This window comes from Strongylocentrotus purpuratus, unplaced genomic scaffold, assembly GCF_000002235.5.
Source record: "Strongylocentrotus purpuratus isolate Spur 01 unplaced genomic scaffold, Spur_5.0 spur5_scaffold_6, whole genome shotgun sequence".
Lineage (NCBI taxonomy): Eukaryota > Metazoa > Echinodermata > Echinoidea > Camarodonta > Strongylocentrotidae > Strongylocentrotus > Strongylocentrotus purpuratus.
The window spans coordinates 37,964,819-38,036,907 of record NW_022145612.1 but is presented as its reverse complement, the minus strand read 5'-3'; the positions used below and the strand labels follow the sequence as shown (position 1 = coordinate 38,036,907).

At 35.9% G+C, this 72,089-nt stretch overlaps 2 protein-coding genes across 2 annotated transcripts in view; both read left to right on the top strand.

Annotated features, from left to right (window-relative positions):
* LOC577994 (homeobox protein Hox-B9) overlaps nucleotides 1-23,134 on the top strand; it is a 25,999-nt gene extending 2,865 nt beyond the window's left edge. Inside the window, exon 2 of the mRNA XM_030972960.1 lies at nucleotides 21,874-23,134. Coding sequence (XP_030828820.1) covers nucleotides 21,874-22,127 — 254 coding nt within the window. The 3' untranslated portion in view covers nucleotides 22,128-23,134. The remainder of the gene's footprint in view (nucleotides 1-21,873) is intronic.
* Nucleotides 23,135-34,296: 11,162 nt separating this feature from the next.
* Nucleotides 34,297-63,497, top strand: LOC588358 (homeobox protein Hox-A7). The gene is made up of 3 exons (XM_788048.4): nucleotides 34,297-34,537; nucleotides 48,776-49,560; nucleotides 61,415-63,497. The coding sequence occupies exons 2-3, from the start codon at nucleotides 48,969-48,971 to the stop codon at nucleotides 61,747-61,749; spliced, it is 927 nt and encodes a 308-aa protein (XP_793141.3). The 5' UTR covers nucleotides 34,297-34,537; nucleotides 48,776-48,968; the 3' UTR covers nucleotides 61,750-63,497.
* The last annotated feature ends 8,592 nt before the right edge of the window (nucleotides 63,498-72,089 follow it).

Below are 72,089 nucleotides of genomic sequence, written 5' to 3'. Positions count from 1 at the left end.
GTATTAATTGTTTGAACGCATGAAATAAAAAGACTGAACTGAAATACATAGTTATCTTTAGAGCCTATAATATAATGGTAATATCCTATTTGCCATTTGCTAAAGGAGCATATATTTCCTCAGTGACCCTGTTTTCTGTGATGGTCAATATTCCAACTTTTACAGTTATACCGAAAAAGGAAAAAGCCTATTGTAGGGAATGTTTTGGATATTTTCTTAACTTTCTTTTTCATAGTTTTTTATAGTAATATCTTAATACTTTAATCCTCCAAACGCGGCATTATATAATTAATAGATAGAATATATTTATATCGATATCATCCCATCTGTTACATAAAGTCCAATCGTTCACAAAGGAAATCATACTATGAACTAAAACATTTTAGGATGATAGGGGGATCCCTGCCATTGTACATGAAACACCATAAAAAAAAATTGTGTTCTGAATGAAAGGAGTGTTTGTAGAGCCTAGAGACCAATTTGATCCACTTTAATAGTACCGTTAGTTCACTCTGACCTGTAGCTTTGATCAAAACATTGGGCCAAAAAGCCGAGGTAATGGCCTAAACGAAGGCTCTTCAGCCCATTATTCGGGAACAAAACATGGGAGAATAGCGCACCAGCTCATCTTTTGATAGATCACATAAGCAAGTCTATATTCATCCCAAATGGGATGATCGCTTTAGTGGTCCCGTTCTGGAGTCGTTTTTAGGGTAGGGATGAGCCGCTGGGAACTGGTTTTCTTATTTTCGACTGGGAGGCGACGTGGAGAAAGTTAGCCCGACTATGGTCTAGTGGGTCCTTTGTTGACTAGGGCTAAGATGAGGCACTACACGTGCCATATAATGATTTATGAGTCTCGTATGAAGTGTATGCGACTCATAATGAGTTCTAATCATCTTTGTTTGCTCGCTGTAAGATTTCTTCTTCTTTTAAAGACAATACATTTAGTATTCAGGATGTTCCCATGGTCTGATTCATGATGGCAGACGAAAAAAAGGTGGTGGTGGTGGGGGGGGGGGGTATGGCGAATGAAGAGAGAGATAGAGAGGGGGCAGAGTGAGAGAAAGAGAAAAATATACATTGTGTCTAAGGAAAGAAAAGGAGAAAGGAGAAGATGAGAGGGGGAGAGGAGGGAAATATATATATACAGAGAGGGAGCGGGGGGGGGGGGGGGGAGGGTTACGTTAAAAGCTGGCTGGGGCAGTATCATACATTAATGTTTTTGTCTATAGTAATTGCCTGTGTAGTCTCGTTTTAAGAGAAAGAAAGAATGGGTATTTGTGGTGACGAATAAAAGAAGCTTCGGATGTGTCATTTCAGGAAAAATATGACCACTAGAGATGGGGAAACCAACTATTCTGAAGTATCTTCCGCGCTTTAATCATTTACGTGTTCTCTGAAACTCTAATAAAAAAAAAAATACGCGCGCGAACCCATTGCGAAAATGTCTGCGCGTGTGCGGGCGAAGTGTCGTCTGCGGGGAGGTACATGAACACTCATGAATGTATACACGTCATAATCGTCAGCTGTATCAACGTGAGGTTGAAAAATGATTAAAGGTATTACAAAGTTTTGGTAAAAATATTTAATTCATCTGAAACTCTTTGATGTTATAACAAGATGCAATAGGAATATCTTTAACCAATCTCCACCGCTGAAATACTTTTTTTTTTTTTTTAGTGAATTAAACAGTAATTAATAAATCAATTATTAGTTCCAAGCTGCCTGTATTTAAACCGGCTCATGATGTTGTATACTAGCGCCATCTACTGTTGTAAATGGTTCATGGTATAATCGATATTGAAACACTGTGTTACGTTCGCCCCGCCCGGTGAAGCCACATGGACAGAAGACAAACAGCAATTTTGACACCGCGCTGACCCCGCTCCATGGCGGGGAAGCGACTGTATTCGAATGGCTTCGGTCCATGTTCTTTTTTATAGCTCCATGGTACCAGCATCTGTGTGCGTTTGTGTGAGAGCAAGTACCGTTCAGGATTGTATTGCACAAATCAAGGGAGTTATAATCTCCTTGCAGAGTGAGTTTGACCATAAACCTATGGTTTGACGTACCCGTAAACCCTCCTCCGCAACCGTCTCAATCTAGTCTCAGCTTCGACTGATCAGTCTTTTTGATATACATTTATAACAGACAATTTCAAGTAGGCCTACGGGATACATGAAGTCTTATCATTTTTTCCAATTGTTATGTCCGTGAAATGCATTCAGAAAAGAATATCAGAAAGAAAGCAATTTGAAAATGAATGACCACATAATCGTTCAGATAAACATGAAAGAAATACAATAAATATGTCTATCCAGATACCGCTCTCTCTCTCTATCTCTCTCTGTCCCCCCCCCCCCCCACCCCCTCTCTCTTTCCTACAGAAGTTCGATGTAATGTTCATCATATACCCTTGGAAGTTTCGAAAAAAATCATTTTCACCACATGGACCCTCTCTCTCTCTCTCCGAAATATAGACCCAGGCTCTCTCTGTCACCCTCTCTCCTCTCTTGTTCCCTCTTTCCCTTCCTCTCGCACCCTCTCGATCTCCCTCTCTTCGCCTGTGCTCCTCTGCACTGCATGTTTGACTTGTTTTCTTTCATCCTCATCTACATTATAACCCCATCAAAAAACTATGGTCCTATCACGTGAATGAAAACTTCTATCGTCTTTGTGATTATTATTATCTTTGTCATATATTTATATGATCCTCATTTACATACACCCCAACAATGGTCCTATCGCGTGAATGAGAACTTCTATCGTTTTTACGATTATTATTATCCTTGCCAAACGTACTGTATTATCATATTCATTTACATGAACCACAACCAATTATGGTCCTATTACGCGAATGAGAACTTCTATCGTTTTTGTGATAATTATTATCTTTGTCATATAATTATATCACCCTCATTTACATAACCCCGACAAAAAAAATATGGTCCTATAACGCGAATGAGAACTTCTATCGTCTTTATGATTAGTATTATCCTTGTCATAAAATCCAACCAAAAACTACAGTCACGTGAATGAGAACTTCTATCTTCTTTGTGATTATTATTATTCTTGTCATATCACCCTCATTTACGTAACCCCGACAAAAGAAATATGGTCCTATCACATGAATGAGAACTTCTATCGTTTTTGTGATAATTATTATCTTTGTCATATATATTTATATCACCCTCATTTACATAACCCCGACAAAAAAATATGGTCATATCACGCGAATGAGAACTTCTATCGTCTTTATGATTATTATTATCCTTGTCATAAAATCCAACGAAAAACTACTGTCCTATCACGTGAATGAGAACTTCTATCGTCTTTGTGATTATTATTATTCTTGTCATATTTATATCACCCTCATTTACATAACTCCGACAAAAGAAATATGGTCCTATCACGCGAATGAGAACTTCTATCTTCTTTGTGATTATTATTATTCTTGTCATATATTTATATCACCCTCATTTACATAACCCCGACAAAAGAAATATGGTCCTATCACATGAATGAGAACTTCTATCGTTTTTGTGATAATTATTATCTTTGTCATATATATTTATATCACCCTCATTTACATAACCCCGACAAAAAAATATGGTCATATCACGCGAATGAAAACTTCTATCGTCTTTATGATTATTATTATCCTTGTCATAAAATCCAACCAAAAACTACTGTCCTATCACGTGAATGAGAACTTCTATCGTCTTTGTGATTATTATTATTCTTGTCATATATTTATATCATCCTCATTTACATAACCCCGACAAAAGAAATATGGTCCTATCACGCGAATGAAAACTTCTATCGTCTTTGTGATTATTATTATCCTTGTCATAAAATCCAACCAAAAACTACTGTCCAATCACGTGAATGAGAACTTCTATCTTTTTTGTGATAATTATTATCGTTGTCATATATATTTATATCCCCCTAATTTACATAACTCCGACAAAAAGAAATATGGTCCTATCACACGAATGAGAACTTCTATCGTCTTTGTGATTATTATTATTCTTGTCATATACTCCACCCAAAAACTAGTGTCCTATCACGTGAATAATAAGTTCTCTCGCATTCGTGATAATTATTATCTTTGTAATATTTTTATATCACCCTCATTTACATAACCCCGACAAAAGAAATATGGTCCTATCACGCGAATGAGAACTATATCGTCTTTGTGATTATTATTATCCTTGTCATATTACTCCAACCAAAAACTACTGTCCTATCACGTGAATAACAAGTTCTCTCGCATTCGTGATAATTATTATCTTTGTAATATATTTATATCACCCTCATTTACATAACCCCGGCCGGCAAAAGAAATATGGTCCTATCACACGAATGAGAACTTTTATCGTCTTTGTGATTATTATTATTCTTGTCATAAACTCCAACCAAAAACAACTGTCCTATCACGTGAATGAGAAGTTCTCTCGCATTTGTGATAATTATTATCTTTGTCATATCACCCTAATTTACATAACGCCGACAAAAAGAAATATGGTGCACTCCTATCACACGAATAAGAAACAAAAGCGGGCCTATCACGCGAATGAGAACTTCTATCGTCTTTGTGATTATTATTATCCTTGTCATAAAATCCAACCAAAAACTAACGTCCTATCACGTGAATGAGAACCTCTATCTTCTTTTTGATTATTATTTTTCTTGTCATAATATCACCCAAATTTACATAACGCCGACAAAAAGAAATATGGTGCACTCCTATCACACGAATGAGAACTTCTATCGTCTTTGTGATTATTATTATTCTTGTCATATACTCCACCCAAAAACTAGTGTCCTATCACGTGAATAATAAGTTCTCTCGCATTCGTGATAATTATTATCTTTGTAATATTTTTATATCACCCTCATTTACATAACCCCGACAAAAGAAATATGGTCCTATCACGCGAATGAGAACTATATCGTCTTTGTGATTATTATTATCCTTGTCATAAACTCCAACCAAAAACTATACTGTCCTATCACGTGAATAATAAGTTCCCTCGCATTCGTGATAATTATTATCTTTGTCATATATTTATATCACCCTCATTTACATAACCCCGACAAAAGAAATATGGTCCTATCACGCGAATGAGAACTTCTATCGTCTTTGTGATTATTATTATCCTTGTCATAAAATCCAACCAAAAACTACTGTCCTATCACGTGAATGAGAACTTCTATTTTTTGATTATTATTTTTCTTGTCATAATATCACCCTCATTTACATAACCCCGACAAAAGAAATATGGTCCTATCACATGAATGAGAACTTCTAACGTCTTTATGATTAGTATTATCCTTGTCATAAAATCCAACCAAAAACTACTGTCCAATCACGTGAATGAGAACTTCTATCGTTTTCGTGATAATTATTATCTTTGTCATATATACTTATATCACCCTAATTTACATAACTCCGACAAAAAGAAATATGGTCCTATCACACGAATGAGAACTTCTATCGTCTTTGTGATTATTATTATTCTTGTCATATACTCCACCCCAAAACTACTGTCCTATCACGTGAATAATAAGTTCTCTCGCATTCGTGATAATTATTATCTTTGTAATATTTTTACATCACCCTCATTTACATAACCCCGACAAAAGAAATATGGTCCTATCACGCGAATGAGAACTTCTATCGTCTTTGTGATTATTATTATCCTTGTCATAAACTCCAACCAAAAACTATACTGTCCTATCACGCGAATGAGAACTTCTATCGTTTGTGATTATTATTATTCTTGTCTTATACTCCACCCAAAAACTAGTGTCCTATCACGTGAATAATAAGTTCTCTCGCATTCGTGATAATTATTATCTTTGTAATATATTTATATCACCCTCATTTACATAACCCCGACAAAAGAAATATGGTCCTATCACGCGAATGAGAACTTCTATCGTCTTTGTGATTATTATTATCCTTGTCATAAACTCCAACCAAAAACTATACTGTCCTATCACGCGAATGAGAACTTCTATCTTCTTTTTGATTATTATTTTTCTGTCATAATATAACCCTCATTTACATAACCCCGACAAAAGAAATATGGTCCTATCACATGAATGAGAACTATATCGTCTTTATGATTAGTATTATCCTTGTCATAAAATCCAACCAAAAACTACTGTCCAATCACGTGAATGAGAACTTCTATCGTTTTTGTGATAATTATTATCTTTGTCATATATATTTATATCACCCTAATTTACATAACTCCGACAAAAAGAAATATGGTCCTATCACACGAATGAGAACTTCTATCGTCTTTGTGATTATTATTATTCTTGTCATATACTCCACCCCAAAACTACTGTCCTATCACGTGAATAATAAGTTCTCTCGCATTCGTGATAATTATTATCTTTGTAATATTTTTACATCACCCTCATTTACATAACCCCGACAAAAGAAATATGGTCCTATCACGCGAATGAGAACTTCTATCGTCTTTGTGATTATTATTATCCTTGTCATAAACTCCAACCAAAAACTATACTGTCCTATCACGCGAATGAGAACTTCTATCGTCTTTGTGATTATTATTATTCTTGTCATAAACTCCACCCAAAAACTACTGTGCTATCACGTGAATAACAAGTTCTCTCGCATTGGTGATAATTATTATCTTTGTAATATATTTATATCACCCTCATTTACGTAACCCCAGCCGGCAAAAGAAATATGGTCCTATCACACGAATGAGAACTTCTATCGTCTTTGTGATTATTATTATTCTTGTCATAATATACTCCACCCAAAAACTACTGTCCTATCACGTGAATAATAAGTTCTCTCGCATTCGTGATAATTATTATCTTTGTAATATATTTATATCACCCTCATTTACATAACCCCGACAAAAGAAATATGGTCCTATCGATCGAATGAGAACTTCTATCGTCTTTGTGATTATTAGTATCCTTGTCATAAACTCCAACCAAAAACTAGTGTCCTATCACGTGAATAATAAGTTCTCTCGCATTCGTGATAATTATTATCTTTGTAATAATTTTATATCACCCTCATTAACATAACCCCGACAAAAGAAATATGGTCCTATCGATCGAATGAGAACTTCTTTCGTCTTTGTGATTATTAGTATCCTTGTCATAAACTCCAACCAAAAACTAGTGTCCTATCACGGAATAGTAAGTTCTCTCGCATTCGTGATAATTATTATCTTTGTAATATTTTTATATCACCCTCATTTACATAACCCCGACAAAAGAAATATGGTCCTATCGATCGAATGAGAACTTCTATCGTCTTTGTGATTATTAGTATCCTTGTCATAAACTCCAACCAAAAACTAGTGTCCTATCACGTGAATAATAAGTTCTCTCGCATTCGTGATAATTATTATCTTTGTAATATTTTTATATCACCCTCATTTACATAACCCCGACAAAAGAAATATGGTCCTATCACGCGAATGAGAACTATATCGTCTTTTTGATTATTATTATCCTTGTCATAAACTCCAACCAAAAACTATACTGTCCTATCACGTGAATAATAAGTTCCCTCGCATTTGTGATAATTATTATCTTTGTCATATATTTATATCACCCTCATTTACATAACCCCGACAAAAGAAATATGGTCCTATCGATCGAATGAGAACTTCTTTCGTCTTTGTGATTATTATTATCCTTGTCATAAACTCCAACCAAAAACTATACTGTCCTATCACGCGAATTAGAACTTCTATCGTCTTTATGATTAGTATTATCCTTGTCATAAAATCCAACCAAAAACTACAGTCCTATCACGTGAATGAGAACTTCTATCTTCTTTGTGATTATTATTATTCTTGTCATATATTTATATCACCCTCATTTACATAACCCCGACAAAAGAAATATGGTCCTATCACATGAATGAGAACTTCTATCGTCTTTATGATAGTATTATCCTTGTCATAAAATCCAACCAAAAACTACTGTCCTATCACGTGAATAATAAGTTCTCTCGCATTTGTGATAATTATTATATTTGTAATATATTTATATCACCCTCATTTACATAACCCCGACAAAAGAACTATGATCCTATCGATCGAATGAGAACTTCTATCGTCTTTGTGATTATTATTATCCTTGTCATAAACTCCAACCAAAAACTATACTGTCCTATCACGCGAATGAGAACTTCTATCGTCTTTATGATTAGTATTATCCTTGTCATAAAATCCAACCAAAAACTACTGTCCTATCACGTGAATAAGAAGTTCTCTCGCATTTGTGATAATTATTATCTTTGTCATATATTTATATCACCCTCATTTACATAACCCCGACAAAAGAAATATGGTCCTATCACGCGAATGAGGACTTCTATCGTCTTTGTGATTATTATTATTCTTGTCATATATTTATATCACCCTCATTTACATAACCCCGTCAAAAGAAATATGGTCCTATCACGCAAATGAGAACTCTTATCGTCTTTGTGATTATTATTATTGTTGTCATAAACTCCAACCAAAAATTACTGTCCTATCACGTGAATGAGAACTTCTCTCGTTATTGTGATTATTATTATCTTTGTCATATATTTATATCATCCTCATCTATAACCCTAAACAAAAATAATATGGTCCTATATCACGCGAACGAGAACTTCTAGAGAGAGAGAGAGAAAGTTGGAGCGAAAGAAAGATGAAGGGTTGATATCATTGACCTACTATGGTGATAGTAAGTGAGTGAGAGCATAGACGTAATCTATGGAGAGAGACAGTCATCAGACAGACGGACACAGACCGACAGAGAGAGAGACTAACAAGTGATATGGATATAGAAATATGATACAGAAGGGGATGAACGAGGTGATGCGATGAGAGGGAGAGAGAGAGACACTCAGACAGATATATATATATATACAATATACATCAAAAGAGAATGGTATGGGGTAGAGAAATAAAGAGAGAGGGAAAGAAAATGGGAGAAATAAAGATAGCGAGAGAGAGAAGAGAGAGAGAGAGAGAAAGGAGAGAAGGGATAGAGAGGGATACAAAAGAGAGATACAAAAGAGAGAGGGGGAGATGAGAGTGATATAGAAGCGACAGAGAGAGTGAGAGAGAGAATTTCAAGGGAGAGTGTTATAACAAGGAGTTACTACATGTAGTAACTCCTTGGTTATAACATGGACCTGGTTGGGGGGCGAAGGATATAATTCAATTATACGGAAAGAGAGAGATTAGCCCAAACCATAGCCCAAACACGTGTAGCAATTACTGACCTCTACCAGAGGTCATTTAGCAGGATAAACAAAACGTACTCGTAAACTTACTAAGGGATGATCTAAAAATAAGAATGTGCAGTATACACATGATCGACTGTTCGGGAAAACGTCAAGTCAACCTTATTATTGATTAATCTTCGTTTATAAGATTAAACGTATCTTCCTTATTTTTAATAAAGAAATGCAAAATAAATAATGTTACGTTCTCTCTATAAATGATTACCCAAACTGTCCCTGTACAACGACTTTGGGGAGTATTTTGAGATCATCCCTAAAAAAAAATGTGCTAGGAGTAGGAAATTCTTCGGGCCAATCCGGCACATAGACTAATACACGTACACACGTAACATGTACTATACGTAGGCCTAATACATGCACAGGGATGCCAGATCATGTCATCACGACCACTTGACTGACTTGACCAAAATACAGGCAATGTGTGCGTTCGTTCACAGAGCTGACGAACAACAATATTATCAAAGTCGAGCCATAACAAATGCATTTCAAAGTTGAAAACACAGAAACGATTAAGAGAGGGAAATGGAAAAATGAGTTGAAGAGAACAACACAGAATATTCCGGCCCGCACAGGAAATACATAGACTAACGTACGTAAGTACAATAAGATGGCGGCGGTCCGATCGATTATAAAAATTTATATAGCGATTACAGTGTACAGACAAGTGTTTTTTTTCTTCAAATTTGGGAGACAGTATAAAAATCTTACACTAAGGCAACTCGACTTTAAAATAATTATCTTTATGATTATATATATTGTTTAAGTCTGGTAATATGATTTGGTGTCAAAACATGTTAATTACTACACTTTGACAATAGTGCTATATATGTGTTATGCTGTTCAGATGACATGTAAATTTTCGAACTGAGAGGGAGCTATACCAAATTTACCGGGAGTACCGGTAATTTTTTTTATTTTTTAAAATTTTAATTACTCCAAATCAAAAGCTTTTTAGAGCCCAATTTTTTTAGAGTTGGGTGTTCTAACACTATGTTTCACAATAGTAATGCAAATTTTAAATTTCATGATCCAATCCTGATGAAATATTCCCAAAACTTTGTAATACCTTTAACGGTTGGTAGGTATTCACTAAATCACGCTCCTTTATTACACTCTCAAAATCTTAGCTCTTGTATAGTGCGACCCGTGTGGGTTGGTGCCCTCGATGGGTGTAAAGTATGTTCGGTTTCCGATGTTGAGCTTTCCAAACAATGTTATGACAAATTGATACCCACGTGGCCAATGCATGCATTTGAAGAATAAATGCTTAATCTGAAGTTTATTAATGGTGCTCACCGCCACCTAAAGCTCAAAAAGATTTGTCGCTACTAGCATGAACAGCAGAATTGCGCAAGGCTTAGTAACCCCCTCCCCCACCTATCAATTTGTTAGATTTCGACATTTCGTTGATTTTAGTTTGATAAATAGTAAAATACTAGTACTGATGAATAATCATATTAAAATGGCTACAGCAACGTGAGCATAAAACGTGCTTTTAGTATTAGATCATCGCTATCGGTCTCGTTGTGCATTTCTCATCAATTACTCTTGTCAAATTTCTTGCGAAAATTATGTGCAAATAATCTTTGGAATATGGCTATATGGCTAATGGTTATATAATATCTTAAATGTGACACGTGTTATTACTGCAAATTAAACAAAAGTTTTCGCTTCATTCGGTCGTGTTCTATAGATCTATAAACCTACACATGACTATCCATGTACCTCGTCGAAACGCACGTTATAAGTGCAAGTCAGACTAGGAAAACCCAGAGGTCAACGCCTTTCAGTAGTTTCGAATTGGTAGACAGACTGGCCCAGCCCCTTTTCCTCAAATTACATTTCAGAGAAATGACGGTATCCCCTTTTAATTGATGGAAACTTCTGATTCCAATCTGACTCATTAAGGGTTCCCATTCCTCCCAGACCAATCCTTGGATAATTAGGAAGTCCGTCCCAGATTCTGTAATTTTACAAGGTGAAGTTCGATCACCCCCAAACAAACATCTTAATTAGCGTAATAGACCTCCTCAGACGCAATCGGCGAGGATTGTTTAACTGGAGTTGTTCCGTTTCCCCTTTGCCGACATCATGGCCCCAACCCCGGCTGGGTCATCCGAGTATCCGTCCAAAAACAATCCATGAATAGAGAAGAAACCTGAAGAAGGTTTACCATGTAACATCCAGGGCTTCTTTTCCCATACGGTAGTGACTACAGTGACTAGTTTTGCACACGAGGCGTCATTTACCTGACTTACGACTGCGTCAACAACTGACGCACTCCTACGTCAATGAATGACGCATCGTGAATGACGCATCGTGACTGTGAAGCGAGCATTTTTTTTTAACGCAGTCGAAATGACTGCGTATAAAAAGACTTGATGATGCGTTAATCCAGTAACAAATTTGGAACGTGAGAATTTAGGCGCGAGAAATTGAAAGGAAACAAATATATCTGTACTTTGGCTACCTTTGAAGACATTATTCAAAGTAGTAACATCTTTGTTATACATGTAGCAGTTCATTCACTGTCTCCTTACGCACTAGGATTCCAACTGGTTGATTCCGATTTTTTTTCTTCCCCCAATCATTTATCATCGACAATGGAATATCTAGCCACGGTGAAGTAAGCCAGAATACGACAGGGTGACGAATAGGTTTTCGTCATGCTTGCAATAAAGATTAGAAAAACGACTTTATTGAATGTTACTAGAGTACGCGATAGACACAAATTACACTTCTTTTAGTTCTCATCATTCAAACACTTCTGAACAGCTGAGATAAAGAAAATGAGCGGGATCGTGGCCCTGGCAAGTATTCTAAAGGACCCCCATTAGGATCTGGGGCTGTCACAACAAATGGGGGTTTAAGGTCGGGATAGGGGCGCTGTCTCATTAATAACCCTCAGCGCCGGTACTTTAGGGGGTGAGAAATCCGTCACGATGGCCATTCATCTCCGTCGAGTTTGACTTCCACTGCCGACTGCTGCATGGCTTGGCTGGAATTATTCGCAAATATATATTAATATTATTGAGCTTCTACTGGTAGTGAGCTGCGCCGGTGATGCAGTCCTTTGGTGTAAAGATCGGACCGTGATCTGGAATCCAGGTCTGGGTTGGAAGTGCCATTGACCATCTAGACCGGGGTCATTGACCCTGCAATCTACGTTAATAATTTAAAGTTTGGGATGAAATGAAAGTGTACTGGGAGGGATCATTGACTCTTATTAAGATTCTTTAAATTTCATTTTAGTTTATTCGACATAAAAACCATTAGAGCTTTACTGAATATGAAACCTTTCCCTTTTTTGCTCACTTCACAACCGTCCGGTTTCACCGAAAAATACCTCAGGGAACGGACAGTTGAATAACTGGGCTATAATAAGATACCAAAAGAAAAATTGATACTTTTTTCTGCAAAATATTCCTTTGAATTCAGTGTCATCCACTGATACAGTATTGTATTTGGGAATGGAAAGTCGCTACGAGGATGAGCTGATTTATTTGTTTGAACGAGGATAAATCGAAATATGATTTGGGATTACGGAATGCATTGCTGGTCCCCATTTTGTTGTCTTTCTTTGCTTATTATCAATTACTCATCTGATATAATGCACGTACTTATTCTATAAGAAATAACAAGAGAAATATTAAAGACAAGAAAAAGAGAAGAAGCAGAAAGGCCTAGCATTTATTCGTCCAAGCCGATTTTTATCGATGGCAACCTTCGTATCATAATTATTGTGTCTGCTGATTTGGATTAAGATTGTTAAAAAATAAAGAACTACTGCAGGCTGATCAAACTGAGGGATTAAACTTGTCATTTTAGGGGTAATTATATTATCATTAAAAATATTCAGCTCACTAGCCCATCCGAGGGAGAAAGACCTAGATCTGCTTCCTATTCTGTTCCCGATCTACTCGCTCAAAAACTTTTAAAGGTATTGTATTTCGTTATGCCAAATTTTGCAGACGAGCTAATCATTGTGAAATGGTTTGGCATGAGTCAGCAATATTCGTCATCTGCTGGCATGACTGCATACGTCTTAGTTCATAATAGCTTTAATAGCATCTGTATTTGTCTTTATATTTTTTATTTAGTAAAAAAAAATGACATTCGTCCTCCGAGCAACCGTTGGTCAGTTGGTCATGATTTTGTAATGAGGTTGAAGATTATAACGGAATAATTGTGATCTATTGATCGATCAGATTGATTCTATGGTAGAATCATTTGGACTTGGCATTCCATAACCCACGTTATAGCAGATGACCCACCGACAATGCGATACGCGCCGACAAATTCTTTAAAAATTCCCGTTTCCATCCTCTCCGATACATCCAAATTTAGGGGATTCTGTATAGGGTCTTTTCAGAGCTATCTGTATACAAAGATTGGCCGCTTACTTTCTGAATCAGTTGTTACAACATGGCGTATATTCTTTTGTTTTGTACTTTCCCAACAAAGCAGTAACTTGCCATATTGTGCCCAACTCGAAACCCATGTGGCCAAATTCTCTGGTTGTACATGAACTATTAATTTGACTTTTCACTATTCGTAGGAAAAGTTTCCAGGGAGCAACAATTTTGCATGTATTAAAAAACTAATATTCCCGAAAAGGGCTTGATACTTTAGCCGAGAGGTGTAAGCTCTTTTTCCTTGTTCTAGTTCTCGATGTGCCAATAATAAATTGTATGCTCTCGTCGCCTTCACTCTAAGAGAATGATTTGTGGAAATAGAAATGAATTTGAATTTGAATGTGAGGGACTATACCACGTCTTTAATCAGCCATTATTCCTTTGCTCATGTTTGTATCAAATATCAGAGTAAAGCCTAAATGTTAGTGGAGACGAGATCCCCTCGAGAAATATGTACCGGAATGTTCATTTCCAAAGAGTTGCCGGTTTAGATTAAACACTGATTTCCCCGATGAGTTCTGTAATCATTATCTTAGTAATGTTAGTGAAGTTTAGAAACAATCTGTATGTCGTAAGGTACTCACACTGTGAAAATCTGTTTTTCACAGTTTGGACACACTGTGTACATTCACACTGTGAAATCGAATTTCACAATGTGAACACTGTGGTTTATCACATTGTGTCGGTGTCCACACTGTGAAAACACTTTGTTCACAGTGTGGACTATACTGTTCACATTATGTTCATTTATGTGTTCACAGTGTGGACTGTGTTTTCACACTGTGAATGAGTGTGCTCTTTCCAGCAGGGATTGCAGCACTACGTACACATTTAGGAATACAAATAACAACGAGTATGAATGACAAATGGCCGTTGTAATAAAGATACAGTACATGTCAAAGAAAGTTTTAATCGAAATTTGTTTAGAGTTTTCGAAATGAGTTTTAAAACATATATTTGAGCTGAATCTTGTGAAAAATATTGAAAGTGCCCGATAAACTGTGAAAATATCCCCTTCTCTCGGATAGGTAAGATATATAACAATGCATTGCTTGATCAATGACTCTCTTGTTTCGAACCCAGGATCTTCTAGTTTTACTGTATAGTGTAATTTATATTGATAATGAATGCTAATTTTTCCTATGAAAGTGGTCGCTCATTTCGGAATGGAGGGATATGTTTTATTTTGAGTATATCATAGTTTATACCGTGACGTAATGAGTCTTGATCAGTTAAATAAAGCTTGGAAAATTCTTACATTCAAAGACCACACTACGAGTGTAAAAACCAACATAATAAATGCACACTCTAAAAATATTGTTTAAAACGGCACGAAACACCAATACTTCGGAAGTGATTTTGCTTACTTTTTGAAGTAAATTGCTACCCGGTCCCTTTAGAATTAATAAACTGGTTTAATTGAAGGGGAAGCTAGTTCACCATGATATTATTTCAATTAAATTGCTTTATATAATGGAATCTATTCTCATTCATTATCGTTTTTATTTTTCAGATTCATGATAAGGTGAATACATGATTATTTAACCGATGGAAATAAACTGAAATGAAATGTCATTCTTATACTTAACCCCTTCTCCCCCACCCCATCCACTTCTCTCTCTCTCTCTCTCTCTCTCTCTCCTTCTCCTTCTCTCTCTCTCTCTCTCTCTCTGATTATCATGCTACATGTGTATGTACAAACAAGAAAGAAAATCATAATTACTGCAATAAAAGAAACAGCCAATGAAAAAAAGTGCAATTCTACATAGCACTGCCTAGTTTATTGTAAATATTTTGTCAATAATAGTTACATGTATCACACTGGCACCATAATCGCTTTTGTACACAGCCCAGGGGCGTGCCGACATTGTACACCGGTTTAAGTTGTAATTGAGAGTTCCCGAGAATTAGCAGGATTACACGTATGATTGGCGGCTGACTGTACGAGAGGGTGTCGCCAAGCAGCGGGGTGCCTGACCGTAGGGCATGCTGGCTGTGTCGCCTCGGAATACACGTGCCCAACAAGGCGACATGGTTGTAAAAGCACTTGCTATTCCTTTCGGGTTGAATTTCTTGTATTAATCCGCAGCGATGACAAGTAGGTTAATAGAGAAGGGAGAACTAAGTCAATTTTTGTATCGATATGGTAATTATTACATTTACTTTTTTGTTCTTTTATTATATCGAAATATCGGCTTTAATGGTATCTTCAAGCCACCATGATCTTGAAGGCCATTGTATATTAATGGTGCTGTACTTGGTATTCTTTGTTTGGTGCTGTTTTAAAAAATATCCAACCCCGTCAATCCCTTACGAAGTGGGCGTTACTCCAACCATATATAACTGTGCTGTGGTGACATACGGCAAGTACTATCACAAAGGCTTCCAAGGGATTGGGTATCTTTGCCTCAGATTCTAAAAAAAAAATCCTGGATTTAGCTCATGCTGCAACCATATTTATAAACCTTTAGGTCAGTCAGGAATCCCACGACTTTTACAATCAGATCGCCTGTCTCATTATCAAGATCTTAATAATGGAATTCGCAATTTCAAAAATCGTTTTTCCTACGGTTTTTATAACACTATAGTCTATTGGGGGAAAAGAGTATGGTAAAAACCGGTCAATCAAAGAATTTTACTTTTTTGAAGCACTTCATGATCATTTTGAAGCGCAATTGGTTTAGGGCTTCAATATTAAACCATATTACAGACACTGATGCATCTCAGATTTGTTCAACTGGAAATATTGTTAAACAATGCCTTTAATGTACCAAGCAAATGATAATCCATTACATTTTGTAATCACAAAACAATTACAAAGCCGTAGCCATACAAATAAAAGGAACTTTCAATACAACAATATTTTGTTTGAGAAAACTTTTACTCTGGGTTTTACCTGTCTCAATTATCCCATCTGTAAGCTGTTGATTTTCGAGAAAGCCCAAAGTTAGGTGGAATGCACCTTTAAGGAAAGGACTCATGATGAGGTAAAAGAACGGCCCAAGGGGAGCTAAAGCAGCCAATTTAGCGAAGCACAAATTTATTCTAATTTATCTAACTTTTACTTCTCTACCAGGTTTGACACTAAATGTACCTACATCTCAGCGTCCATTCCTCGTGTATGACTTCGAGCGTAATATTTTCATTAGGGCCTCGAATTTAGATAAACATTTGGGACGCAGCCTCGATGGAATGGAATTGGATGTTTATATGTTTTGTTCTTCTCCCTTAGAAAGAATTGGTTTAAATAATTTGATTTTATGTCGTCATTTGATCCGCTCGCAGACCATGTTGTGGAACACTTATTGCATGTGTGATGGGTTTATGTGTAGATTTGGCATGAGATATGTGTATATAAGAAACGTAATGTGTAATTTATTGCTACGGCTGTGGAAGCTCGTTAATTAATCTACAACCTAAATATTTCACATTCTGTGTATACTCAGCTTCCACATGCAGGCTGTGACGACTCTCTACACGGAGCTTCGAATATTTCTACCCTTTCCGTTTCTAACTCACATACCCTGGTCCCTGATATAACTCTGCAGTCCCTAAAAGTTTGAATGCAAAGTCATAGAAAAGCCTGATTTATAGCAGGATACATGAAACAGCCCTCTGAATGGATATGTTGCGCATTTTTAATGTCTTTATTATAATTATTATTACGAGAACAAAATGATGATATTGCATAAACTCATTTGAATATTATTGTCTTTTAATTTTAATAACACTTTGTGATTATATTTTAGTTGATTAATTGCTCATATTAAATATCGAATATTTGGTTTGATTTTCATTCGTTCATACAAACAGGCCAAAGTAGTTCGTTGCTCAGCATTATCTATTTATTAGTGTACAATTTACACAGGGGGGGGGGAATGCAACAGATTATTAATGAACTGGCATACATTCTGGCATAGGTACTTGAATACACGTGCTTGTCTTTCCCTATTGTCTTTTTTATTCTTACCAAAATCGCACACTTTGAGATGTTCACATACATAGCTTTTAGAAAATCTACGAACAAGCTGCTTTTATTGAAAGATTCAGATAAAGTCGGCTATTGATACCAAATATATGGATTTTTGTAAGTTTGGGATTGTGTAAAATTTTGACATGATTCTCCAAGTCTCAATTTGACTTGTTATTTATGATAATATTTTGTCGTAATCGATGTACATTCCTTCACTGATTGTTCATGAAACCTCGTGCCTTATCTCAAGATATCTACTTTAAAAAAGTCCGTAGCAGACATTTCAGCAGTTTGTGGGAGTGGGACTACGACATTTTAAAGGTAAAGACCAGTATTAGAAACGCCCCAATTTCAAAAAATGAAATGGAAGCTCTTATTACCAATCATGTGAAAGAATATGTTTTGACTAATACATGAAGATAAAAAATTTGCCGGGAAACCGCCTACTAAATCATATATTTGGTAAATTTGTTTCTCTCATGGTCTGTGAGAGATATAAGGTAGTCCCATATACATCTTTCTGTGTATAGTGCTTGTAACTTTACGAAGAATGGGCCAAATTTCTTATCATGTTGATGATTCCAGAACCTTGCAGATGCTAGATGCTAGATGATCAACCTTTTCTGATCGATTCCACAACGTTTCTTTTACAATGCAATCGCATGACCATAACTGATCTTTACCTTTAAGTTAATGTCAATTGGGAATAAAACAGAAAACAAAAAAGAAGTGTATACAGCAATTCATTTCAAATCGCCGTGAAAAGTTTTAAAAGAGGAAAGTTGTGTAGTTGCATTTCATAAGTATTGCATCACATTCATAATGTCTTTATTTAGTTACGTCGCTTCTCTGAGTAAAACATTTTGTATTTTGTATTTTGTATTTTTTTTTTGGGGGGGGGGGGAGGGATTAAAAACATTATACATAGTACATATTTCATAGATTTTACTCGTAAAGTGAACTTTGTTTGGGAGTTGAATCAATGATAGAGACCGTGCATTTTGAATTAGGAAACTAAAATAGATAAAAACAATATTCAGTGAGACATGTTGAGAATTTTGTTAATACGGATACATTTAATTGATTTATAACCCGTAATAAACTGGTTTTCATGTGAGGACTGAAATGAATTTAGAGGGACATGACCCCCCCCCCCCCTCAAACACTCACACGTACCCTCACAGACTTAAATGTTCATTTCATTTTCAAGGCATGCGTATCGAGTCGTATATGAGTCATTAAGCCTATTCATTACCAGTGCTTGCTGTGCTAAGTTTTAAAAACAATCGTACTTTCAATATTTGTTGGGGCATCTTTTTGGATCCCAAATCTACAGCCTTGCGCCATATTTCCCTGAAATTTCCCTGACCTTTGCTAAGAAAAAAAAAAATCCTCGTCAATAAATCCAATGGAATTGCACATACCGCTACATACTGATTCTGCGGGGTTCGGCTGAAGTCGGCAACCTTTTGAAATACATGCATGCATATTTTGAAATTAGGAGAGGGTACTCCAAGCATTCCGAAATAGCCCCTATGTCCTTGAAGAACCACATTAATCATTTATCGACCTTTTGTCGGCAGAAAATGAGCCCTTTTATCCACTCGTAGACATTCTACCATGCGATGGCTCTGAAAGAATTATGACATGGTAAATATTTTTGTCCGGGTCACGAAATGTGCTTGTCGGTTTTGCTTATCAAATAAGTCCACGCTTTACAACTGATTAGTTCATTATTGCCTTTAATCTGCAATTAGATTTTGATTTTCGCACTGATGATAGCAATACTTAGTACAATTAATTGGGTAAACACCTATTGGACTTGGAGGAGCAATAATTCACTATTATTTTTCCCATATTTATTTACTTGAATATATTGTGAATATTGTGTATAATATAGTATTACGCTTATTTGAATTTTTTTTTAAATCTCTGAAATTTTCACTGCATGCTAGCTTAGGTTACGTATTGATTTCTTACATTTATATTTCATACTTCGTATGATTAAAATATATAGAAATGCAAATTCCCCTCCACCTCTCTCTCTCTCTCTCTCTCTCTCTCTCTCTCTTTCTCTCCTCCCCCTTTCATTCTCTCTTTATCCCGCCCTTTCTCTGTCGCTGCTCTGATTTTGACCACTTTGAAGGAGTAATGCATCGAAATGGAAAGTAGCAGGTAAAATACGTGTGCCTATTAAAATGCATGTTAAGAAATCGGGGAAAATACAGACCAGATTCGTTTTGAAGAAAAATACACGTAGTCATGGAGTAAGAAAGTTCTGACAATCGACATGATACCCGACACGCCAACAGGAGGCGCTGTTCAACATACGCCATCTCATAGCTAGCAGAGTAGAAAAAGCTATGACTTGCACTTGCCGGGTCAACGCTATGATTATGATGTGATCATTTTTATTAGGGAACGCTGACGAGAAACTGACTGTTAGTGTTGGATATTCGGATCTTGTAGCTCCTTACTTATATTTTAAATTAAGAAGATATCTTCGTTTTAATATACATAACAGTTCTGTGATTCTGCATTTCCCTGCCTTCATGGTTCTTCTGATATAGCAATCGTTAGTGAACGAAACTTATTGCACTGTATTTTGAAGAAAAAATGAATAAACAGCAGTGACAGTTCATTAACCTTTTCCCCTTCATATTTTTTAGTTTGTTGAATTGCACCTTCATTTACTGTTTTATGAGCTTGTTGTAGAAAATAATTAACGAATATGAAAGACGAGTATGTAGAATTGAACCTAAACCATGCAATTGATATAAAATAGTATATAGAATAAACAGTTTCGAGTCATAATTGAATCAATAGTGACTTGTTATTTGATCGGCACAAAATGAATCCTCTGATGATTAGAAACATGAACCAACGCACATTTTCTCAGCACGGAACACCAATGCTTTATGTACATACATTTATTCCCTTTATTTTTTGTAAAGTAATTCGCTGCGCCCTACATACGTTATTCCTTGTGAAAAATGTTCATGCATGTAATGCTGAGATGAGAAGCAGCATTTTAATGCACTTCTTCTCTCTTTGACCGGTGAGGGGGCATGACCTCAGAGTTCGAATGACCAAACTCTGTCATGTGTGCATTGCGCATTCCGCCATAAATTTAAGTTGTGAATTCAGAAGGGGGCTGTTACGAGTTAGTTTGATTGCAAGTCGGTTTTAGCTTTGTTTTCCCAGCCTACCGCAAAGTGACAGTGCTCTACAAATATTGGGATTGCTTTGAAATAAGTAATTTGAAATGTTGATAGTTGATTTAATCAAATCAAAAGTAATAATAGAATACAACTCTATTTTTAATGTAAAAGTTCTGTATCTGTTGAATCATTTTGTTTGTTTAAATGGCAAATACTTGTATTTTGAAATGTTAACTGATACGTAATTTTGAAAAAACGTTTAGTGATACATAATTTTGAAGAAAAATATAGCGAAAAAATAACATTTATGTCGATCCCCTTTAAATTACCCACCAACACATAAAATAGATATAGAAAACGAAAAGTGATTTAGGTCTCGTTAAAAAGTTTTTAAAATCATATGTATTTTCAAACTTATGCCCTACACATTAAAGTTGATATAATAGTGGTTTCTTTTCTTCAGTGATATCTTTGATTTTTTTGAATCCGAAAAAAAGCCTTTTCCCTTTTCTCTTGTCTTCTCACATACCTTTGGTCAGTTTATAGCTTGATGTTGTCCTGTATAGTTTGCCATTCCTTTTTTTAAGGTTTTACCAATGTTTTTATCATGATTGTGAATACATTTGGATGGAGTGAATAGTTACGAATTTATATGCATAACATTGGATATTCATTTTTAATATGCAGGAATTTTTTCATTTTTGATAGAGTTATCACTAATGGAAATATAATTATTTGATTTGAAATTGAAGTGAGGTGAATTATTAATTCATCAACCGACCAATATTTGATCTCTTTAGTATTGGACGCAATAGATGACAGTTAAAATGCACATTAGGCTGTATTCAATTCACAAACCAGTGAACCAATTTACCGAAATTCATTCAATGTGATATTTTGATAGCTCCATTGAAGAAGTTACAGATTACAAAATAAATCTATTCAAATGAGAAGAAATCTTAACCATTTCCTCTATTTTCTCTTTCTTTTTCATTTCCGTCCTTTCCGCAGACGACGATAAACAGAAGAACGGGGACAGGCCGTCCTGGCTCTCGGCGACCTCCGGGCGGAAGAAGCGCTGTCCGTACACCAAGTTTCAAACGCTGGAGCTTGAGAAGGAGTTCCTCTTCAACATGTACCTCACCCGAGACCGCCGGCTGGAGATCGCCCGTCTACTCAGCCTCACCGAGCGGCAGGTCAAAATCTGGTTCCAGAACCGCAGAATGAAGATGAAGAAGCAAAATCGCGCTCAAAATTACCCTTGAAATCCCAACGTTGGTGCTGGAAACGAACTATAAAACCTTGGGACAGTTGTTATTACTAGGCAAAGTACTGAACTGGTATAGTTTTGAGTGTAGATATGGTATTGTGTTATGTGTGACGGTAACTTCAAAGTGACTGCGTAATTTGCCTATACGATTCGGGCAGGCGCGGAACAATAATGCGAGAAAGGTTACGCATTTGTAATTAACGTATACTGCTGGATGATTATTGAGATCATGAACTCATAAAGATTGAAAGTGTGATTTACTTGTCTTCGTCGTACATTTCATGGATTATTTGCCATTGATGAAACGCTGATATGAATGTATTCATTGTTCGATCGTTGCCATTTTATTGTATTATTATATGCAGATATAAAACACCTTGAAAGAGCGACTTCAAACACATCTGTCCATTGAACGATAGAAGACTTATCTAGGTTGATTATGTTTTCACATAATAATGACGTCATCAGATGCATGAATAATATAAGATGCAACATGCTTAAAGGGGTGGGAGGGCGGCGGTGCAAAGAGTGGATAATTGTTGGATCACATTTAGTGTTGTGCACACAAATCATTATAGATAAATTAAATGTCATATTATTATCTAAACATAGTTCAAAGGTATCAGAGCAATACAGTTCGAAAGTCTGCCGTCGAATACTTCACTCTAGCAAAACTAAGAACCTGCTGAAATTAGCAGCCTACTTTTTCGCTTTTACTATTATTTGAAGGATGCATAGGCAACCCAATTTTGATTTTAAAACAAGTTTGCAAAATTAAGTTTTATCGGTATCCCCTAATGTTTTAAGTGCGTCTTCAATTTACAGATAAACATGCCAACAGAATGAATAATAAACCTCGGAAAGAAAAGCTTTGTTGCTTGTAGCTCAAACAAATTGTTTATATATAACTTGTAAATATTAACGTTATTGCTTGCCATTGTTTGTATGGAAACTGTGAATATGGATGTATGATAATTTTTCTTCTTGTATCATGTTTATTATACTTATTGTATTCGTTTTTAGTCGCTGGAACCAAAGGTCATGTTCAGTAACATCAAAGTCTTGTCCAGATACGACACGTTTTGGTGGTCATATATGCTTGTGACGTAATACCTAGTACTGCCTGTTCTTTTTTGTTCAAATGTAAACAAAATGGAATCTTGTTCGAAATTCTTGAATATGTGATAGCTTGTACTTGAAAATTAAAAGTATTATTTATCTCAATCCGATAACAGAGACGCTTTAAAAATGTTAATGTTAATGTTTATTGAATAATGCTAATGCCTCTCTTTAATATTTGCAAACTCGGGCAAATTAGAAAATGTTATTTTGGTTTGGAAAATTCATCATACCCGAGAATTAGAAAGGATATTAAGTATGTTTATTGTTTCTGTGTATAAAAAATATGGAAGAGCTGGTAAATGGTTTATTTACTATCTATTTACTTTTACAAACAAATGATCCGTCATCCAAATTATCTTCATTTTTTCTCATTATATTTGCCAAATATAATGAACTTTAAGTAAAGAAAAGAAGTTGTTGTCACCAAACATTACTTGCCACACCGTTACAACACTTATAATTACCATTTATATTGACTATTTGATATAAATAGTTTCCATTTTAAGCTGAGATGAATTCAACTTTGTTTTCTGGAAGTAACCGTCATGTCCATGTAGTCTCACAGATCATGTCACGTGTCTTAATGAATTAATGTATTCGTTACACTTACATTTGAATACAATATTTTCAGAACCTCTTTTTCTCCGAATGCCATCATAAACAATCATTTATTGAAAGTGTTGTATTCCATTCAAAGAGATATATTGAAACATAATGTACCTTTTTTTCCTCTTTTTTTCGTAGCTAAAACAAGATTTGAGTAATCGTTTGGAAATTCATATATTTGTTTTCCTATAATGGTTGTATGGAAACGCAATGAGGAAAAAAGTGGAGAGATGATTTTTATGTTAATAAATGTTATCTTGATCTTGTTATTAATAAGTGATGTCTCTATTGTGGTTATTTTATATTGTAAACCGTAGCTAATCGTAATGTGAAGAGAATGATGTTCTATTGGGTTTTTCAATATTGTCCATTACTGTTAACGAATAACAGCTTATACGTGTAAACACAAGTGTTATTGGTTACAAGTAATATTTTTGTTTATTTATTTTTAAATGACTAACAATTTCATCGAATTTATCCATAATACGATTTCAAATACTTTCGAAAAATCAACTTGAGGTCATTTCTGTAACCTTGTCGATCATCTAGTGGTTTGTGTGAACATTACAATAACGTTATTCGAAGATTATTGTCATGGGATAAAGTATAATAAGGACATAAATTTGATTTTTCTTTTAAAATCTATACGATGCGCTAAGTGAGTTCCATAGCGCCATCAACGTTTGACACAAGTCATTCACCTTCGACCTGACCTCGGTGTAGTCATCGGCGAAGAGCTGTTGACAAAAATGAACCAACAACAACATTCCATTTTGTCATTTCCCCCCTTCTTTCCTGACACCCCACCATCTCCTTTTAGACATTTTTTTCTTTTGCTCATACAGCATCTTCGACCTTCCAATCTCGAAACATTTGGTGCATATTTTTTGTTCGACTTGACGTCGGCATTTTCGCAAAGGACGAAACCCTGGATGATTTACGGGCGAGCGCGGTCTGATTCGAAACCAGAGAAATGCGAAATATTTCAATCTCGGTCGCGGAGCCCTCACCATGTGTGCTTTTATTTCAAGGGGCTCTCTCTCTGATGAAAGGTGGCATAAATTGGCGTGTTGTTCAGAAACTCAGGCGCTCATTTGTTCTTCAGGGTTCGACCAAGCCGGGGACATGATAAATGTGACGTTTTGTTATTGTGGCTTGAACAGAAAGCAGCCGCACTTAGAAAATGTAGCATCTCGGCGTGGTTGATAGAGAAGATGGGGAGGAGAAAAAAAAAAAGGGGGTGCGCAACCTTTCTAGAAAGTTGATTTACATCGGAGTTCACGTTTTGGCACTAAGTGCAAGCCGGTGATGGTATGACCAAGGAGTTACCATGACGAAGGGGGTTACAGGCTTAGACCAACCCTCCTTGATATTATTAAGTAAGGTTATCAAGAAGAAGTAAAATAAATGAATAAATATGTGATATATTGAAATATGTCGCATTTCTCTGAACTCCCTTACATTATACATTGAATGCGTATACGAATGTATAACGTATAACATAGGGATAGTTTTTTTTATAGGCCCTCTCTTCTCTGAGGCCCACATATAAATATTTTCCAGGAATCACAATTTACTAAATTTTGTAAACGATTACCACACCCAACGCATTATTTAAAAGAAAACATGATTCAATTAACACAACGCATTGTGAGAAAATTACAACATTGTGGCGTCGCTAAACTATGATGGGGGGGGGGATGTTTCGGGCCAAAACAAAAAAGATTTCAAGCTTTCGCGAGAAATCTACCGAAGCTAGTAGGAGAGGGTTTTCTGCTATCCAAATTTGCTGACAGATATACAAATACTTTAAAGTAGTAAGCGAATAAAGAACGAATTGTCAAATCTTTAAAAATAAAAAAATAAGATAATTGAAACGAAAACAAACAAAACAACACTCAAAACTCAAATCTTTCAATTACCTTTGCCGTGTGATCTACAGCAATGTTGCGTTTAAAATGTCACAAAATAATCGATAAATCTGTAAAATTTTAAATAAATACGAAGATTATGTATGTCAAGTGAATGAAACGAAATTTTAGCCATCGGCCATTGATCATGTTGATATAAACAACGTCCAGAATAACAGTCCTTTGATGTCGGTGTATTGGTAACCGAAACCACCAACATGACATTAGCGGATTTATTTCCAAAAGAAGGCGTTTTTATGGATGAATTGGCTTGACAAGGACTATCTTAAACTTGATTACAAGACGGTCTTGAAATTGGCCATAAACCTATATTCAAACGCGTCCTTCAATGAAGTGGACTTTCATATATGTGTTCACTTATGACCCGTTTAAGAAAACCATACTAAATTGGCCATTGGGGAAGACATAGAACCGTTATTATACTCGTTAATACTGATCGTCATAAATTCACACTCGGTACGCAACATGACGAGGGGCGGCGATAACTCACCTAGGGCCCGCAAGAAATGGTCTTTAAATCAAAGTCTGGATGAAGAATTGTGGGCCGAAATGTTTCCAATGTTTGTTTGTGAGGATGAGTACGTGTTTTGCTTTAGGAGCGTAAATGTTTATTCCTGATTTATAATTACTCTTCGTGAAGACAGTGAGATATTCCTGTTGGATGCAAAGTCGTGTACAGAATCTCTCTTCTCGGTGGGAGTAGCAATATGGCGCACAATGATTATGTTGCACACGCACGCAACTAATTAATATGGGTCTAACTATTATCGCTGATCCTCTCTTCCATCCTATGACAGAGTTGACCTACGAAATGGCGTACCCACACATTTTAAATATGGGAGGGGGGTTGCTATAAAGTAGGCAGCCCAGCGTACTGAAGATACACTCCATGTCGTATTTTTTTGCTGGGCCTTCAAGGGGGGGGGGGGGGGCGGCTCGACACTGTGTCATCATGTCACACACATCACTCCCTCTCTTGTCCCTCACTGTCCTCACAACTTCCCAAATACAAATATTGTAGCCTATTTACTTTGCATCAAGCCAAAACCATATACATGTAAGTTTTTCTATTCTCGTGAGCATGTCACCTTCAAACTTCATTATAATTTGATTTCCTATAAATTGGTACATGTGCATTGAAATGGCGGTGTTCCACGTTTTATACATCATATAAGAAGTACGGTAATTATGTTTTAGTACACAATCATTAGGCTCGTTATACTTTCCGATATTGTCCACCTTGTTAGCTCGTTATTTATTGGAACTAGGCAATATTGATAAATATAAATCAGACAAACTATAATTCACTGCGCTGCTTGATTAAAATGAAATAATGCAAACGGGTCAAAGGTAACGCTCAGCGCAACATTGAAGAAAAAAAAATCGAAGAGCAAAATTTGATGTCGCCCGCCTCTGAGTACCCCCTGGACTTGAAAGCGCACGGGAAAGTTTCGGCCTTTGGAGTCACCTCTGAACCGTTCGATACTATCCTACCTCGCGGTCTGTATACTCTCGTTTATTTTCTCATAACAAGCCGATGGATGTTGTGCAGAATCCTCCCATAAATCACCCTGAACTGAAGCTTTGAATATTTAACTTATGGGAAAAGAGAAAAGTAGTAAATGTAACTATATTTTAAAAAGAAGTAAATCACTAGTCGCTTTCTAATTGGAATAAGGTGGATAAATTGGAAAATCATAGCGTCAAATTACTTGATTTCGATCTAATTTGGTTGAGGTAGATTAAAAAGAATGGCCGACGACTACTTTCAATCCCCAATACTCTACTAGCATTCTCTCACCATCCCCTTCCTACCCCCTTCTCCCCCCTTCTTTCCCTCTCTCTCTCTCTCTCTCTCTCTCTCGATCTCTCTGTACATATATCCCATTCCTATCCCCTGTCCCCTTCTGTATGTATATATATATATATATATATATATATATATATATATATATATATATATATCTCTCTTTCTCATTCCACCCCCTCAGAGTCCTCTCTCCTTTTATGTCATTATGATATATAATTTATCAGTTTGAATTGACGCATATTTGACCTCAAGAGAAAAATACTACAGAATGATATTGTTTTACCCAATATGCCTAATTTAATAATTCGTCCATACCAAAATAAAAAAGATAATAAAAAATTACGTAATTCGTAAACCTGGTGAGTTACCGTACAAAGCTGTGCCTAAAATAGATTGACCTTCATTTACTTCTTATTATTTAATAAGTTTATTGTAATTGATTGAATTATTTATTTCTCTTTTTGTGTAGGGTGTCATTGTTTTTTTCTCTGTTTGATCCATGTACGCAGTGGACACATCGTCACCACTCGAGTATTCCATGGTCGAGGGCGACCCGAGCCGGGATAAGTAAGAACAGGCGCTCGTCCCTCGCCACGACGATAAATCAGAAAGGGAGGAGGAGGATGGCATCCCAAAACGAAGCCGTAGACTGGGAGAGGAGAGGGGATGGATGGAGAAAGATCTACAAAGAGAAGCCGCCAGAAAACTCTGGAGGTCTTGTTTTGAACGAGAAAGGGAAGGTTAGAGTGCGGATGGTGGGAAGATGAGATGGGGATGTTGGGAGGGACTGAAGAAGGGACAGGATGAGATGGATCGAGATGGAAAGGAGGATGGCATCCTGCTCTAGAATAGACCAGAAGCGGGCAAGGGCAATGATGGAATGAGAAATAGCTGCAGAGAGAAGGTCCAAGAAACGGCGTACATTGTATTAGACTATGATATTTGACTGAGAGTAGATTGATATATAAATAGATAGATAGGCCTACATAAGTTGCAACAAAAGAAGAAATGAAAGAAGAAGACAAGAAAGAAAATGTGAAAGGAAATAAAACAAAACGATAATGAGTAGTGGGCATGGATACACATGAACAATAAAGGGATAATATAAGTAGTAGATGATTAGAGCGGAAAAGACAGACAGAGGGAGGGAGAGAGAGAGAGAGAGAGAGAGAGAGAGAGATGCCAATGGAAATTGGATTACAGAGAGAGAGATAGAGGGAGAAACAGTAAGACATGGGAAGAAAAGGAGAGAGAACAAACGTAAAAAAATGAAGGATGTTAAGTCAGATGGATGTTAGAGAACAAAAAGATTTAAAGACACCAAGGTAGAGAGAGGAAGACAGAAATAAAAGCAAGAGTATACGAGACAGAAGAAAAAATAGAGGGAGAGAGAAAGAGAGAGAGGGAGAGAGAGAGAGAGAGAGAGAGAGAGAGAGATAGGAGAGGGATGTTATCCTCTGAATCCATTACTGGAGGAGGGTGATTTACGCACTGTCCTCCTGCCCGCAGACCCGACAACCTGTAAATTTTCATCGTCAGAAAATCCTCCATGTCTGGCTGGAGAGACAGGAGCAGGCGGTCGGCTCCCTCCCTATCACAGCGTACCCCACTCGCTCCGCTTCGCTGATGATCAGCTGCCGATGATGAGGAGATGGAGAGGGGCGGAGGATGCAAGAGGGAGATGGAGGGGAGGGGTAGTGTGAATACAGCGAAGGGTCAATATTTTAGGTTGATAATAAATCGTCACCAAACCCACAAAACTGGGAACGGACAGTATCTATCCAAAAGAGCTATTAAAAAGCTTGCATACGAAATAAACATGGAAAAGGGAAAAAAAACTATTCACATAAACCTGTATTGGCAAAAGTGTCCCTTGTGCCACAATATTCCTCTGAACTAACAGTAGAAACGCACTTCAGCTTCTGCAAATCTAATGTAGGACCATCATCATTATCATCATCTTCTTCTCCTCTGCTATAAATGATTATACTTTAAAAGACATTTTGAATGGTGTTGGTCAAACTAGATGATAACTTTGCATTCAAATATGTTAACGAACTTCGAATTGGGTAACTTGTTTGCAGCAATTAGATACAACGCCTCTAATTAGCATGTTCTCTATAGCCTTTCATTGCGCTAGAAAAACGGCTAAGGGTGCTAAATCACATTTTAAAAATCCAATTACATATATATAACAGTTAGAATGAGAAACAAAAATACAATAAGGCGAAAATCTTTTAGAAATTTGGCTTTAGGATTCGGCTGGGGGGGGGGGTGACGAGGTGAGGGAAGGGGCGCTATTGCAGTCTCCCTTCTACCCCTGATGGTGTTTGCAGAGTGTCGAAATATTTAGACTATGCCTGGTACAAACAGCCAGAAATCATCCCTCGATGTAACGTAAAGGTGAACGTAAATCATAAGATCACTCATAACTCAAAGCCAAATCGGCTCCATACTCTAGTCATCCGCCCCTCCCCTCTTCTCCATCCCTTTTTCCGCATCCTTTCTACCCTCCTCTTCATCATTATTTCCCTTCTGTATTTCATCCGCCTTTTTCGTAAGTTTCTTTGCCGCCTGCTCTTCCCTTTTCTTTTTCTCCTTAACCTTTTCCATAATCCTTCTCTTCCCTGCTACTCTAAACTTCATTCCCTCTCCATCTTCTTCCTCTTCATCCTTTTGCTCTCCTCACTCTTCCTCCCGCTTCGCCTCCCCCTCGTCATCTTCACCTGACTCTGTCTTCTGCTCTTCTTTCTCTACCTTCTTCTTCTTCTCTAATTCCTCCTCTTTTCCTCCCTCGCGTTCCTAGTCGCTTCACTTTTGTTTAATTGATCATCTTTTTATGACCGTCTCGTGCGTACAAGTGATGTATTAGTGAGGTGGTTCTAATTACGATTACTATGTGATGCCCCCGCCCCCACCCCTCCTCCTCCTCGAATGGAAATGATGTCATAATGATAAAGGAGAATATCCCCTTTAGCCAACGTAACAAATATAAAGAGATGTATCAACGAAAAAAATGCGGAAACGACAACAACATCGTCAATCCCTTGCGCCCAAATGTTTTAGCACAAAATTAGCGCAATCATCATTATAATCATCATCACCAACAACAAAAAGAACAACATTTATCTCTTCCTCTTTCCCTGTGTTTGCCTCAAAGCTATTTGGGGTACAACTACAAGTATATAAACTATTATCTCAGTTTAATCACAATGTTCCGTATAGCACACTGTTACTTCTATCTCTGACATGCCTATGGAAATTATTGATATAGATAGATGGTGGAGTTTAACTTTATGATTGAGCCATGTAGAATGTTTTTCATTTATTACATTTAGTTAACATTATCCACTGCAATACTCGGGTCACAGAATTCTGTGTATGACTGAAGATTGCTTTAATTTCATAACTGCTACCGTAGAGGGGGTACTGATACTATTTGTCTGTCTGCTGTCGTATGCATGCAAATCTTCCAATTGTTTGATAATTTTGTGTACTTTTGGGGTTTACAATTTATATCCTGTTCTCGCAAATTCATTTTAAATTAATGAAATATCGAGGTCAGCAAAACTTCGCAAGTAATTTGACTTTCTAACAAAGTTCTCCATTTAACATCGTATTTTAGAATAAAATATTAACATAACAATACACCGGATTCAATATTCCTTAGACTAGATAAGTTCTTTTTGTACACTTCCTACGTAAATACAAAATCAAGTTCATAATAAATTAAAGCAAAAAAATAACATATTATTTGAATTGACAAGATCTAGATCTTGTTCTGAACAGTAATTTTTATATAAAAGCTATTACCTCAATTTTTCTCTTATTTTTAAAGCATGGATGAGATTGAATAAAGAGGAATTAACATCATAGTAAGTCAGCAATATTTCTAACACTGCCGATAAGGACAGATATAGCAAGAGCCTTCTCGTTAACAGAGTCAAGTCGTCACCCAAATTCATTATGTAACCGAGAGCTGTTATTCTTTAATTTGACTGATTATTGCAATTTTGTATCATTTTGTTTTTAGGTCATATTTTGTTTTTGGTTATATCTCGCATTTCACCTTACGGAGGTACAGTTTTAGGAATTTTACATTTCTTCGTTTTTCGGATATTGAATTCCCCCACTAACAAACGGTTTGATAACGTTCCATCGATACTGCACGCATACAATGTCTTGGTAGCTGCAGAACCTATTTTATTATAAAAGGAAGACAATTGTGTCGACATTTGAAATTTGAATTTAAATCCATTCACAATTTAAAGAAAAAGAAAGAAAGGGAGAGAGAGAGAGAGAGAGAGAGAGAGAGAGAAAGAGAGATGGAGAGAGGGGGGTGCTGCCGTGAGCTCATAGATTCAGGTTATCATTTTTCAAATAATGTTTTGTTTTATTAATTTTTTTCCTGAAATTTAAATCTGAGCAAAAGAATGGCTGATTTTCAAACTTGAGGTATAAAATTTGTAACGAGGGGGGGGGGGGGCGGTGGGTAGGCTAGTGCACCGTGATGTTTGAGGCTCTTGATACTAGATGCCCCCGGTTCAAACCTTACTCGGTATCTGCCTCCTTTAAAGGTACTATGTCCAATTTGAAGGACAACAAAAAAAATGAAAAGGTTAACGTCTAACGGCAGTTGAAAGATAATACTACTTTAGAACTTCCCTCAAAACAAAAGGGCCTGAACGCGTCTTTTTGTGGAAAAATAACGACCGTTAAATTGTCGAATCGAATTTAGGGATTGCAGTCGTTTTGTGAAATAGTCTGATTTTCAGACTCTTGCACCGAATGGTCGTACGTTTTGTGCTGCGCAAAGATTTAGTGGGTTATTGATGTAGACAAATGCTCATGTATCCTTTACAGATCATCTCATGTTTGTTATCACCAAGGAAAAAGAGAAGTAATTCAGTCACTCAATAGTGTCTGACAATGAATTCTAGAATGTAAACGGGTTTCCTTGCATAATTTGAATACTGTAGGACACTGCAAACGTTTAATTTCACAGATAGGATTATGTGACATATTAATAATTCCTGCAAAGTTCTATAGCATTTGATGTTGGTTTTAAAAGGGATACACTACCTTTAACAAGGTGCTTTACCCATGCGCAATTAACAACTAGTACTACTACTACTACTACTACTACTACTACTACTACTACTACATCTACTACAACTACTACTTCTATTCTACTTCTGCTACTACTATAACTACTTCTGATGCTGCTGTTACTTCTACTTCTACTACTACTACTACTACTACTACTACTACTACTACTACTACTTCTTCTACCACTACTACTGTTCTGCTACTACTATTACTACTTCTGATGCTGCTGTTACTTCTACTACTATTACTACTACTACTACTACTACTACTACTACTACTACTACTACTACTACTACTACTACTACTACTTCTACTACTACTACTACTACTACTACTACTACTACTACTACTATTCTACAACTTATACTAAACGTATATTTACTACTACTTCTTCATTGTATTCTTACTAATGTCATCGCTGCCGAGCTGCTTATTTTACTAAATTCAATGAGATCATTATAGCGAATGTTATAGAAGCTCATGGCATTTTTATGAGCAAATAGAACAATTATTCACGAGAAAGAAGGGTCAATGTAAGGATCAAAAGGACAGGACATTCCTTTTTATTTTACAAACATTTGTTGACGAGGGACCCAGGCACTAGTATCGCCTCAAACGTCGAAATTAAAAGAATTGAAATGACGATTATGTTGACAAATTTGTGTCGTATTACATCTTTATATTGAAACAATATTTTGCAATTAGCATATTACGTGTCTAATCCTGCATGTTATATTACGCTTTCTCTTCCCCCCCCCCTCTCTCTCTCTCTCTCTCTCTCTCTCTCTCTCTCTTCTCTCTCGCTTTCTCTCTCATTTTCAAGGGAGCGGTGGGATAGGGGGGGGGGGGGAGGTAAGGTTCCAGTTTTTTTTTTGCGGGTTTTCATGTTACTTACCTGTTGTCCCACTCTTGGCCGCCATGGGCTGGAAGCCGTTAGGAGTGAAATGTGCAGACGTGAGCTTTTCAATACCACTACGCTCTCCAAGGAGTACATTTTATGGGCCTAAAACATGCATCTAAATGGCCGTAATAAATCAACCGCTTAGCAATGCCTCCCATGTTTTTACCGAAAGTCATTATGTAATTGAAACTTGAAAATGTTCCGTCACATTCTCGTTAAATGTTCATCAATCTTTTTACCTTCTAAATCCCGAACCCACCCTTTTTCTGCGACCCCCTACCAATAATCATGGACAACATAAGCTGAAACACTTTGAGTCGTTAGGCTAATCGGCAGGAGTTATGGTAAGGGATCATCTACGAGCTGGATGACGAAAATATGGTTTTAGATCAAATGATTTCGATATGAAACAAACATCCCTCCACTCCGGTGGCGTGAATGTGTCTCGGTCACGTGACCTGTTCACATACGGAATGCCCATTAAGGAGAAAAATGAATAAATCACATACCCTTCCTTTCACATAAAGCATTCAATTATACTTCCATGCAAAAAGAAATGCCAACCGTGTCACAATAATGTTACAAGTTTGTCGCAAATGACAGGGGAACACCCTAACTTGTAAAAGAACCTTTTTCCAAAACGATTAATTCTTAGCAAGGAACTTGAAGGAATTTCGGCGCGATAAATTCTCGCTTGTCTGAGAGAAGTTTGAACGAGATCTGGTCTGGAGTGATAATCATCACTCATCTGAAGGAGAACATCCCTCGCTTGTCGGGTCCTCCGCAACTTCCCCTAAACCCGTCTCCTCCCTCAATAAATTGACGCTTCAAGAGCAACAATTAAGCCAACCACTGGCTACTCTGGTCAGGCTGAACTCTGCCGTTGCAACACCGCCTAAAACCTGAAGCGACGAGACCAAATACCGGTGAGTTGAAACGGTTGAAAGTACCGCGACCTGAAAAAGAATAAAAATATTTAATTTCCCCATTTCTGCGATCGTGAGGTGCTGTAACGTGTGGATTTTACGATTTGTCGTCATCGTAAATGTCATATTAGATACGAGGAGGTAAGGATTTACTATGCCAGCGGTCTCCCGCGATCGTAGGGCATCTGGGTGCTGGCAGGCCCTCTTGACCCCACTGGTAGGTCTTCAGTCCCACCAGTAAGTTTCCTTGTAACGCTATCAGTGGTTACTGTGTGTATCATATTAAGTTTATGGGATATAAAGATGCCAATAAATGTACACTCTTCTCTATTTATCTCATATGTTGTGATATAATTGGAAGGCATAATAATAAAAAGGCTTTTTTTACTTCGAGAACATGTCAACACTCAACAATAAAAAGCGGTTGACCTTTTTTAAAGTTAAGTAATGTTTAAGGAATTAAGCACCTGGAATATTTCGTAAGCGGATTTCATTGTGCTAACCATTGACACTATTGTTGACTGATGAAAATAATGATGATGATAATGGTGGTGGTGATGATGAGGACGATGATAATGATGGTTCAAAAGTAATTTAAAATCGAATATGTTTTTAAAATGCAGTATCATAATTATGGGGATTCCTCGAGCACGTTCCCTAGAGGTGTCTTTCATTGCATCTTCAACGACAGGCCACTAGACTTTTAAATCCTTGTTATTCTTGGTAATTTGAGTAATGTTAATTCCATTAGTAATATTGATTTTTTTGTTTGTAGTAATTTTGATTTGTGTACATGTACAGCGCTTTGAAACTTTTGTCACAAGCGCTATATAAATTTTTCATATGATTATTATTCTGATGTGCTACGATTTTTTTTTTGTGGTCTTTATTATCATTATCTTGGAAAGAGCATTCTTTCTAAATAAGTTCAGAACTAGTGACACCGGTGTATTTTAGTGAACTGCCAGCGGTATAAACTCAGCCCTTACCGAGCCTGTACATAGAGCTACGAAATCCCTATTGCATTGAATCGGACTTTGATAGAAACGACGAACTCGCTTGTACATATTTTTAGCCGGAACCAAAACGTAATGATATTATTAAAAAATTGTAAATACATAAAATCTGTTTGTATGCTTATAAAATTGATTTGAAAAACACCGTCATTGTGATATAAGTTAATACAAATCTGCCATCTATGGTTATTCAGCCTTTAAAAATCTTGGTTTTGAGAATATGAGCTGGCGGATCTGCAAGCAAACTAAACACGCAAATTAGTTTTAAAAGATTGTTTACAATTATCGGAATATGTTACCGTGTCAATAGGACTAACATTTGTACGAGTGAATGTTTGACATGTTTTATAATAAAATTAAACATGGTTGCTAGGGTTTTAATAATAATTTTAAAAAATGTTTCTAATTCGAAATCGTTAAGTGACCTTCACAAGATTCGAAAATTGACTTCGCATCTAAGTATCGATCTGCATCATTCTGATATGAAATTATTATTACTGTTTGAGTGACATCGATATTAACACCAATGATATCATGATGATATGTTGACATACTAAATGGATATATCAATGGTTCGTATCCCTAAATATGGACTGTGATATAGGCTGCATGATATATAGTAAACGAAAGACAGAGAAACCCTGGTGTAAATGATCACTATTTTCCTTTCTAAGACAGAAATCTAGATGTTATATCTACCCTCGTGGTTATATCGGGCCATATGGTTGTTCCGGTTAAGGTATATTTAGCACAGTGCATGGTATTGCTACAACCCATTATGTGTTTTTTAAATATTAGCAGACATATCGAGAGGTTGTGATACATGAGTTACCTTGCATGTAATCCTACAAGACACGAATAGATAATTATAATTGTGTTCCTGATTTTAGCCTGCTAGAATAGTGACTCTGATAAATGCTGAACAAAGAAGAGTCAATACTGCATATTGTGTTATACACCATTTTTTGTAGATAACAGGGTCTTATAAAGAGTTGCGATTGATATAAATCGCAAATAAGCTTCGATTAATCGGAATTGTTAAAAAAATGGCCCTGGTTTCATCACAATGATAACTCTAATGATAACTCACCGTATATCAATATAATTATATGTAGCACTACATTCCGTTAGAGAATTATCATCTTATTGGCATGCTCAGTGGATGGTTGTTATATGTATATGTATGCATGTATATTATAAAATAATATCGTACATGCCTTTTAAAACAAAATTGAGTAGTAATTACATGTAATCGCAATCGTGAAACTATCAAAACAAATATAAATATATCATACCACCATTAAGAATAACATAAGATTTGAACTTTATTTATCTAGAGATTATTATTACTTACAATGTATTTCATTTCATGCTTACAATATGGCTGTACGGTGATCCAAAAATATCTGAATCAAACACACTAATCGTGTGAATTTGACTTTGTATTTGTTCTAGCAAATACACAATCGTGATGGACACTTGTTTTTTTTAAGCTACACAAATATATTTTTGAACTGCTATGAGCTATAGGACGTATAATGCGTTTCTCTCTTTAATGGTTACAAAATAATGCAGTTAACAAAATAATCAAAACTTTTGGCTGAGAAAATAAGAATTTTCTTTAAAACAAAGGGAAAGTCAGTAGAATTAAATTAAATTATGACTTTATCTTTAAGTACATACATGTAAAGGTTATAGTTTTCGCAAAGAGTATGTGTGTTATCATGGTACCAGTCCCTTTTCTCATTCTTTTCATAAGCAAATCTGCCTCCCTTCTAGCTTCTCCCCCTCTCTTTCTCACCCCTCCCTCCCCTCTCTCTCTCTCTCTCTCTCTCTCTCTCTCTCTATCTCTCTCTCTCTCCGTTTATTACTATTAGTTCAAAGGGATTATTTTTTTCTTCTATTAAATGTACATAAAATGTAATTTTACAAGCTACCTCTTAAAATGTCAGGCGTCAAATTTAGCAGAACTTAACCAGAAATAAAAGCAAAAAAAAAAAAAAAAAAGTACTTGAAAAGTTTTATTCTTAAATATATTAAAACTTCGAATAAATCAAGGATTTTTAATTGATCACTTTCGCTGGTAAGTAATCACTTCTTTTCGCATATGAAGTAAGGATATTGCCTTACATAAATTTGACAATCTTAAGAAAAATCTAGCAATGAATTCTATTTTCCCCCATTATGTTCATAGTTTTAATTTTTATGGATTAAACGCCTTTTGGATTGAAACTGTCTGCTGTCTCTTGTTGCCACATATTGCACGTCTCAATACTTTTAACGGTGCTAGCTAGCAGAACATTGTGTACGAACTTTTCGAATATTTATTGTTTGTTGAAGAAAACAAAGGGGAAGATTATATTTTTCCCCTCTAAAAACAATGTCTTTATATGTATCATTCCAAAGGGCCATAATATAAAAATATTCGTTTGAAATATTAAAATGGGTTGAATTTATTGAAATTTTGCACCGGTCACCGGATAACCTCACCAGATCTACATAAATCGTTAACGTGGTTTGAACGAACAAATTCATAATGGACATTGTGGGTTTGATTCATTTCGGAATGAAATGATTTTAGCTTTAGCGCCTCAAGTTTTGGAATGAAACGAAAATTTGTAATCAAAATTGTCTTCCCTTTTTTCTTTTTTCTTTTTTAATGCGACATGCTGCAGTTGATTACCATTATCAGCCATAACCTCTTTAATTTCTATGCTCCTCTTAAAAACATCAACAATGCATTGTGCTTACGTGCTGTCTCTTACGAAACCTAGACAACGAAACAGCAGCAGAAATAAGAATCCATGAAATAAGAGAAAGAGTGGAGTAAGAGGTGACAGAAATCAAAGCAAATCATGCTTCTTTTACGAGTCAAGTTCGTTCCGGTACATTGACCAGGGCGCCGATTTACTAACCTGTATTAGACACGGGTCGTTTGTTACGCCACTAGTTACGGCGGCACGAGGTATGACAGGCCCGATGCGTGCCGACTGGTGTTTCCTTTGCTAAATCATTATTTTGGTGTCTATATAATTTACGACGAAAGAGAAATGAAGGAACATACTTATTGTCACGATAAAAAATGTGTGAAAATTATTTGAAAGTCGACAAGAATAGAATATGATTTGAGATATTTTCTTGAATATTTGGTCCTTTCATATCATAGCGTCACATGCACTGAGAAACTGCTAAGGTTTCTTTCTTTTTTCTAGATAGACAACTGAACATAAACAATATGTATGTATCATTAAAAAGATAAAAAGAGGGTTTATTCTGTATCTCAAATTTCATGAAGCAATAGTGGAAAGCATTTATTCCATATATTTCGCATTTTATATGTTACTTAGATGTTCCTTAAAAATAAAATACCACCATGCGCACCACAACTCGGGTAAGCAGAACATCTTCCTTTTTTTTATTGCATCAAAAAGGTACTTAGAATACTTAAAATGTGTCAAATAAAAACATATTTTCACGAGATGAATTGCTTTCTTTCATTACAAATTATGGATTCTATAATATTCTGTTTACATTGAATACACGTTACTTTAATACGAATGTGGCAAATAGGGAACCTAGGAAACTGATTCAGAAATTGTTAAGTTCATGTCAACAATACAGCAAATTAAAAATAAAAAAAATTATGGCAAAAGCTCATATTCCAATCTCATGTAGTTGAAATATAATTCCAAATACTCAATGAATTTGGCTGCATCATTGAAATGCTTGATATTTTATTATCTTTTTCACAGCATGTTTCGTTTTCCTTAAATATGGGAGTGACAGTATAAAGATGCGTTGTGATAATTAAATTTGAATTTAGCATTGGTTAATGAATATTGTTTCCCCCATTCTAATGTTTAAATACCAGTCACTAATGTGTATATACGTCACACTACGATTAAACAAAAAATAATATGTAAATTTACATGTAACTGTAAACAAAATTATTGGTTTAAAAAATATATTAAAAAAGAAAAAAAAAGGAATCACTTCCAAATATTTCAAATCAAGATTAATAGTGTGCCGTGTGATGATTATCTCATGGCTCCACTTAATACAATAATTAGGATCTTAGAGATATTTGTACCGCAATATTCTTTAAAACTTCCGTAACGTTTTGTTTCTTACAGTGTACTATTTACTTTCACGACTAAGTGAGAATGTTCAATAGTATGTGAAAATCAGAAACACATCATGGCAACACTCCTATTTACATACAACTAGAAAATCTAAACCTGAAAGCATTTTTGTAGGAAATTGGAGAGGGCCTTCTCTGTCATGAATTTATTTTATGACAAATGACCGTGAAATACGCCACCATTATTTTGCCAAAATATTGATTGATAAAACAGGTCTAATGGTTTTATTCGCCTTCTCTGATTTTGGTGATGTATGGGAAGTAGAGTGCGGGTAATTTTGAATTATCACCGGAGAAAAGTTATCCAACTATGGGCCACTCCGATCAATTATGAGCAGATATTAGTCCCCTGGGAGAAGTTATCGAGATCCATTCTAAACATTATTCCAAGGATAGACCAAAAACCCGCGATTTTTAAGATGTTGGTTTCCTTTGGAATGTATGAATCTGGATTAAGTAAAATGGAATGGATCTGTCATGATGACTTAATCACGAGGATATTTTGGAAGTCTAGAAACTAACTTCATAGGCAAGATTTTTCTTACTAATATTATATTTTTCTTTCAAATGAAATATTTTTCATTTCCGTCTTGCTTTTGTCAATCTAAAACAAAACGGGAAAGAAAACTGTGGAAGAAGAAGAAGAAGAAGAAGACAGAGAATAAATATCAAAGAAAAAGCAGGAGAAGAAAAAGAAGAAGAAGTAGTAGTAGAAATAGAAGAAGAAGAAAATAAAGTAAATAATGCAGTACAAGAGAAGAAAACAGGAAAAGGAGAAAGAAAACGAAAAGAAGAAGACGAAAAAGAAGAAGAAGAAGAAGAAGAAGAAGAAGAAGAAAAATGGAAGAAGAAGAAGAAGAATAATAAGACGTAAAAGAAGAAGAAGAAGAAAATGAAGAAGAAAATGAAGCAGAAAAGAGAAGAAAACAGGAAAAGGAGAAAGAAAAAGAAAAGAAGAAGGCGTAAAAAAAAGAAGAAGAAGGAGGAGAAGAAGGAGAGGAAGAAGATGAAGAAGAAAAAGAAAAAGAAAGAGAAGGAGATGCTATTAACAAATAAAAAAACTAAAAAAGAAAAAAAGAAGAATTAAGAAGAAGAAGGAAGAGTAGAAATTTATAAGTACTAATTGTAATCAGCCTCTGGTTTGATGCTCATCAATTTCAGGATGACTCACAATCATGACTCATATTTTTTTTCAACCATTTAATTTCCATTTCCTTGGCAGAAATTATGATCGATATAATAATAATGTACCGATAAATGGAGTTATTTAAAATGATATTAGAACCATTTGAGGATATTTTTTCGTTTCCTTAATGAATTAAAAAGAAAAGAAATTAAGAAATTATGAACTGGAATAATGTGAAGAAATTAATGATTTTACTTATCGTTTCTGCTCATACTTCAGCAAAGAAGGAATTGAGTTGGTTTCGGTAGCATGAGACGTAAATGGTATTTCACGGTCATTTGTCAGTAGGAAGTAATTTAGCAAAATAAATTCCTGATACGCCTCTCCCTATGGAAAACAATATACCATTAATAAAGAGTTTTGAGTTTACCCCTTTAACCGAAAATGATGCGTTGGGAGTTATAAACAAATTGAAAAATACTAAATCTGTAGGTGTAGATAAAATATCAGTTTTTGTTTTGAAAGCATGTGTTACCGAGTCTATCACAGAGTATTGCCAACCTAAGTCTAACTTATTAGTGCAAATACTCACGAACAGCAACAAATAAAAAAGACAAAAAGACAACCATTGTTGTAAAAATACTTTGATGAATAATTTATGAAACTGTGTTCCAAATCTAGAGACCAAGGCCTATAAACAAAAAACTTTAACACAAAATTAACCGAAACACTTTACTTTGTGTTTAAATGTAAGCATTTTATTCCCCTTTTTTTTCCTCCAAATGTCTGTATACAATTATGAAGTCATGCAACTGAAAGAGTTGAGATTTAAACAATGTGTCAATATTAACTCTTTTAGTTTCAAGGCAAAATACACTTGATTGTAATGAGGCTTTGATAAATTTGACGTTAATTTATTTACGATGAAAAGGGAAACTGAAACGGGGCTATCGTAACGCGTTTTCAATGGGTTTACTCGGTCACATGTCGATGAAACCCTTGATTTTAGTATTACATACCATGATGAACTTGTTGAAATTCCAAAAAAGTTCAGTTCTAGAAGTAATTAGAAATTGCTCCTTTACATGTATAGTTGTCCTGTCTTCTTTAAACGGTTAAGGTTTATTGATTTGTCGACGGATAGGCTTATTTTATGCAGTATCATGAATATGCCACTCGGTTTTTCAAAACCAAATATGCCAAAGAACAACATTGAAAAATGTGCAAAACATCAGGAGACCGTCTATTTCATTATATTTCACGATCACTTTATGATGATATTAGCTTTTAATCTTTCAAGTGAATTAATTAGAAAATAAATGTTAAATAAAGTATGAAAAATATGACCAAAAAAGAAATGCAATCTATTCTAATGACGAACGAAGTATTGTTCAAGATCAATTATTAAGCATCTATTATATATTTCATATATTCACTCTCTCTTTCTTTCTCTACCTCTTCCTATTTCCCTCGCCATCTTTATTCTCTCCCCCTCCTTTTCAACCTCCCTTTCTTGTCCTTTCTCTCTCTCTCTCTCTCTTTCTCACACACTCTCTCTCACTCTGTCCCTCCCTCTCTATCCCCCTCCGATCCCTCCCTCTCACCCTCTTCCTCTCTCCCTTTCATTTCTCGCCATCCTTAATTTATTCTTTTTAATCTTTCTTTCTTTATCACCCTCTCTTTCTTTTTGTTTCTCCCCCTCTCTCTCTCTCTCTGTCTCTCCCCTCGGTCATCCTCCCTTCCACCCCGTCTCTCTCTCTCTCTCTCTCTCTCTCTCTCTCTCTCTCTCTCTCTCTCGCTCTCTCTTCCTCTCTCTCTCTCTCTCTCTCTTTCACTTCCCCTCCCCTTATATCACTTATACTACTATCGATTCGTCTGTCTATCTCTTCTATTACTACTCCCTTGTTCCTTTTTCACCTTACCTCTATAGCTCTTGCTTGATATCTTCAACCCCATGATTTCTTCATCCTGCTTTCCTTATTCTTTGAAAATGTCTTTGAATAGGAAATTATTCGGAACACCTTTTCACAGCTTTCCTTTCTTGATTTTATATCTCTTATCAAAATATTTTCTGTATAATATTAAAAAACGTATGACCGTTTATTATTGTTGTGTAGCCTTAAACAAAAAAGTGCACATTTGAACGTATCATTATCATATTAGAATTTTGGTTGGTGTATTTTGTGGAATTGATGTTGTTTCTTTTTTCAATAAGGGTATGTTTATGGGAAAATAATGTCAAGAAAACCTCACACGATGGACGGAAAATGCCAGAACCCCTGGTAAAAAAAGGAAGTACTTTTTTACAGCGGGTGACACGGAATAAACAATGTTAACCTATGCCTCACAATAGCATGTTAGATCTGAGAAAAAACACCGAAAAAGGTTCTGGCATTTTTGCCACCTTAAATGATAAACATCCAGTGGATCATAGATATAAACATAACTATTTATCACAAAATAAGCGACAGAACACAGATCTTGGACGAAACCGGACAAAATCTGTATCTGAATACGACACACGTGTATTTTTTGGTTGGATTTGGGTCTGGAATTGGACTTCTGCGGTGACGTACCAATTAGATGAGTCTTATCATTGCCAGTTTTATGAAATTTAGAATGTCATATATCATACCGAATTCATCTAATTGATTGCCGAAATCATTTGATTTACTCGATTTCAGTTTGATTTAATCAAAGGGTCCGCCTCCTCCTCCTGCTCTTGAAGGGGATATAGATGTCGAAACGGATGATGGTGGGGATGCGATCCTTTGTCTGGGGATGCTTGGAGCTGGTCTTTAGGAGTGATGGGGGTGGACACGGGGATTTGCTGTCTTATTTATAGATATGGGAAATACTACTCGTTTCTAGGGGGACATTTATTGTGTGGCAGTGAAAAATGCGTTCTGCCATTTGGAGCATTATGAAGCCGCGTGTAACAGATCTCGCTTTGATCCAAATTTCAATTCCAGAAGGACAAATTAATGCCATTAAATCATGTCATAATCATTGATTTCAATGATCCTACGCGTTTGTTCTTCTTCCCAAAGAGATGGAACTCTTAAGTATCATGAATGTTTTCGAGTAGGCCACCTGTTATTCTTGTATGCCTCCAAATGAAATGGAATCACTTTTGTATATTTCTCCCTTTGTGTTTGTATGTGTGTGTGGGTGTGATATGCCTTTTATTGGAGCTTTATTTTTTTCTTTAGAGCTATATATAATTCACTTTCTATTTTGTCTTGCCGACTTCTTTGACAACTGACGTCCGTACTTACTTTTCCTCCTAACACATTTATCGTAATAATCACCATGATTATATCGGCACTGTTGATATGCTTATCGCTATCATGACCATTAACATTATGAACATGAACTTCTCCTTCTTATTCCTCCTCCTTACACGATTATCGTAATAATCATGCTTAAAGTTCTCAAATATCCATCTTCGTGGTCTTTAATCGTTTAACCCGCATTCTCCCCGAGTCATCTCTCTCTCCCCCCCCCCCCCCCTCTCTCTCTCTCCCTCTCTTTCTTTCTCTCTCTCTCTCTCTCTCCTCCTTTCCGGCCTCTTCATGCCTCTCCCTTTCCCTCTCTTTCGTCTCTCTCACTCACTCTCTCCTCTCCCTTCATCTTCTCTCTCCTCTCCTCCGCTTTCCTACCGCCTTCTGCCTCTCACTTCCTTTCTCTCTCATCTCTCTCTCTCTCTCTCTCTCTCTCTATCTCTCTCTCTCTCTCTCTCTCTCTCTCTCAATCTCTCTCCGTCTCTCTCTCTCTCTCTCTCTCTCTCTCTCTCTCTCTCTCTCTCTCATGTATTTACATCAGCCATATCTATCTACCTATCCATATATCTATATTATATCTGCCCATCTATCTATTCATTCATCTATATATCTATCTAACTGTCCAGCTCCCCATGTATGTCTCCATGTTTTTGCTCTATTTACACCAATAAGTGTCCACGTTACAAATGAAGTACAGTACATCATGACTAGGGGCTGATAAACTATCATGTTTAGACCATGACGTATTTCGTCATGGTTATAAACTACCTGAAATTATATTGAATTTTAACCATGTCAATGGAATATGATTTGACAGAATAATAGCTTTAAAATGGCTAATATCCCAGGTTCAATGTTGAAATCAAACAATTATTTTAAAATGTGTTTCTTCGCTTCAAGATGTGTCGGGAATTTTTTTCTCCATAAATTTGTCATTATAGTGACTGAATTTCGAGGCGAGTTGACGAATCAGCAAATTATATGGAAGATATGAATGGTAAAAAGCTATCCGAAATAATTATACCACTGATAAGGGACATCCCCGTATACAGACAGCCCCCGAGACCCAAAGCCCGCGAGCGTCGGTCTCGTGAACGCGCAGAAGGTTGTCGTAAGGCCCGCGAGACCGACGTGTCAGTCTGGTGAGCTGCAGGTATTGTGGGCCGACGGTCTCATGGACTTTCGATCTTGTGAACCCTTCGATAATTTAAGATGACTAGGAGAACGACATTGTCGGTCTCATGGACTGTAACTATGGTAACCCTACCCACAATCGGAGAATTAACGCATCACCAGCGCCGGGGACTTTAGTATGACCACTTTTTAGGTTTGAAAGGTCGTGAAAGAACAGCTAGTCGTCTACATTCATGGGATTAGATAAAATCAATTGATTTCAGATCATGATTTTGAATTTGGAACATAATGGGTATATAATTGAATCAAATGAGAAGTATTTTAGGGGTATCTAACAAAAAGGCATTGTATCCATCCCTCCCATCTAGTTTATAGGCCTACGCGTAATCACACTATTTGTTTTTCTCTCATCATCATATGATTGTTGCAGGAACGGGCATCTACAAGGCGGAAATACAAATTGGAATATAAACTTAAATATTTATACAAATAGTCTATATTTACTTAAACTAATCATTGATTTCCTGTACCAATACGCACTTGTGATAATTCATGATTTCATATTTTTATTTGGACCCTCTGGTGGTTATCACCTATAAATTGAGTTTTAAAAAAAAATCTTTTTATGGAGTTGTAACACCTAGCTGTAGAAAGGAACTATCAATACAAAGGTAAAAACATATTCTTCAGATAAGTAATTGTAAACAAAACACAAATTATATATGTTTACAGTAGCCCTTCCATGTTAACATGGTTATCAGGATATTATACTATGATAATATTAGCCTCGATCTGTTTCCGTATCCTCTTGGCTCCCCAACTGGTGTAACCTAAGCATCCTGTCCCTATATACAAATACAGCAACGATTCTGCAATGCCATTTAGTCCTTTCATTATAATTACGTTCTCTTTTTTCACAATCTTACAACTAAGTTACCTATAAGAAGTTCGAGAGAATGTTCAGAATACATTTGAGTCCTATGGTACATAACATTGGAAGTTGCACGTTCAGATAACACAAAACTTCTGTCATGTTTGTTGCAGCGCATTGTGCAGACCGTTATATTGATTTTTTAAAATCGTTGTTTTTAACAAATCTCCAGCTTGGCAATTTTCTGCAACATGTAATGAGTATCTATAGTGTAGATACAGGAGATAGAGATACACAGAGAGAAGAAAGCACATTACATGTCGGGGAGTATGTGGAGGATGGAAATGTAAGCGTTGCCGAATTGAAGAGGAAAAACTGATCTGTGTTTGTGATTCAAACTATTCTATTTTTCCCCAAAAAGAAGTACCAAATTAAAAAAAATCAGAATAGTTTGGAAATCATGAACATTAACATTATGAATACTTGATTATACAAAAATCAGTTATTTATATTCTACGAACAAATACAATTATCTTTACCTTTAAAGAAACTGATGAGATAATACCATGGATATCAAGTGATGATGATGATGATGATATTTCAAAAGACTCAGAGCAAGATGTAAAGATAACCATGTACAAAACAGAAATAGAAAATAATGCATACATGTATTGTGTATATGTTGAATAAGATATTTTGTTCATAAACTGCTGTAATCATATAACGATCTCATACAATATCTACATTAACATTACGCTTATACAAGTAGTAAAGGACTTTCGACAATGGTAAAACGTAAAGAGAAGGCTGATTTTGGGAAGAGGTGAAAATAATTTGTGAGCGTTATTGTATTATGCCAGTGTGGAAGAACATGAGATAGAAAATGTTCACTGAAAAGCATGGCTCTTCAAATGCCTTAAATTATAAATATTTCTTGCAAAATCATAAATATCGGGACGGATTTTTATGCCACATGTTCGTGTCGTCCCATGTACATATTTCTGTGTATAGTGCTTGTAACTTTACCAAGACTGGGCCAAATTTCTTATCATTTTGATGATTCCAGTACCTTGCAGTATACACCAATACATAATAATGCTAGATGATCAACCCTTTCTGATCGATTCCACAACGTTTCTTTCACAATGCAATAGCACGACCAGAACTCAACTCTATATCTTTAAAATACAAATGCTGTATTCATTCCGAATGTAAAAAATACAATTATGATACTGTTCCATTGCTCTAACGAGCATGCCCTTGTAAATGCTATTGGGGTTAACAGTACGAGTGGTTAGGACACGAGAGTACATTGTGTTAAATAATCAAATCAGTATCATAAATCAATTGATTCAAGGTTTTCCAACATTGATATTGATCAACCTTTTAAATCTGAGCTTACATTTGGCTGTAGCACTCGTTAAATGTATGCTTTAAAGTGACTCGGAAACATTGTTAAAAGTCGATGAAAAAACTGCCTAATTTTTGTATGAAATGTTACTTATTACATTCCTTCTACTGTACTAACCCTCTTACATGCTAAAATCCTGAGAAAAAAAATCTCAAACCACAAAGATGTGTATGGTTTCTTTGAAGGCGTCACTGTGCAACACCTTCTAACAGTAAAATCTCCCAACCATTTTTGAATTTTCTCAACCGTTTTTCCATGAAAATAAGACATGAGACAGGCTTTAAAAAATCTGTCAACATTTAAATGTCTGGCATGGTATAAAGAGCCAATTCATTGCTTCGTTACGATTTACATTCACCTAAAATGTAGTTGGGAGAATTAAGGAATCGGTTAGATCAGTTTTTCCCCAATTTGTATCATTAATTATGGGTTGTTTTTACTCGAACGTTCAGATTATCTTTAACTGTACATCTAGCATTGAAGTTACTACCTTAGAACCATTTGCTCGAATATTAACATTGTTACAAAGTCCCTTTAATGCTTTCTCTTTCTTTTGACATATTTTCAAGACCTATTAATTCCTGAATTACTCGGCATGATGAGCAATGAGAATGATTATGAATGATTAATGTTGAACGAAAATGAAATCATCTTGTATATCTTGGACTGAGTGAAGTACAACTAGAAATGTATTTCTTTTAACAAAACATTAACTTACTAGTCCTATGCAGACCTTTTGTAGAGATTGGTATATTAATACGGTAATTTATCAAATATCTTGTTTAAAATACGTTCGTACATGTTTGAATTATCATTCTCTCTGGAGTGTTTTGAAATATCATTATTTCATTACGACTTGAAATCCATGGTTTAACTTATCATCCTCCCCAAAGGATTATCATTTGTTTGTAGAATATAAATGACTATAGTTTGATATAATATTCATAGTGTATTGCATTCGATATCAGGCGTAAATTGGTTAAGGTCTCTGGATGAAGGTGTAGATTGATTTCGCAGGGAAGGTCCATGCGAATTGGAAAGTGATACAACGACTTTCCGTACACAAATAACCATGAGAGGGTCTAAGACAAAAATCAAAACAAAAATCAATCATTTAATTTCTTGCTGTCATATTTCAAGACCCAAATCTTATTTTCCGGTAATTATAAGTCTTGATGGAGTCCTGGGTGGAGTGAACTATGGATTTATAATTTACCATTGTTTGTTAACAATTGCATAATTAATCACTTCACAGGTTGAGTGCGGATGATCACGGCCTGTGATTGGTCGATTGACTGCTTTACATCTCGCTCAAGGTGTCTTCGTGGACTGACTACGAGGAGACTGACAGAGGGTCGGAGGAGATAGAGGTAGTAAATCCAGCCGACTCTGCCCGACCAGGAAGCCCATAAAATCCGGTCTAACGAGCCCACAAATCAATCGCTTAAATGAGCTCAATGTTTTTGAACTCACTATTCACCAAATACCAACCGGGTGAAGCGTGGTTTCCTAGTGGCTTCGATCCCGCGGCGAGCGTTGCCAGCAGAAACTGTAAGACGGGACCCGGAGACCCCGCCGTGGCGGCGGGTGCCTCCTCCGTGGGGTGGAGAGGGATGCACGCGGGTACCGCGGCTGGACATTACCCCTCTTTTGATTTCACGAACTCCAATTACTACACCTCTGTCGCCAACACCCCCTTCAGCACATCATATGGGTACCAGGCTTGCGGTTTTGCCTCCACTTGCCCGCAGGTCCAAGTCCAGGGTGGGGGCTACACGGACCAGTATACCACCTACCCGCATCATAATGGGTACACCACGCCCAATGTTGCGGCTTACCCTACAACATGGAGTCCCTCCCAAAAAGACACTGGGTTTGTGAGTCCGGTGAGCGGGGCCTTTATCGGGCCTGGGCCGGACATCGCCCTACAGAGCCATCACGAAGGAAAGGTTCTCGACGGCCATCTCGATTCCAAAGGCGATGATGGGGATAGTGAACCGGTCTATAAAGGTCCCGTCTACAACTGGATGAAAATACCAGGTGAGCCAAAGAAGAAAAATAATGATTTGATATTATTTCCATAGTAGGCCCTAATTCGAATATTTTTTTCGTCTGGCTAATTCAATTTCTGAGAAAATTATCGCTATTAACTTACATCAAAATGACAGTATAGTTGGGTAACATACGCGTCAATGTTCTCTACAAATACTAGTTCATTTCAAATTTATGCTTTGCTTAAAAGTATATGAATGGCAATAGAAAAAGACATTGTTTACATTCAGTTATATATACTGTCATAAAGAAGTAACATCGAGTGTATGGTCTTCCTAAACCAGACATCACCTATTCAACTTAATATTTAAAAGAAATCGTTAGATATTAACTAAATCGATTCACTTTATCTTCTTTGAATTGAATAAGTGTCATTACCAGCAAGCTAAGTATATGTGAAGTGATATGATACTTGAGAAGATATAATCATGATAATGTGCATGCAAATGCAATACATGTAGCTATTTTTATTTTCATCACAATTCTCACCACTCGTTTTATCATCATCGTCGTCGTCATCATCATCATCATTATCGTCATCATCATCATCATCATCATCATCATCGTCGTCTTCATTATTATCAACGGTCCCCCTACAAGATGCATGACACTTTGTGTAAGGGAAGCCGCATATGATTTCAAAATGACATACATATTTGCGGTTGACAGAAAAAGCAAGTAAATACAAATCACCAACCAGTCATTAGGCGCGCTATAGCCATCATAACGAAGTTCCTATCATTTTTTTTTTAAATTTGCATGTTTTATTCAATCAAAACTAATATCAAAATATTTACACGTCAAAGTTCCTATCATATCTTGATAATTATTTAGTTATGTACAATGACTCCGCTTCTAAGCTATATATTCAAATTGGAAAACCAATTGTCAAACCATTGTCCAACTATTCCTAACTTTGTCTAGAAAAGTATTAACTGTCATCGTTCTCGAGAAGAAGAAAAAAAAAATCATCATCATCAACCGTCACTTAATGCATGTGTATAACATCTGCCACTGTGATCATGGTGATATTACTTAACACGTAATTATGTTTAAAATTTTGATAGGGCTACGTGATACATGGAACGGAAACCTCTATAATCAATTGTAACCATGGTAACGTTTCATGATAAAAGATCAATGGAGAAATAAATTTACATGTCACGTTATTATCATTGTCATCAGAAATGATATATCGGTCCAAATATTATACAGCGCAACATAGGCTTGTTTCTACGGGGAGAGAAGTGAATAAAATAAAGATGATAATTGATAAATGGTGTACTCTCTATATCCTACCGACGTGATGGCGGTCGGAAGTGTATGTTAAACATTTGCTCATCAATAATGTATTTATATCCTGGTAAAATAATAATGTGTCGCCTCTGCACCAAAGATTCATAGACTGCTCACTAGTAATGGATAAAGTAGTGTATCACCAAGAGTACAAGTACAGCACGTGTAAATGTGGGGCATTACAGAGGTAACATAGGATAGGTAACAGATGGTTTGCATAGTAGGCAGGGTAAGGGTAGTGAGTTAAGGAAGTAGCAGAGACAGCCGTTTAGGAGGTTCGGTGTAAAAAAAAAATGTCAGAGGTAAAAAAAATGTAGGAGGTAGAATGTCAGAGGTAAAATGTCAGAGGTAAAAATTGTCGAGAGGTAGAATGCCAGAGGTAAAAATGTCAGAGGTAAACAAATGTTAGAGGTAAAAAATGTCAGAGGCAAAAATGTCAGGGGTAAAAAGTTAGAGGTCCCTTTTCTTACGTCTGACATTTTTGTAACCTGGCATCGCTTAGGAATAGTAGCAGTATCAGTCAGTAGTAGTAGTAGTAGTATGAGAAGAAGTAGTAGTAGCAGCAGGAGTACTGTTAGCCACAATCACAGTAGTAATGGTAGTAGCAGTAGTAGTAGTAGAGTAGTAGCCTAGTAGTAGCATAAGAAGTAGTAGTACCAGTAGCAGCAGCAGTAGCAGTAAAATTAGCAGTAGTAACAGTAATATTATTTTTACATGTTTTATAATTAAAAGATCTCTCAAACATTTTGTTCTGGATAATGTATACAGGTACGAAACTGAGTGTGGGCGTTGTTATTAATCAGTATCTCCGGCGGGCTATTAAGCAAATCTCCTGTTCAAACTAAATAATGCAACACTTGGTACGAAAAGAACAAAAATTACCAACACTAGACGTCTTACTTAACCATCTTCAGGTTATGTCAACCTAAGTGGGAAATATTTGTTTCACACATTTTTCTCAACGTGTTATTGCTGGGCACAGCAACAAAAAACCCTGCTATTTACTGAGCTTTCCTCGAAATGGAGTTGTTTTCTAACGTATGATTTCGAAAGAATGATATGAATGCAGGCTTTCTTCCCAAAGTTGGGCCTTTAACCAAAAACTAAGTTCAAAAGATCGGATTTCAAACATCTGGTGTAACAACGCCATGTAGGTTAAATCAGAACAGTTATTATACCCTTCATGGTATCATACCTCCTCATCTGATTATTTTACAACAAACAGCTGCTTGCAATAAATATTGTAGGAAAAGTATCAGCTGTGCCTGGTTTATGCAAAAAGATGGGGGAAATCAAAGTAAAGGTGCAACGATCACCATGATATAATAATAATAATAAATTACATTTATATAGCGCTTAATACAAAGTATCATAAGGAGAGAAGGAAAATATTACAAAGTCCTACAAAAGCAAATATTCTTTTTGCATTATATGATATCACTGGATATGATGTTTTTTCCGTGTTCTTTGTTGCAGCTGCAAATTTGCTTGCAAATTCTTGACTTTGAAGCATGGTGGTTATTTTCAGTAGCCGATATTCAAGTTTTTTTTCGCCTCCTCATTTAATGCACAATGCATGTTTGCTATATTACTGACATTTTGCATATTGAATGTTTCCCTTTTTCATTTGTTGTTTAGATTATCAAAGAAAGAAAAAACAATTTAAAATAGTCGTTTACTCCATGGTGAAGCATAAATTAATGGGGCATGGTGTTGCAATGCGCTCGTCGGACATAATTATTATGAATGGGAAGTGGTTAGCCAGTTTCTATTTAATATCACTTCATTTTATTAAGTCATTTTGTAAATATCATAGGCACTTCAAACATCCTGGAAAATTGATGTTGTTACTGAAAATGTTCTTTACTACCTTTAAAGTATTTAGTTACATTTTGATTAGCATTCTGATTCACCCACGCGTTGTCGGTGGTATTGGTAACCAAATCTCTAATTGAATTTTGATCCAATCTGACTCGAACCCTACTAAAGCGGTTCGTTACGTAACAACCAAGCCTGGATATCAATTTTTTAATTAATTCAAATTAATGATAATATGATGAGAGGTTAGAGATAAAGTTGAGTTATGCTAAAACATTGAGAGAAACTTTCTTGTAAGCATTTGGTTAATGTCCTGTGTTTTACATACAATTTAATTTATATTTTATACTGTGACGTTTGCAATATTCAAAAAGATAAGACATTGAATCAACCTTGCTGAAATACGTGTTCACTACACGCAGAAATTATAAGCGGGACTGCGCTAATGTGTGAAATAAGATTTGGTCCAAACTTTTCAGCTTTATATCATCATACAATTTTGAATGTGAGGGCGTTTGAACATGATGATAAACACCCCTTTTCAGAGGACAGTTCTTGTTGATATATTCTTCCGAAGTTATATTAAAAAACAAAGTAGAAGGCTCACAAATTATCTTTAATCTTCATGAGAACACGATTTTCTCTTTAATACGACTCTACACTAGCCGCGTTGGTTACCCTTGGATGGGCTGGGCATGGACAATCGTCCTTAGCGGTAAGCTCATTCGACCGGTGTATCTTTCGGTCCCCTGGGAGTTGTCCGGTGTGTAAGGGACGCCGCAGATGATTCCAAAATGTGCGATCAATGGTCGAGGAAACGGGGTGTAATGATAAGTATTACGTGCAGCATAGCACCCAGGATGGTAATATGATGTTATGATATCATGCGAGCAATTATTAAAGGGAAACAGTTTATATTTTGTTAAGGCAATGAGGAGAACATTAAGTTCGGAACTTACAAAGAGAGACGGAGCAAACAGAAGGCAGGAGCTGAGACGAATAGATGGGTAAGGGTTATACAACAGATGATGAGTGATAGGCGGGAGAGGGGGCGGATAGACAAATAGATTGGTAGATGGGGGACGGAGATAGAAAAAAACAGAGTCAGGAAAGACAAAGAAGGATGTAAAATATAACGAACATAACGGGATCGGACGATGTTTCTTTGAATTCCAAGTAGGCATCTTACTTTGCAACTTCAGTCGAGCAAAACAAAAATATCTTCCATATGACAATCATCGAACGGGGGTATTCCTAACGCGAGGGCAATTATTAATCCGACTAACTTTGCGCGAGTTTTTATGCCCATCTTTAATTATTAGGTTTTGCTCCATCACGATTATCTCTTACTACAAACTTAACCAACAACAAAATCCAGGTTTGACCTTTTGCCCCATCATAATTATATCAACATGTATTTATCCTCATCTTAAGCACATATTTTTAATCCTGTTTAAGGCCGAAAATTGATTCGTCGTTTCTTGTCCCCCATCCATTTTCTTTATTAAGTGTTTGTTTGTATATTTGTTTCCTAATACATGAAAAGATGAGGTGAAATCCACTGTAGATGACGTGCAAGTCCCAAAAAATATCTACTTTAAATTAGCGTCAGCAGCGCAGCGCATGGATAAAATAAGAGTTATTACTACTATGATAGAGAGAAGACAAATTATATCAAATTTCCTAGTCCATGTTTGTGTGTCTGAAAATTTAAAATAATTATCAAACATTTTTAGAACCATTCTAACTTTCTAAAACCATGACGAGATATTTTTAATCATTTTTATTTGGCCTCTATCTCTACTTTCACATGTTGCAAAGGGAGTCACACACAGGTGTCCTCTTTATACTACATTACTCATTGACAACATATTTCAAAAGAGGAGATTCTATTTATCTAGTTGACATGCTTTTCTTGCTTGTGTGCATGATGATGATCTGTAACTCTTCTCCTCGATGCGGCGGTTGCTGATCGGCTAATTGGCGGGTTGTTCTCCCGGTCGGCCCTCCACCACCAAGTCGACGTGTCTGCGCCTCGATTGGTATGACTGAACATGACAAACATTGGGACAAGTTGAGAAGATACAGGGCTTATTTTGAGAGTGGAATGCAGCTTATGCAGTTCTCGCCTCTCTTCCCTGTTGATTTTTGTGCAAGGTTTCATGTCCTTGACAAGTCAAGAAACAGGTTTTGCAGGGCAAATAGTTTCATCTCTGTTTAAAGTGACTCGGTAACATTGCCTCAGATTCTGAAACAAAATCTCCGATTTAGCTCATGTTGTAATCATAATTATAAATCTTTAGGTCAGTCAAGAACTCCCTGACTTTTACAAGCCGATCGCCTGTCTGATTATCATGATATTCATGATTGGAATTCGATAATTCAAAAACTTTTATAACACTACAGTCTATTGATTAGAGACTACACACACGTACGCGACACGTGCATTTGTATCGCTCAACAGTATATAGATATACTAATTTACCAAATATATCAATTAGTAGGCGGTTTCCCGTCAAAATTTTTATTGTCATGTAATATTCAAAACATATTCTTTCACATGATTGGTAATAAGAGCTTCCATTTCATTTTTTGAAATTGGGGCGTTTCCAATACTGGTCTTTACCTTTAACAATGTTAAATCTGAAATACATGACCCTACGTGTCTGTGATGGTGTAATTTTGAAGCCCTAAAAAAAAATGATCAAGAAGTGCCTCAAAAAAGTAAAAATCTTTGAGTGACCGGTTTTACCATACTCGTTTTCCCCAATAGACTGTAGTGTTATGAATTCAAAATTTGTAATTCCAATCATAAATATCTTGATAATCAGACAGGCGGTCGGCTTGTAAAAGTAATGGGGTCCCTGACTGACCTAAAGGTTTATAATTATCATTGCAGCATGGGCTAAATCCAGAATTTTATTTCAGAATCTGTATAGTACTATACATTTTTATGATAAAACATATTGACATGGATAACATAATGATCATGCTGGGTCGAAACTCCTCTTTGTCAACATTATTACGCCGGCTTTTTTAGCGCTGCTTCTTTATGGATGTTTAAGCATGGTAAAGAGTTAAGTTTAACCAGGAAGTAGTGGACTTCAACTTTATCGAGTGTGGCAAATCAAATGCAGATGTAGATCGATGTCTTGCCAATTATTGTTGATGTGGCTTGCAGGGACTCGAACCTTGTGATCCACGATCCCATGGCATAATGTGCTAGACCACAACGCCCCTATATCACCGGGTGTTGATGCCAGTAAGTCAAATGAATGATCCAAGAACACCAAAATAATAACAATTATGATAACTTTTATTCAAAAGGAAAACGGGTGGGTTGCTCTATCATGTTTATTTAAACACTTTACTTGTAATAGTGATGTTAAGGCATTAAATGCCTCATTTCATACGACACGTTCAAACGCGCTAGTATTCACTTTCAATGCTAATGCATGTAGTTCTCAAATTAAACGACATTTAACTTGTAAATATTTTAATTTAAAAAAATATATTTTATGCTTCTTGAAAAATAAAATGTGTTAAAAAAGCATAGGTACTACGTTAACCGTGTATCTAAACTTTACGAACAATTACATTTGCACAAAAGGAGATTGTTATTAAAAGGAGACATGTGACGTTAATTATGACAATGGGGAGGGGAGGGGGAATAGTATTTGTTTTGTACAAGAAAATTAGAGTATAGGCCTCTATTTGGAAATAAAAATATGTTGTCTCTTCATTCTTCCACCCTACTCGTCAAATCTTTTTTTTTTAAATTTCCATGATTCAAAGCAAATCGATTAACTACCTCAGAAATAAGTACGGTTTATTCGCTCCAATACCACCTGTATAAAACCACGCAAAAATGTGAATATTCAAAAGCTCAATTTGCATATTCATAACAGTCGGTTAAGAAGTAGACTGTACAGATTCAGGTACGTGTACCACCCTGAGATGATTATCTTCTGATAAATGGGCTGCAAGACAGTGATGGTGATGGAGTATCAATCCCAAAACAGTTTTAGCAATCGGCCTTGAATTAGATCAACAAATACATTTTCGATATAGTTTCCGTTGGCTTTGCGATTTCAAATACTGTTACTAACTTTTCGAAGGGTGTTTTGGGGTCAACGCAGCTCTTTGATAATAGCGGTGCTCAGTGCCATATCTTAAACAATAGCGTGCCTTTGGATCATAACAAAACGATTCTAAACCATTACATAGTTTATATAATTTTGGGTGACATGATTAATCCTCCCTGCACACTGTATTTGCAATAAGTGGAGGTACGAAAAATGATACAATGCCGAGATAGTCTGGGAATACATTTAAATTCTAGGGCTTTTCATTGACTTCTCTTATGAAAGTGCTCTCTTTATACATCAACATTAATAAATGAATATTACACTTATACAAGTCATCAGAGTATAAGGAGTAAGGCGGTCACTCTTAAATGTAAATACGCTTTTGCATGGTTGTCAGTCAGATCATACAAATAAATGACAGTAGTTAAGCACACCTTACTGACAGTTTTCAGAATACATGCTTAAAGTATGGACCTACTGCTTAAAGTTGATAATTCACATCGTTTGTTGTCGTTTGTTGTCAATGGTTGTTAACGATGTTCTATGACTTTCCTCTAGTATAAGTTTAGAGTTTTAGATTTGCCATGAGTTCTTGGATGAATGATACAGTACAGCTATTAGTACAAGATCATATTTTTGTCTTTATAGATAAGATAACTATTATTTAGTAATTAGTAGAGTAGAATTTAATGTAAACCTCATACACAATTTTATATCTGTTTCTTCTGTTATACTACGAAGATCTGGGGTCTCATCTGATATGGTGTATAGTAAATTTAATATTGAAAGGCACACTTTAATATCTCCCACGTGTATTTGAATTGGCCATGTGTGTCTTTCTCATAAGCGAACTTCTTAATGACGGCAGACTCAACTATAAACAAACGAAACGAGAAGGGTTTCAATGTGCTCAAACGCATTTAATCTACATTTATTTTAATGCTTGTATCATTTTTATCTTAGTAACCGATTTCAGGTTGTCCTATGTAGTCAAATGTTATAAGAAAACGAAGATAAGATGTAGTGGTGTTCCCCAAGAATCAGTATTAGGCCCAGCTCTATTTTTTGGTCTGTATAAATCAACTGCCATCAGTAACTGATTATTTCATTTTGTTGCTGTTTGCTGATGATTCCAACCTATCTCATACTTTTTTTTAGCTTGCCAGGGCGAAATTAGTGTAAACAAAGTGAATAACAACATACAGGAAATACAAAAGTGGTACATTGCTTATAAACTTACAATTAATTAAATGAAAATCAATTTCATGTTAATCAGTATATAGTTGGAGGGCGGAAATATGTATGAATTTCAGATTCTTTCATATCGTTTCATATTCTTTCATATTATTTCATATTTCAGTTGTATATTGTAAGATATTGTTAAAATTTCTTATTATTGTGAAGCATCATTTTTTTCTCCAATTATTTCGTTTCCTGAACTTCCGTTTGCTCGGACCAAAATAATTTGTTTAGCTATAAAGGGTTTGGCTCGACTAGCACAGATGCTTTTATCTGGCCCTTTTTACCTACATAAGTTTACTTCGTATGTCTCGTTGAAGAGACTACAAGAGATCCCGCCTTCGCGCATCCTACATAATTATTTAGCAATGTATTTATTATGTATTACATGCCAACATATCGACTAAGACAAATTACAGTTACTCATATTTCGATATTGTATTTGTGGATAATAGTGGGAAATTGATAACGGATGGCGGCAAGAGCAATGGTATGAACAATTGAAAAGGAGATAAGGAACGAGAAATGATTGGTGATAGAGAGAGATATAATGTCTTTTCATTTTCTCTAATTAAACATGCCTCGTAGTCGTAAAGGTATTTAAGACGTAGCAGTGATTTAATGTCATATAATAGTATATAGTACAGGGATCAGAACAATCTATGAAAAATTTGACCAACTTGGTTTCAATTGGTCGCTACGTAGCATATAAATATTATTCTGTTTCGTTGCTAATACAATACTCTACTAAACACACACACACAAAACAAGAGTTAAGTATTTTATCAAATGTGGGCGACATTATTTCTAACTGGACTCCAAATATAATTGGAGTCTTGAAAACGCCCAATCTGTATGTTGTTGGCTCATTAGGCAAACCAAGCAATATGAGTTTTCTGGACATTGCGGATAGCAAAAATTCTCTCTTAACTTTACACAATGATATTTGCATATTAACGTAGTATTCTAGTGGTTTGGTATAGCTGAAAAGGTCGTAGAGCAGCAAACTTTCAACATTATTTTTTATTTGAAATGCTTCAAAATAAAAGTTATCTTAATCACTTTGGTGGTATTATAGTATCGGCAATGAGGACATAATAACGTTTCTTTCTTTCTCTCTTTATAATCTTTGGTTGAAAGTTTTTAAGCCATCTTTAAGTTCAGATATAAACGATACGATACTAGTGTTGATACGCAAGCAAGCGCAGACGACAGTTGTCCTCGCTCTTGTCACAGTTCATCCCCTGACCTCTGACCTCGCGAGTGGACAACACAGTCAGGTTCAAAATCGGAGGAGGAGGATCGTGGAAAGCGGGTTTATGACTCGAATCGTCAACGGCCTAATTACTCCATGTTTGAGAGATTGATGGGTATTACTTCCAAACGGATTTATGACATTTTCCCGAATGTACAGGAACAGAATTTGACAGAAGATAATACTACTGGCTGAAGATCTTTCGAATTGGACAATGACAATACAAATGCACCATCTTCACCATATGCCTTGGTTTGATGTCCTTTTAGAGGTCTCTCCGTATGTTTCCAATTTCTCAAGTAGCAATAGTGTTTTGCCTTGAATTTTGCAAGCTTCTGTAACTTTGTTTTAAAGGGCGGGTGACCACAAGACTAGTTGTAAGCACGAGGAGGTAAAATAATGTAACGGTATTTGAACCTAAAGTTGGACATAGGAAGGATGGGTAGGAAACATTGACAACAAACGAATGGAAAAACAACTGTATAATAGTGGCGTCTAAAAAGAGAATTTGCGTCGTTATCTACGCATGATGGAAGGGGGACATACTTTAACTCATGGCTCTCTATCCCATACAAGCTTGGTCTTTTGTTGTTTCACTCAGATTGGGAAATGGGGGGGGGGGGGGCTGGAGTTCACAATGTGTATGGACGAAGTCTTGAGATTTTTTTTTCTCTCTCTGAAACGAATGAAACGTTCGTTCTCATTGTTTGTAGGCTTTCAGAGCCTCCTCGAAAGAAAAGAAAAATGTCCCAGCATGTCCAGCGTGTCTGCATTATCATACTGTATGGTAGTCTCCAAGGCCCTGACTTATAATAATAATAATAATAATAATAAAGTAGCATCGTGTCTTGCGTGCATTAACCAAACTTCTCTAAACCTTATTATGAAACAGGTTATTGAAAATATATTATTTTAAGTTATAAAAATAACACCCTATGATATTTCTATTATTGTTACTTCATATCTACCCTTGATATGGATGATTTAATGTTTATTTTATCATTTAATTGATTTCCAGTGCTAAAAACACACGATCGCAGATACTTTCGAAAAATTACCAAATCAATTTTAACATAGCCTCGTTCTAGTAGGTCCATGTCCTAACATACTGAAATGAGCTATCTTGAAATGAAGTATTACAATGGGTATTGAAAGTGCGTTTGAATTGTTTTCTCGAAAGTCTTTGCGATCGCTTTAATATCATGAAATCTGCTATAAATATTTGTTGTAATGGCTAACAGGCAACCCGTATGTTGTTAACAATACACACTGATACAGGGAACTGTAAGTGATATTGAAAGGAAAACCTTTTATGCCCTGAGAACACTGCCCCGATTTGTTTGGAAATGAGAATAATCTATTTTATTTTGTAGACTGATGTATAGAAACCGCAATTTGACGTATTTAATCCCACTAATCCCTGGACGTAAGCTAATTATAAACATCACAAGATCATGCATTCGAACCTACATTTATACAACGACGGTGTAAACTAAAAGTATCTTAATTGAAATAGGTACACGTTATGTGTAATGACAAATAAAGACTAAAATGATATCATCATATTTCCTGAACACTTCCGGTTCCGTTTCTTGTCACTGAAGAAGATTGGTTGAATTTCCCACGACCTTTCATCCCCTATCATGAAAAAGCTTGGTTTCACGCAATCTATGGTCATGACGTGAATTTAAATTAAGACTATAATTAAGCAAACAAAACATTTGTTTTGGTATATGATACTGCATGCCCCTATCCATGAAACTACTTCCTCACCAAAAAAAAGAGGATATTAATGGGCAGATAGAAAGAAAAACAAAACTAGCAATAACTATACATTCAAACACAAAATCACACAAAACAAAACATTTTAACTAAAAGCATATAAAATGTTGCAAAAATAGACAATTATCGTTCGAATTCTGTCAGCCATGAGGATAATCATGTATCTTACTCAAGTGATTATGACTAAATATATATGAGATCGTGATCGCGAAAGCTTTACGCAAGCGTGCCAAGTAGGGTCAGTCGTCTGCGTATATGTCGACGTGTCTGGCTCAATCTATTTAAATCCAACTATTTTCAAGAGTGAACATTTGATATATTTCTGTGTGATTCATTCTGTTTGTTTTTTCTTTCTTTCTTCTAGGTACCCACATCATCGGTACGGATCGCAAACGCGGTCGCCAGACCTACACCCGAGCTCAGACGCTGGAGCTGGAGAAGGAGTTCCACTACAATCGCTACCTGACGCGTAAGCGACGCATCGAGATCGCCCAGGCCGTGTGCCTCTCCGAGAGACAGATCAAAATCTGGTTCCAGAATCGACGGATGAAGTGGAAGAAGGAACGAGTACGGGACGGTGCCGGCGATGAGGAGGACGACGATGCAAAGGAAGGCGAGGGCGATGACGCCAAAAGCTGCAGCATAAAGGAGGATGAGGACAATGAGGTGGACTCGGATAAGGACCAGGGAAGTCATTAACGTCATCGTCATCGTCGTCGTCACCGTTAGTGCGATCTTTTTTCCTCTTCATGAACACTTTCTTCACCATGTGTATTTTTCTTGTTTATGGGAATCATACTCACTTTTACCGTCAGCGTCGATCTGCAACGATATTGCCCTTGAAAAGTCGTAACTAAAAGATGTCTCCGAATCTGAAGGGAACGTCGGGTAATTCTTTTTATGTTACGCTCTTTTCGTAATTTAGCATTATGATGTATTTATGATAATGAAATTAGATAATATTATTCAAGAAATGTTCTCATACCAGTAGCGATTTGGGATTTGACGTTATTCTACCAATTGCATAATGCATAGGTGTTTTGTAATTTTCTCTTTTGCTTACTAACTTACTATTCAAAATAGTTTGGTTGTTATTTTGGAATGCATCCAAAGTAAATATGTATTTGAGTTTCCAAAGGCAGACAATTATCAAGGAGAACAATAACAGAGGAGGTCTTTCATGATATCACATTTAGAATGAAGGTGTATCATTTTACACTGTTTTCCTCCAATATTTATAAATGCATTCTCTTTTTGCCAATCGAAGCACGAAGAAAAGACAAATGGAAACAAGAACATGTTTTCATCTTTATCTGTCCTTAACGCTGCATTTTTTAATACATTCTAAAATTTCCAATTCTAAACTCTTAACGACACGTTAGGTGTCACCTTTCATTCTTGATATTTATTTCTACTTTTATCAATATTTGATCTTGTTAGTAGAGAAAGGTATGGTGCATGTTCTTACTTTCAAATATATATCTTTTTTAGATAACTAATGGAGATTAAATAAATGAACATGTATGCATTCTTCTCCGCTATATGGCGAACACAATTTAATATCATAGTGATTCACAAATGAAATGTCTGTATTCCAAAATTTCCTTTCTTAAGAAAATCATGAAGCAGTCTAATTGAATATTACGCATATACCCAACATCCTTGAGTAATATATGATTATTAACTGGTTTCGTATCATATTTTCTTTCTACGATAAGAATTTTAAAACGATTTGCATACAGGTCGACATTTTCCTAAGACAAAGCGGTGCCTAAAGCCTCTTTGAACTGTCAAATTCAGTTAGAAGAATATTGAACACAGTGATCAAAAAGTATGAATTGTTCATTTATATATCTGAGAATGAAAAAGAAATATACCTCCAAAGTGAGACAATATCAGTGTATATTATTCAAATAAGAAAAAGGAGTTATTTCTTAACCATGTTAAAGCAGCACTCCAGTAATTAGATGAGTGATATGGGTGCTCTGTCATCTGTTCTGGCGGGGTTTGGGTTAGGGTTACAATTGGGGTTGAAGAAGGATTGGGTTTAGGTATTATGTTCAGTCAATGAGCACGGAGCAAAACATGGCAAATATAGTCCAAAACTTCTTGTAACATTTTAAACGGTATTCCAATATGTCCAACTTGATTTTCAAAAGCTAGAGTGCACCAAAAAAACTTGACTAATATGATGGCATAACTATAGCATTCAAAGATATAATACAGTTTTCATATTTTGTCAATTTCCAGGACCCTTCTTTGTCGTTTTTTGTCGGTAATTTCGAGATCAGTGAACATCTCATCTGTAAATAACATAACATGTCGTTCACCTAAAGATCTAGAACTGGTTAAATCTTTTCAAAATGTTATTGTAAAACATTTGAAGGGACATATTCCTTGTATTATACTCGTGTTGTAAATAAAGTACGGGATATGCGTTGTTTAAATCTGTTTCTTGGTAGGCACTGATTTTATTATAACATTTACTTGCGTTAGATTTTGAAGAAGGATGGATAGACGGATAAACGAATCGGTCGGTTTTGTTAATTAATCATACACAACAAATATTAATTCATGTCTACATCTTCTGCTTGGTTGTTAGATGATTAATTATTCCCCCCTCAATATTCATTATTCATTATTGATTCCATTCCATGCATATATCATACATAAAAAACATCTTGAATACAATAACCAAGAAACAGTTCAAACATAAATGAAATAATTGCGTGTTCATCTCATCTACGATGATGCTCATAAATAACTAAATAAACAATCCACATTGACTATATACACTGAGAATCGATCAGGAAAAAAAAATATTGAATGAAATCTATTGTAATTATAACACCCGACATATAAACAGAACAAACAACACACATAAACACAGAACAAACAAAAAGCAAAAACAACAAAGAGAGAGAGAGAAAGAGGGGGGATAGAGAGAGAGAGAGAGAGAGAGAGAGAGAGAGAGAGAGAGGGGGAGGGGGGGGGGGGACAGAAAAGAAAACAGAAATAGAAGAGGATGGCAGCTTGTAGCGCCTGGGAAGAAAAGGTCAAGCAAGTATAAATCATAAAACTTGCCATCTAGTATCTAGTTCCCTTTAGTATTCGTAATGAATTGTCAATGTATTTCTTTCAGTTCCTCTTGCTTGCCTTGGGGTAATTTCTCTCTTATTTCTCCCTACTAAGAAATAACATATATTTAATTACTAATATAATAATAATATATAATAATAATATAATAATAGCCTAATAGTCCACTCCAAATTTTATTAAACCGAAACGGAAATTCTTTTTGCCCAATTGACACTATGACCATGACGGACAAAGAAAGCGGACAAAATATACAGTTCCTCAGGTGGACAAATGAACATCCCTTCGCTCCTATTATGTAAAAAGATGAATATGCATGTGACACCTGTTCTACACATTTTTACATAATAGCAGTGAAGGGATGTTCCTTTGTCTACCTGAGGAACTGTATATTTTGTCCGCTTTCTTTGTCAGTCATGTTCATAGTGTGATCGTGAGCCCGGCAGCCACTGAGCAGCGCCAGAATCATTTCTCAATGACAACATTATTAATTATTTGCCTTGATGACGTTGTTTAGTGAAGTTCCATTTGAACTTCCTTCCATCCAATCTCTTTAAGAATAATTGTAAGATGTAGCATATTACCACACTATTCCCATAAACCCTTTACCATATCACATTCAAGAAATATGTGCTGACATGTTTCTTCATCTTTCCCTTCTAAATTAATGATCGATTGATAAATTGATTGATTTGTTAATTAATGGATGGATGGATTGATTGAATTGTTGGATTATTGATTGAAAGGTTGGTTGAATGTTTGTTTGATTGATTGATTGATTGATTGATAAGTTCTTTATTGAATAAGTTTAAAGGATGGTTGGCTGTCATGTAATGATGTTTTTGGTGGTTTGTTAGGTTGATTGGTTAGTTAGTCACTTGGTTGGATGTCTGGTTAGATAGTTTGTTGGGTTTGCTTCGTCGGATGTTTACTTGGTTGTTGGTCAGTAAGATGGTTGGTTAGATCGTTGTTGGTTGGTTGATTGGTTGGTTGATTGGTTAGTTAGTCACTTGGTTGGATGTCTGGTTGGATAGTTTGTTGGGTTTGCTTCGTCGGATGTTTACTTGGTTGTTGGTCGGTAAGATGGTTGGTTAGATCGTTGTTGGTTGGTTGATTGGTTGGTTGATTGGTTAGTTAGTCACTTGGTTGGATGTCTGGTTGGATAGTTTGTTGGGTTTGCTTCGTCGGATGTTTACTTGGTTGTTGGTCGGTAAGATGGTTGGTTAGATCGTTGTTGGTTGGTTGATTGGTTGGTTGATTGGTTGGTTGGATTTTTTGTTGTTGTAGGTTGGTTAGTTACTTGGTTAGATGGTTGGTTGCTTAGTTGCTTGATTTGTTGGTTACTTGGTTAGATGGCTGGTTGATCGGTTGACTGTTTTGTTACTTGTTCCGTTAATTGGTTGGTCACCTCGTTAGTAGGCTGATTCGCTGGTTAGTTGGTTGTTCCAGTGAATGTTTGGTTTGTTCGGTTGATTTGCTGTTTTGCTTGCATGCTTGATTAATATCTTAGTTAATTGTAAAATAATGTTATAACAACTATAGCTTTTCCCTCATAGAACTATAATTGGGTTTTCACACATCACACCCCTCCCTCAAAATAAATGTTATCACTAGCAAAATCTGAAAAACATCTTTTGTTGTCGATTTTGTTTTGATTATAGGCATTGTAATTCACAAATACACCATACCCCCGTAAATAATCATGAATCCACCCCTGTCAAAACACAGATGACTAGACTTTAAAAAAAAGGATCCATTTACAATTGTTTAAATTTGAGAGTATTTTGCTTTATGAAATTTGAATATAAGTGTGTTAAGTACAATAAACACATGTGTGCTTAAATTGTAAACAAGCCCTGACAAACATACATTGCCACCAAACCAATGATATGGGTCCCGTGACACAGAGCTTTAGTAATTTATCGTACGGTCATTTGATTGTACAAACATTGTAGTTTTCACTTGCAAAATATCAATCAATCATTGACTGCAAGGCCCTGGACAACGTTGTGTGCCTTGTAGAAGAAAGAAAAAAACTCCATCCTCCTAAATTAATAAATGAAAAAAGAAAAGAGTAATAAAACTAACAAACAAACAAACAAACACACAAACGTACCCATTCATGATCACAAAAAGCATACAAATTCATGATCACATCGCTTTGTCGCGCCCTACTCTTCTTAATACCACTATTCCCCTTCTTCACCCCCCCCCCTCCCTCCGCCTCTCACCAATATTTGCAATATTCGGTCATGACTTTCCCGCAAACGCGGAACTGTAAATCAGTATACCGGTGATTAAACGAAGTCAATGGAGTGAAATGCTATAACTTTCAACACGATAATTACCATTTGAACTACATTATGCCACGCGATCTCCATATATACTTTTATTGAAGGGCAACTATACTTTTTTTTCCTGCATGGTCGACCCGCTAAAGAGAGACATTTATATTCATAGATGCCTCGTGGAGAAACCATGAAATACGATTATTGCGAGTAAGAGTCATAAAGAAATCGAGAATGGTCATAACAATTTGCCGAGATAGGAAAACAGATAAATTACAATAAGCCATTATGTTGGGCGTACAGACATCCTCGTTCATTTTTCACTTTCCAGCTATCGTCAGTTGTTTCTATATTACACCGAAATGTGGACAGTTGAATGTTGGAACCTTTACATCGTGTATTAAACGAAAAATAATGGCATGTTCAACATTTGGATTTGGTGAAATACTTTCTTTACTTTTGAAAATCTAACCCTGTTTCCAGGATCCCGAACCGTGTTCATTTTGTTTTAGAAAATCAAGATCGTCTTTTGTTTGTTTGTTAGTTTGCTAAATCTTTATCATGATTGTTTAATGTCTAATTTCTAGAAAAATACACCCATTTTCGTTTCTATGAAAATTTAAGTTACACTCTTTAAAGGCATCGTTCAACGAGGTTAAATCTGAGATGCACGGCCCTACGCGTTATCAGTGTATGTGATAAGGTGTAATATTGAAGCCCTAAAAAAAATTGCGCTTCAAAATGATCAAGAAGTGCCTCAAAAAAGTAAAAATCTTTGAGTGACAGGTTTTTACCATACTCGTTTTCCCCAATAGACTGTAGTGTTATGAAAACCGTTAGGAAAACGCAAAATTGATTTCGATTTCCAATCATAAATATCTTGATAATCAGACAGGCGATCGGCTTGTAAAAGTCATGTGGTTCCTGACTAACCTCAAGGTTTATAATTAACATTGCAGCATGAGCTTAATCCAGGATTTTGTTTCAGAATCTGAGACAAAGATACCCAATCCCTTAACCAAATTGCTTTCACACTCTTCTCTATATGATGATTATACACTTTATATTTTATCAATTTTTCAACCACTTACATCGATTATTACGAATTGAGAATTTAGTCTACCATAAATTATTCAGTAATGCTACACGCCCTACCCCCCCCCCCAAAAAAAGACATTGAATAAAACAAAGATTAATTCGCCCCAAATTAATCAATTTAAGTCAATTTCATATTTGATTTAAATGCTGGCACATGCTAGGGGTTTCAAAAACAATTTGATGAGATAACTTTTGCCACCCCAACAAATATATATATATATATATATATATATATATATATATATATATATATATATATATATATAAATATTATTATTATCATTATTATTTGTATTACTATTATAATATTAATAGTAATAGTGATTACAATAATAACAAGGATGATAATACTAGTAATGCAGGTTCAATTGACGAGATGGAAGGGGGAGGGGATAAAGATAAATAATTCTTAGGATTGTACACGCTTTGTCTTATTTCGAGTGATATTTCAAAATCCAAAATAAATCTTAGCAAGAGTAGGCCTTTAACTTTTTTAAATATAAGGCTATCTTTGGTGAAATCACATTGTTCCATGTTACTTTTGCTTATTATTTTGTCGATAATGGTTTCGCCTAAAATCAATAAATAAACATAATCACGATGTAATTAATAACCATTTACGTAGTAACATAAACGTTTAGATAAAGAGAAAGCGAAGTGTCAACTGTTGAAATTTGAAAGTGAAGAACGGGAATGTAATTATTCAAACAATACTTTTATTTTCTGAATTCGTGCACCATCAAACATTGAAATAGGCTAACATCAGTGACGACCTTACATGCACACAAGGGATGTTCAGCTGGTTAAACTTATAAACCTAGTTTGAACCCGATCCTACATTCACTCTCTCATACTTGTTTTCAGCCTTCTCAAATTTCTTTTCTTGCCGCCAACCCTTACCGCCATCAAACGAAGAAAATATCACGAAAGTGAGCCCCGAATCTTCACGCTGATGTAGAATTTATGAGCCCGCAGAGGCCGCCCGTGCGCTAGCGAGTCACTCCAGCGGTGTCATCTCATCTCGCCGCCAGAGTTACGGGCAGACAGTGTGGTGAGAGATGGGGGTCAGGTGGCGAGGTCATACACATTTCTGCTCGCTCTCGATTGTTCTGAGACGGTGCTGAGTGCGATTATTTCATTCTCCGCGTTTTAATTTGATTTTCCCCCAATTTCTTCAGCCGTGTACAAAAGCTACTAGTTTGTGAACGTTAGCGTGTCATGCTTTTCCACATTTGAAATCACGGACGCAATATTAGTTGAAAGATCAAAAAGAAATTCCTTTTCATAGGTTTAATAAATGTATGCCTATATGTGCAGTAAGATTGAAGGTGCTAGATGTAGGCACTTATTGTGATAAATATGATGACGAGCCTGGCATAATCGATATAGGATACAAAACATTTGTATGGGTAAAGGTAAAACCGTTCGAAACCCTGGAAATGATTATACTTTAAACAAAATTATTCCAAATGCTTTTTAAAATTCAGTTAGGCCTATTAGAAATCAATCATTATGTTTAAGCTGTCAATTTACTTTCATTTTCCCATATATCTTTAATCATCCAGCACTATATATTGTTCCTTAATAATTATGCGCTAATGAACGGAATTGTGGAATTCATACTTTTATATATTTAAAATGAAAAATACATTCATCGCAGAGTTACCAATCTAAATATAATTTCATTGGTGTCATCCGTATCATGGCGGTGCAAATATCATTATTCCTGTATTGATTATGAAAATCCAAAATAAGTAATTTTCACATTCACATACTCCCCCCCCCCCCCCCCCCCCCCCCCCCCCCCCTTGGATCCGCCACTGAGTCATTTTCAGTATAATGATAAACTACATGAGCGGTTGTTTAGAGCAAAGAGAGGTGTTTTGACAGTTTTCTTTTAAAATACTCAAATATTTTCTTTTTTATTTATTTTATTTTTCATTTGACCTTGCAAAATGCATATTCTGAATTCGATTACACATATGGATGATACATTTTCAGAAAAGATTGTCTATTTATTAAATCTGTTAGGCGAAAAGTATGGCTTGATTTAAACGTATAGGAAGAGAGCGATGCTAAAGAACCCAATGCTGCTAGAGTCTAGGGTAAACAACGCCATCTATCGACGACATTAGGTGTAGCAAACGGTGTATGCAAAACAAAGATGCAGAAACATAATTATGTAGGCAGGTTGAACGACTTAAAAGGGGTAGGATTAAGATCATTAATACATAGAGAAAAAGGACGCCATAGAGACGAAGAGATAGGTGAGCAATCAAGTTGCATTTCTAATGAACAAAACAGAAAACGAAGAGAGTGAAGGAGAGGGGGGGGGGGGGGGGGGAGGGGGGAGAGGGGTGGTCAAGGGATCTAAATTTCCTTCCTTTCACCTTCTCCCCCTTTTGTTCATATTGAAAGTAATCCTTCATATAACTACACATACACTCTCTCTCTCTCTCTATCTCTCTCTCTCTCTCTTCCCCTCCCATCCATTCTTTCTCCCCCCCCCCCTTCCCTCAGAGGATATTGAATAAAAACAATATTAAAAGTAAACAGGCAGAATGATTTCAGTTGACCATTTTTTTAGTTTGCTTGTTTTTAATATTTCATAAATGTGAGCTACTGTTTTTCCAATATTGACATATTACGATGCATCATCATTTTTCCAAAAAAAAAATCATTTCATTCTGCTTTAATAGTTCAAAAAACTTTACACTCTGCAATATTCTACACACCACAGTGTTGACCTTCAATATTCAACGCATTCCCCGTCGGATGATGGCGTACTTCTCACTCCAGCTGCAGTCGCTGTTCGTCTACTGCTGACTCGGCACAAAAACAATTGCTGCAAATATCCAAGTCTACTGTCTAATCAATATTGTCTTAAATTGGTTAATATCTTCGTTAGATCCGAAGTCATTTTTCGTACAAATATTTCAATTTCACGCCATTGAAATACATTATACTACAGCATCAACGAATGTTCAGTAGCGATACATACGTTATGAAAATGAAATGGTGTTTAAAATCAGACGTCTCTGTTCGTGGTAAGGTGTGCTGTTATTCTCAAGAGTATAATCACCCCCGTAGTAGATGGCGCCAAGAAGAATTCACGGAAGAGCGCCATCTCTCGGCAGATGCGCTATAAGTAAAGATGCTGACGAATTGCCGTTATCTATGACTGTTACGTGTATGTACTTAAATTCTATTTCTTGAACAGAAGTTAATGTCCTCTACACGAAAGCTTATCCCACAATTGTCCATCATATTGCTAATTAGTATGAAAAACTATAGAGCTTTAATAGAAAATCACCACACAAATTGTTAATTTGGTTATCAGTTTGTGATGTCATTGCCTCACTATTTATCAAGTGCTTTATATATTTGTATCCCATTAGTTTCCCTTTTTATCCCCCCAAAATGTCTTTACCCAGGTTTTATGATTTGTATCATATTGCAATTTTACAAAATCTGTTATGAACTTTGAAGAATTTATACTATTTCCTGAATATCGTACATTCATAATCATTGATTTTTAAATAATAGTTTCTTCACATTTTTCATGAATTAACTCAAAAAATCACTCTTTATATATTTAGTGCATCCACACACAAACATATTACTATCAATATAACTTGAATACTGGTTCGAGGAAATAGGTTATTAGGGGGAAATTGGACATTTATATTATCAAGATAAAGAAAATAATTAGTGAATAGTAATGCAGTGACGTCACAGACTTATGAGTGAGTTGCCAATTTTTCTTGTGATTTTCAAAGTTTTTCATGTCATTAAAAATTCAGAACTTTCTCATTAGTTATCCGATATTCATCAAACTCTATTTGATTGGTTTGTCTGATTTTTCTGCTTCTGTTGAAAGTAGTTTTTTTTTTGGAGTGGATTTGCCTTTTAATTTCAGAGATGAATAAACACGATCGCAACTGTTTTCGAGAAATCGACTCAAAATTAAATTCAATACTCTATTGTTTGTACAAGAGAAAGTATGTTTGTATACTGTAATACGTCACTGTCATGTTCACACAATGCAATAGGTGACGCAAGAGGCTATTGACATGTCCTGAAGTTGATTTGTCGAAAGAAGTTGGTATCGTAATAATAAATCACATCTCGCCTTCCCGTGACAATGGATTTGATCCAGTCTATGAAAAAAAAATCTCATTTTGGGAAGACAAAGTAAACATGATTAAACATGTCTTCCCAACCAGTTGCGACTTGCGGTGTCTCATAAACCAACTACATTCGACGACATAATCTTTAAAAAAACTGAAGTCAAAACCGAAACGTGAACTCTTTTTGATGTATGTTTACGTGGTCATAAATTGCGGAATTATTTAATCAAAAATCATGCAGGATTATGATGTCCGTGTTATTCATCATATCACAAACCTGTACACAGTAAGAAACTAGTCAGTGAATTTTATAGTGACAACAATCGACACATACGTGACCTTTCACCTTTCACCTTCGACCTTCATGATCGCGAGAGTTCAGCCATGTTACTGATTTATCATGTACCCTCAGCGAGATGGAGGTGAT

Coding starts and splice junctions, on each gene's coding strand:
- LOC588358 (XM_788048.4), top strand. CDS start 48,969: ATGAGCTCAATGTTTTTGAACTCACTATTCACCAAATACCAACCGGGT. Junction 49,561..61,414: donor CAACTGGATGAAAATACCAG/GTGAGCCAAAGA, acceptor TCTTTCTTCTAG/GTACCCACATCATCGGTACG.